Here is a 59320-nt window from a genome sequence, read left to right on the forward strand (position 1 = left end):
CCAAAGCTTTGGCTTTGAAACTACCCTGGCTTTTAATTAATATACAAATAATAACTTTTTTTGTTTGGTTTTGGTTTTTTGAGACAGGGTTTCTCTGTGTAGCTTTGGCTGTCCTGGACTCACTTAGTAGACCAGGTTGGCCTAAATTTATAGAGACCCACTATACAGAGAGACGTCAAGAGCAAGAGAGCTTGTGAAAACAACAATTATCTCATATAAGGGAGCAATGGTGGAACAGGATGGTCAGTTCTGATTCAAGTTATTTTGCTCACAAGAGGTTCTCGTGTACCTGGGCAGTGTGCCTGGCATTTGGGGGCAGCTGGACTTGTGGTTGGGGAATTTCTGGAAACAACGAGGCCATAGCGTTTCTCATTGAACATAAACATAGTTTATGGCCAACCTGACCGTGTACAGAGATCCTTTTACATCAGCAGCGAGCTGATATGATGTGGCTGGTGGGCCTGAAGTAAGACTATCTAAAGTTATGCTACCCAGAAGAAGCAGGCCTCAGCATTCCTCCGTGTCTTTGTGTATCTGAATCAAATCTTTTTTGGGGGGATGGGCAGTGTTTCAAGACAGGGTTTCCCTGTAGCCTTGGCTGTCCTGGACTCCCTTTGTAGACCAGGCTGGCCTTGAACTCACAACAATCCACCTGCCTCTTGCCTCTTGAGTGCTGGGATTAAAGGCGTGCACCACCACCACCTGGTCTCTGAATCAAATCTTTAATGATACATTTTTGTTTGGTTTGTTTGGTTGGTTTTGTTTTCCCCAGACAGGGTTTCTCAGTGTAATAGCCCCGGCTGCCCTCGGAACTTTCTTTGTAGACCAGGCTGGCCTCAAACTCACAGCAAACCAACCCCTTCTGCCTCTGTGATTACTGAGGTGTGCCACCATGCCCAGCTCAGTCAAGGATATTTTAAAGAATACAATCATTCATACGGCAACCGACGATCTGCACATCTCCGTTATCTTCAACAGTCCATAATAAAATGACGGTTGTTCAGCGAAACTCCTTTAGCATTAAGATATCTAAGTACAGAGACTGGGAAGTTCCCTGACCCCCACATGGCATATCACTCTAGAGCACAACGGTTCCCTGTATGCCCCAGTTTACAAACAGTTACTTTTTAATATTGCAAATAAAAACAAGGAGGTTAAATATCCATTTTTAAATCTGTCTTTGTTAGCCTGAATAGACCTTATGAGCCAGTCACTCTAACTTCCTGCCATCCCCCCCCCCCCGCCCCCTCCCACCCCCTCCCCCCCTCAAGAGGAGTTTTACATCCTGACCAACTAGTAGTCAGAGTGTTTTATTTTTTATTTATACAGAGTTCATTTGGCAGGGATAGATGTATGTTGTTCTAAAACATAGATCACTTTTGTCCCTGGACATGTGTTTTAAACCGTTCTTGGTCATAAGTTTAGTCATCACAGATAAGCCATGACAGAAAAGAATTAGTTTTTTTTATAATCATGTTTTTATTACCCCCAACCCAATTTTTAACACTCCTGTAGTGTTAAGGGCACATTTTGCCAAAGCATGACAGCCTGTTCTCGGGCTGGTAGTTTTTGTAGTTTCAGGGGCATTAGACAGAGAGAAACCATCCAGGCCAGCCCCAGGGGAATCGTCAAATGTCAAGACGTGACTATTAGTAACTTTTAATAGAGAGCAAATTGTCATTAGGCCCAAGAAAAATTTGCAGGCCAGAGTTGTTGTAGTTGTTATTTATGACATCACAGTGGCCCTTCATGAGCTAATGTTTTAAGAAAGGGGGTCTAAAGATTGTGTTGTGTGGCATGTAGGGCATTTTTCAGTCCTCAGATAATAACTGGAATGACGAGAATCAAGATAAGCACAGCTCCCAGATTTGTTTTCAAATTGATGATAATTTGTTGTGAGTGAGAGATTGTTAGGATCTGTTCGCATCCTGGGAAGCTGAGGTGGGCTCCAACTGAGCTGAACTAATAGCTGTAACTTGTTAATGTAAAGACTGCATGTTTATGGTTAACTCAGAATTGTTTCAATGCCCGTGGAGGTGGAACTTAACATATGCCCAGGTCATCTTAAAAGCATTGTATCCGGGGCCTGGAGAGATGGCTCAGAGGTTAAGAGCACTGACTGCTCTTTCTAAAGGTCCTGAGTTCAACTCCCAGCAACCTCATGGTGGCTCACAATCATCTATAATGAGATCAGGTGCCCTCTTCTGGCATGCAGGCAGAACCCTGTTATATAATAAATAAATAAATCTGAAAAACAAACAAACAACAAAGCATTGTATCGAATGCCTTAGTGCTTGGTTATCAAACCAAGGCTGGGTCAGATTTACAGGTAATAAAACATAAGAAAGTTGATTTACCCAAACAAAACTTTTTTTCCCAAGAGAAATTAGTACAATTAGCAACCGTACAAAAGGAATAATTAATAGTAAAAAGGAACTGCACTTTTAGTTTATCTATTTCATTTTAAAATGTCTCATAGCCTTATATATTTAAACATTTTCCCCCACCCCTATTTAAACATTTTTTAAAAAGCTGTTTTTGCAATAAAGCACCTTTTGAAAGAGTGAAGTCACAGAGCATAAGCATAGTTTTTAATAAATTAAAACCGAATTTTAACAGTGTAAAGAATTTAGTGTCTCTAAAATCAATACCAAGTGCATTATTTTCATGTTACAACGTTTGGCTGTCAGCAAGAAAAGTTCCTGTAGATGAGCACGGAGAGGTGCTGCGCTGCCATTTCATTAGTTAAGCATAGTTTTAAATGCCATGCCTTTTGTAAACCTGTTTGCTTTGTTTTGTTTACAGTCCAGATCCTTTTATTTCTTTTCCTACATTAGGCCAAGAGTTCACACGGAGTGGGCTCCAGCAGCACAGGCTTCTTTCTGTTTTTGTCCTCACAAAGTGTGCATCTCTGGGTGGCACAGACTGGCACTTCAGCTGGATCTGGGTGCCCTTCTCCCTGGCTTCCTTCTTCTTCTGGTCCTTCCCCTCACGTGCTTCGGGAAGCTGTCCCTGCTCTTAGAGTGATTGATGTGCTCAACATGCGCTTTGGTCCTCTTGGCGAGAATCTTGCCCTTAACCTGCTTCTTCATAATGATGCCCACAGCATGCTGGGTGACGTTGTAGACTTTCCGGTTTTGCCGTGGTACCACTTTTGAACAGTGCCCATTCCCTTGATGTCTATGATATCACCCTTTTTGTAGATTTGCGTGTATGTGGCCAAAGGAACAACCCCATGTTTCCTAAAAGGCCTAGAGAGTATATAGCGAGTGCCCCTCCTCTCTCCCTTTGTGTTTGTCATTTTGACGAGTTACTGGAAGATTGCTGCTGCTGTAAACTTGATTTTTTTTTTTTTTGAGACAGGGTCTCTCTGTGTAGCTTTGCCTGTCCTGGACTCACTTTGTAGACCAGGCTAGCCTCGAACACACAGTGATCTGCCTGCCTCTGCCTCCCAAGTGGGGGGATTAAAGGCTTGAGCCACCACACCCAGCATAAGACCTGTTTCTTTAGTTGGCTTGTATGATTGTTGTTCAGAATGGCTTTAACCCTAACTTATAGGCTAAAGTTAACTTTTTGTTACAAATGTTAGGAATTTTTAGCTATACTCAATAGCCAATAATTTATAAGGAAGATATACACAATGTAGTAAATTTATACATTTAAAACCAGTCAGAAACAAACATGTAGTAAGACAGACAAAACTTTTCTTCCTTTTTCTAGCTGTAGTTTCAACGGAGGAGCATCTTGCTGCCTGCCTGGTCAAAATATTACAGTTCTCATTAATGCTATTATTTTATAGCATAACTCTAAATGGACCTCACACCTAAATGTTAAATGCTAAAGGCAGAACTTGTGAAAGATAATAGAGAAACTAGGGCGCTCTGAGTTTGGCATCCTGCCCAGGATGTTTCTATACACAATTCCCGGTTGCAAATGCTTTGCCCAGATGCAGCCCCCATGGTGAAAGTTATGCAGAGCCCATCGACAACGAGTCCAGTGAGTGATTAGGACTGTAAGGGACCTTATCAGTGGCTTCATCTGGTCACTGCTTACCACTGAGCCCTGGGAAAGACCCACCACATTACCTCTCCACTGCTCAGCCACCCTGCAATCACTATGTCGAGGCTTGCTGGAGCTCAGAGCATGTCATTTGTCACTGGGAGTTCAGGCAGCCCTGGGCTTGATGTCAGTTTGATCTAGGCAGGAGACTCCCAGCTGCAAAGTCAGGCCAAAGAGAGCGAGCACTTCAGTAACTCTTCTCGGTGGAACCAAAGCCAAAGAAACCCATCTCAGCTGCCATCTCCTCCTCCTCCTCAAATGTCAAGTCTTGCTCCGCCCTCCTTTTCTTCTTCTGTCTCTCTTTCTTGTATGCTTTAGCCTTTTTCTCCTTTTCTCTGAGTTCCTTCATCCTTTCCTCAAAATCATCCTTCTGCTTCTCTTCCATCTTCCTCTTGCTGATCTCAAATTCTTTCTTTCTTTCTTTCTTTTTTTCTTTCTTTCTTTCTTTTTTCGGAGATACAGTTTCTCTGTGTACCCTTGGCTGTCCTGGACTTGCTTTGTAGACCAGGCTGGCCTCGAACTCACAGTGATCCACCTACTTTTGCTGGGCCACCATGGCCAGCCTCAAAACATGTCCTTCCTTCATCCAGAGTGGACTGTTACATGCACAGAGACATTCATTAATGTGATCCAGGAAGTTGATGGAGTCCTTCACCGCAGTCACAGACATTGCAGAAGAAGCCTCCCATTTCAGACTGTGGGGTCGTCTTGGTGGAGCAATGAACAGCCAAACAATACCAATTCCCAAAAAAAGCCCAGCCTCTTGTTTTGGGCTCATCTGTACATCTCTTCTCAGTGTGTTCAAGGATGTTTTTCAGCTGGCAACAACCAACACCCCCGCCCTCCCATGAAGTGATTCAACTTCTAAATGGATAAATATCACCTGCTCTCTCACAAGTCTGTTCCCCATCCCACACTTGAGATTAAAACAAAAACATGTTTATTTTCCTCTACAGCCCATCATAAAAAAGATGAGAAATGCAACAGCAAAATGTGTTAAAATTTTCTAGTGTACCATATCACCAGCGTTAAATTTTGCTTTGCCAGCATAAAATATGAAAAGCTTAATATCATGCTAGGTTTTAGAGTGCGAGAGGAGAATAAGGGCCTTAAGAGAGAAGTGACCAGTGAAATTATCTTTCTGATACTACTAGCACCGCTCCTCATAGGCACCCCCCTGCCCCCCCACCTACATACACACTGGGTTCTTTCAGTGGTCTCTAGGATGTTAGACAGGCAGAAGAATTTTGTGTGTGCATGCTTGCGCGTGCGCGCACGTGTGTGTGTGTGTGTGTGTGTGTGTGTGTGTGTGTGGTCTGAAATAGAGTTTCAACCTTGCTTGGGGAGAAATGAACTTCTCTTTTTGAGAGTCCATTATGAAGGGAGCAAGTGTCGTGTTAGGGGGAAATGGATCCAAGGTTGGCTCATGCCACCTAAATAGACTAAAAGAGGCCACGTGTTCTTGTATTTCTGCCCAAGACGTGTGTTTGGAAAGCCCCAAGGGCGTTTCTGGATAAAAAGAATCTAGAAGAACAATGACCCCAGTCACTCTAGGACGGGACATCTCACTTTCCCTGCTTGCTTGTGGCAGGTCTTTGCTATGCTTTCTGGAAGGGCCCGCGCTCCAGGAAGTATGGGGGTTTATGTGGAGGGGGACGAAGGGAGCAGCTCTCCTGCCTGTGTGATCAGATGTTGTCTCTTTTATTTTTTGAGACAGGTTTTCATGTAGCCCAGGCTGCCCTTGAACTCACTAAGTATGCAAAGCTCTCTTGAACCTCCGTGTCTTCGACACCAGTATTGGAGGGGTGTGTCGGGCACACTTGGTTCACTCTATGTGGGGAATCAAGTTCAGGCTTTATGAACGAATGGTAGGGAAACACTCTACCAAATGATACCCTACCACTACCCTTCCCCACTATGTTTTTATTCATTTGACTTCTAGAATGTGTTGTTTTTGATTTACCAGTACGGCCTAATAACGTTTATTGTCTGGCCTATACCTATTATTATTACATCAGTATAATCCACAAGCAAGCAATCAAGACACAGACACCTGTTATATTTTCAAGTAGCCTTAGTTAACCTGGGGCAGGGCAGAAATCAATCCTCTAAACTACTTGCCATAGTTTTAATGGCAAGGATTTTAAATGTTTAATTAATTAATTTTTCTCCAGGACAGGGTTTCTCTGTGTAGCCCTGGCTGTCTTGGACCTCAGTCTATAGACTAGGCTAGCCTCAAGCTCAGGATTTAGAGATCTGCCTGCCTCTGCCTCCTAACTGCTAGGATTAAAGGCATGTACTATCACTTCCTGGCTCCAATATATATAATGTTTTTTTGAGACAGGGCTTCTTTGTGTAGCCCTGGCTGTCCTTAACTCACTTTGTAGAACAGGCTGGTCTCAAACTCACAGAGATTCACTTCTTCTACTTCCCAGGTGTTGTTAATGTTGTTAGAATCCAGAGGAAGCCATATAAACCACTCAGAGACCAAGCACAGTCAGATACTGATGGTTTACTAAATGCACACCCCAAGACTGATCATGAGCAGGGAGCTGGGTCAGACTTGGGAGCTGAACTGCAACCTTGAGTACTTCCCAGAGTTGGAGTACGAAGGCAAACCTGCAGTTAGCTCCTATGGGGGGGAGGGAGGTGCGGACCGCGGAACTTGATGCACGGCTCTGACTCAAGTTATTTTTGTTAACTAGACAGACACTTCCAGCCAACCTTGAAAGTATGCCTGGTAGCCAGAGCCTGCCACAAGGCCACAGAGTTTCTCACAGAGCAGAAACATAGTTTATGGGCAACCTGACCTTGTACAGAGATTCTTCAGCAACAACCTGAGATGATGTGGCTGTTGGATCTGAAACAAAAATGGCTGTAGTTATTCTGAAAGGAGTGAGCCTCTACAGCTGGGATTAAATGCGTGTGTCACCATGCCCGACTTCCAAGATTTTTTAAAAAAAAATTTATTTATTTATTTTATGAATAGGAGTACTCTATCTGCATGTACACCTGCATGACAGAAGAGGGCAACAGAGTCTCCACTCCTGTATTTTCAATGATTACAGTCTTGTTTTTTGATGATCTGAGCCCTCTCCTGAAAGTGTACCATGCTCTCATATTTCTTTGTACTTCAGGGCATACATATGCATCCCTTTGCAGTATCTATGGCCTCATGATGACAAATATATTTATTTGTATATGTAGGTGTGTGGGTACCTGTGGAGGTCAGAAAAGGTTGTTGGGTCCCCCAGAGCTGGGTTTGTGCATTGTGGTTATCAGCCACCTGATAAGGATGCTAGAAACCTAGTTTGGGTTTCCTTGAAGATCAATGAGGTCCTTATCCACTGAGCCTTTCCGAACCTTTGAACTCCAGCCCTGATGGCTTCATGCTTAACATTTTGGAGTGAGACATGCAATAGATACTTATTTTATACAACAGCAACTAGTTTTCCCGATGATGTTTGAGATGCCACTGTTATAAGTGCTTGAATGCAGTGAGAAATTTAAAGAGTTAAGAACCCTTGCTGCAGAGCACTCAAGTTGGGTCCCTAACACCTGTGTCAGGTGACTCACAGAGGCCGGACACTTCAGCTCCAAGAGATACAATTCCTTTTTCTGGCCTCCATGGGCATCTCTACCCTGCCCCCCCCAACACAATGTGAAATAAAATAAACCTTTAAAATTAAAACAATCTAATCTAAGTTCACATTCCTCTAATTAGCATATAATTTGATTCAAGCAAGAACCACACATTGTTTACAAGTTTTGTCTTAGGTTTTAAAAAATATATTTTTCTCCCCAAGATACTTACCATTTGTTTATTTATTATTTTATTTTTCACCTTTTGAAACAAGGTTTCTCTGTGCAGCCTTGGCTGTTCTGGACTCTCTTTATAGACCAGATTGGCTTCCAACTTAGAGATCCGCCTGTCTGTGCCTCTCTGAATCCTGGGATTACAGGCATGTGCCACCACGCCCAGCTTGCCAATATATTTATTTGTGGAACCATTTAAAAAAAATTATTTGGCCGTGCCGGTGTCATTTTATATGCCCTTCTTATTCTGTAAATTATTAGATCTGAAGCTCTGTAGAATCGGTTTTAGACTTCTTTGCAAGAATACTTAATAGATCTTGGATACTTTCTATCTTATTACATCAAGACGCTTAGTAGCTTACCGATAGTTTTTTGATGCTCATTACATGCTTAGAGAATTTTGAGGGTAAGAGATTTAAGCAGACCTTTCGGCATGTTAGCCAAGTACTCTCTCATTGAGCGGCACCCGAAATTTGATGCTATAAAGATCTGTCAGATGTTGTCAGTTTGACTCATCCAACTTACTATGGGTTCTTTTCCAATACCTAACTCCTGCCGCACGTTTGGAAAAGAGGGGGAGAGTTACAAAGAATATAGCATAAAACAGTATCCAAATTTTAGTACGATTAGGAATCTTCTTAAATGCAGAATGTGATTCTCTAGTCATGGGTCTGAGAGTCTGTTTTTCATGCTGATGTTCGCATCACTTTGTTTACTTCTACCAGTTTTTAGCCCAGTTGCTGCCATATCATTCTATTGCTAGCTTGTGCGAGAATATAGCTGAAGTCAAATTCCCACACACGATAAAGGAAGTCTACATGCTGCAAATACCTAGCACAGGATTTGGCGCCTGGGGTTCAATGTTGGCTTCTGATTGGCCCTCAGTGATGCCACTCACGTAGGCGTGGCTTTCTTTGTTACGTTTCAAGCAACGGATGGTCAAAGTCCCGATGGGGAGGCGGGAGCGGAAGCGGGAAGCCAAAGGGCCGGGTGGGTGGTGGGAAGTTTCTATTATGAGTTCCCTTCCGGTGCGAGGGCCCGGAAGTTGTGGCCCGGCGGTGTCAACTTCGGCCCTGCAGACTGAGAACGCGGCCGCCACCGCGACCATGGGCGGGAAGAATAAGCAGCGGACCAAGGGGAACCTGAGGGTGAGGCCCGGCATGGCAGTCCGTGCGGCGCGGCCCGGGTGTCCAGAGGGCCATGAGGGAGACGGGTGACCTCTCCTAGTGTCAATCCCCGCGGGTGGGCAAGTTGAAGAGTTAGGACCCAAACGACGGTTCACGTGGGAGCTGTGCGTGTAAGGAGCGCGCACAGGGAGGTGTCACTGGGAAACGGTGTCAGCGTGCAACCCACCCGGGTGGTACCTGCCCAGGTGGCCGAGGTTGTGTAGGAGCGGTGGGAAGAGGCGAGTGTGAGCTTCATTTGCACGGGAATGTAGTGTAGCTTTCCTGGTCCCTCCCTGCCGAGGGCCGAGCCTGTACATGGAAAGCCTGCTGTCAGATCGGTGTCTCCTATTGGGTCTCTGGCCTCCAGCTCACCTCGCTCTTCCTGCCTCATCTTGGCCACCCCCGAACACCCCGCGTCTTGGCCTGGCCTGGCTTGGCAGGCTCCGGATGCCCATATGTTAGGTGGCTATAGACACCTCAGTGCACCCATCCTCTTGTATCAGCCCCATCTTAATGTAGCTGTTCTCTGTGCTGACAACACTGTGTGCCATGTAGTTTACTAAAATGCTTTTATAAGCATTGTAAAGGCAGATGTTTTTCTGCTGCAGTTATCGTAATGGAACACACACACACACACACACACACACACACACACACACACACACACATTGACACACACTGTTGGGTTTTATAGAACTCTTCCACCACTTCTGAGTTAACGTTAGTGATTTTAGTATCAGAATTGCGGCATTAACGTTGCTATGTTAAATGCTTTTGTTGCATTCTTGTGTGATTGTCACAGCACAAAAACTTTAATAACTGAAGGGGCACAATTAGTAGAATTGTTTACAGTTCGCAGTTTCTTTTTGTTTAAAGACTGTTTCACTGTGTAGCTCTCTGCCTGGCTATGTAGATGACCAGGGACTCACAGACACCTACTTTCCACTGCCTTGGGGGTATTGGGATTAAAGGTGTGTGCCGAGCCCAGAAATCTCCATATTTACTCCCAGTAATCATCTGTTAATATTTGTTCAGATTTCATTTTCCTCTCAATGATACATTTTTTGATATCCTCAGGAAAGTTAATTTCAGTAATTAACACCTCAATTTTCCATTTTATATATTCTAAACACAATGCCATTCTTCATATAATATATGCAAAACTTTAACCATGGTGGAATACCCAAATATAACGTTTAGACTTACAATTTCTAACATGTATATTTTAAATTTTGTTGTTGTTGTTATTACTACTACTACTTTGACTAGCCCTAGCTAGTCACACTCATAGAGAGGTGGCTGCCTCAGCCACCCAAGTGCTGGGATTAAGGGTGTTGAAAGGATTTATAATAACTTTTTTAATTTTTATTTTTGGAGACAGGGTTTCTCTGTGTCATAGCCCTGGCTGTCCTGGAACTCTCTTTGTAGACCAGACTGGCCTCCCAACTCACAAAGGTCGGCCTGCCTCTGCCACCTGAGTGCTGGGATTAAAGGCGTGTGCCCCCACGCCCTTAAAGCATTTATGACTCAGCCAAATATCACTTATTTCCTTTGGCAGCCATTTAAGTCTTTTGATTTAAACAGTTGCTTGTTTCCTGCCCCTTAGATGAACCTGTCTTTTATGTCATAAGAACCAGGAAGTGTTGGCTGTTGCTTTGATTTGTTTAGACTTATCTAGTAGTTTCCTTATATCAATTCAAGTTAAGCTATTTTTGACCAGAATGCCATTCTCAGTATATCACACTAGAAGTGCACAGTACCCCCCTTCCCCTCTCGAGACAGGACTTCTCTGTGTATGTATCCCTGGCTGTTCTGGAACTAGTTCTGTAGACCAGGCTGTTTTTTTGTTTTTTGTTTTTGTTTTTTTGTTTTTCTTTTTCTTATTATTGATATTTGCTTAATGTTGACAATTATAAAGTTATCTTTTTCTATTGGGTAAGAATATGTGGTATTGTAGTCTGAAATTTAATATACTTATCCCTAAAGATTTTTTGCACCCATAGATGATTCTTTCTGGGATCAGTTATTACTATAGTTGTTTAAAAACTTACTTTTGAGAATTGCAAATGCCTCAGAGTAAATTGATTGCTTTTATAACAAGCTGGGCATGGTGGCACACAGCTGTAACCCCAGCATAGAGGAGGCAGAGGCAAGTGGATTTCTGAGTTCAAGGCCAGCCTGGTGTACAAAGTGAGTCCAGGATAGTCAAGGCTACACAGAGAGAAACCCTGTCTTGAACAACCAAAAAGCAAACAAAAAAGATGATCTAACAAGCTTAGAGAAGTTTATTTGCTTAACTTTGTGGGGACCAGAAATTTCAGAGTTAAGGCTTGAAGTTAGTTTTAGAATGTTGCCTGTTGGGTGTGGGGTGTTCAGAGGGCAGCTCCTGGAGTCCACTCTGTCTTTCTCTTTATGTGGTTCCTAGAGTGGAAGTCCAGTCTGTCTGACAGCTCGTACAGCAAGTGCTTTTACCCAATAAGCATTCTTACTGGGCCTGGACTTGAACATAAAGGTAGCATTTGTTCAATAGAAAATATTGCTTGGTGCCACATATGTTTGTAGATCATAGATTCGTGTCTGGTGTTTTGGTTGTTGTTTTGTCTTGAGATAGGGTTTTTGCTATGTAGTACAGCCTGACTTGAGACTTCTTATGTAGCCCAAACTGGCCTCAAGCTCGTGATCTTTTTGTTTGTTTGTTTTTCGAGACAGGGTTTCTCTGTGTAACAGCCCTGGTTGTCCTGGACTCACTTTTGTAGATCAGGCTGGCATCGAACTCACAGCAATCTGCCTGCCTCTGCCTCCTGAGTGCCGCTAGTGATCTTCTAGCTTGTCCAATGTTGTTTTTATTTAGTTATTTTGGTTTTTCAAGACAGGGTTTCTTTGTGTATCCTTGGCTGTACTGGACTTGTTTTGTAGACCAGGCTGTCCTTGAACTGACAGCATCCACTTGCCTCTGCCTCCCAGTGCTGGGATTGCAGATGTGTGCTACCACTGTCAGCTCTTTTTTTTTTTAAGTGCATATAATATTTATTTGTTTATGTACATGAGCATGCCTGCCTATGTGCACTTGTGTGGAGACGAGAGGCCAATCAGGTCTCTCCTTTGACCATGTGGGTCCTAGCATGTAACTGAGGTTCTCAGGCTTGGCATAAGGTACCTTTACTTCCTGTGCCATTTTGTTCGGCCCTTAGGTTTTTAATTTTTATTTAACTGTGGGTGTAAGTATCTAACCTGCAAAAATCACATTAGTAATTGTGTTTTATATCCACAGTAGACATTGAATAAAAGACATGGTTTGCACATTTAAGGAAATTGTTGTAAGTGGGAGGCTGGGGATTTGATACACTTTTCTCTTGCTCTCGTTATCACTGTCAAGTCAACCCAACACTTCAGTTCTCTTCGCTGGTTTAGTAGTAGGACTTCGTGGTTTTTGTTTGGTTTTTGAGACAGGTTTTTCTCTCTGTAGCCCTGAATGTCCTAGAACTCTTTCTGTATGCCAGGTTGGCCTCAAACTCAAAGATTCATCTGCTTCTTCCCTTAATTGATAGTGACTAGATTTTCTTTCTGTAATTCAGATATTTGTTTTTTCTTTAACAACAAATATTTAGAACTAGCAGCTTTGTATGTTGAACATATTAGTCGATATTCTGACTGAGGTTCAAAATGCTATTATCTTTTTAAAAATGTATTTTTAATTAATGTATGTGTGTGAATGTCCTGATTTTTCCTCCTCTATTTTTCTTCCTCATCAGCCTTCAAACAGTGGCCGAGCTGCAGAGCTCCTTGCCAAAGAGCAGGGAACGGTGCCTGGATTCGTTGGCTTTGGAACATCTCACAGTGACCTCGGCTATGTTCCTGCAATTCAAGGAGCTGAGGACATAGACTGTCTCGTAGATGCTGACTTCCGAATGGTGCTGCGGAAACTTTCCAAAAAAGATGTCACGACAAAATTAAAGGCAAGTTTTCTTAAAAACAGTTCCGTAGTTTTGTTAGAATAAATGCTAGAGCCAGGCGTGGTGGCGCACGCCTTTAATCTCAGCACTTGGGAGGCAGAGGCAGGATCGCTGTGAGTTTGAGGCCAGCCTGGTCTATAAATCGAGTCCAGGACAGCCAAGGCTACACAGAGAAACCCTGTCTCAAAAAACCAAAAAAATTAAAAAAAAAAAAAGAATAAATGCTAGGTATGTTTGATATAAAGAAAACTGTGCAGTAATTTATCATTAGTTCTTTTACCATTGTAATTTTTTTGATACATAAATTTAGTTTTCACTTATGTTTTGCATTATAAATTTGTTGCTCTGAAACATTTTGAGCCACATTTTGGAATATTGGATATGTAATTATTCATGGTAGGGGAATATAATTTTAAAAATTTTTTGTTATTTTTAGAGTTTTGCCCTTGCTGTTCTGGAAGTATGTAGACTAGGCTGTCCTTAAATTGTGGTAATCTTCCTATAGGTGTGAGCCACCATGCCTGGCTCTTGTTTGTATGTATGTATGTGTGTATGTATGTGGTGTGTGTGTGTGTGTGTGTGTGTGTGTGTGTGTGTGTGTGTGTATGTGTCTGTCTGTCTGTCTGTCTGTGTGTAAGTATATCAGTGTTCTGCCTGAATGCTTGGGCGCCAGGTCCATGTGTATGCCCAAGAAGCCAAGAGACGTTGTTGGATCCTCTGGAACTGGAGTTACGGCTGTGAGTCGTTATGTTGGTGCCTGGAACTGAACCTGGGCTACTTGAAGAGAAACTGGTGCTCTTAACTGCTGAGCCATCTCTTCACTATTTTTTTATTTTTTATTTTTTGAGTTGCAGTGTTTTGCTAAGCTAGTCTAAGATTTCTAGGCATAAGTGGTCTTCCTCAGCCTCCAGGTAGCTGATGACATGCTTGGCTCAGGCCTACCTTTTTATTATTCCTTCATCCATTGATTGTATCTGTTTAGGTTTTTAGGAGACAGGGTTTCTCTGTGTAGCCCTGTCTATCCTGGAACTTACTCTGTAGACCAGGCTAGCCTTGAACTTAGTGATCTGCCTGCCTCTGCCTCCTAAGTGCTGGGATTAAAGGCGGGTGGCACCACTTACTTGGCTTTGTTTTATTTGTTTATGGTAAAGTTTAAAAGTCAATGGTTACGTTTCTTCTGTAGTGAATTTTGGAAGTTTTTTTTTTTGGTCTAACAGACAGAAATAATGCATTCTTCTTTTAAGTAAAATGGATTAAGCTTCCAGAACAAAAGAAAGAAAATTGTCAGGCAGTGTTACATTTGCTAATCCTTGATAATGTCGATTATTTTCAGGCAATGCAAGAGTTTGGAACTATGTGCACTGAGAGAGACACAGAAGCTGTGAAAGGAGTTCTTCCATACTGGCCAAGAATCTTCTGTAAAATTTCCCTTGTAAGCATTAGTGTTTATGAGCCTGTTTCTGCTTAAATGATTCATTTCTGGAGAGGGTTTCCTTTCTGTATTTGAGAATGAATTTTGTATAGTTACTAAGTCTTTGAACCTATCTTAGATATAATCTCATTGGAAATGGAGGACAGGAAAAATTATTTCACATGATTGCCAGTAAAGAAATGCTAAATTCTCAGTATTTCAAAGCATTTTTTCTTTTTCTTTCTTTTCTTTTTCTTTTTATGGCTTGCAATTAAATTCACGACTCCCCCAACCCCCCCTCTGCAGACAGGGTTTCTCTGTGTAGTCTTGGCTTTCTTGCACTCACTTTGTAGACCAGGTTGGCTTTGAACTCACATTGCTCAACCTGCCACCATGCTCACCTAATTCAGTGCATTTTTAACCGAGAACATAATGATGCACTACTGAGTTATTACTCTAGCCTGTCAAAAGCTAATATTAGTTTGATTATATACATAGATGATTTCCTAATGTGAGTCATTGTGGAATATTTACAAATATTAGTATTTGTTTTTAAACCATATTTCTGTTTTCAATAGGATCATGATCGCCGGGTACGAGAAGCTACACAGCAAGCTTTTGAAAAACTTATCCTTAAAGTAAAGAAGCACTTAGCTCCGTATTTAAAAAGTGTAATGGGATATTGGCTAATGGCTCAGTGTGATACATATCCACCGGCTGCACTTGCCGCGAAGGATGCATTCGAGGCTGCTTTCCCTCCAAGCAAGCAACCTGAAGCCATAGCGTTCTGTAAGGAAGAAATTACAAGTGTGAGTTTTTGGAATCACTCTGTACCTGTATGCCTAAGGTGTCTAAAGCTCTCAGGCACGCAGTGGTAGCTCTTTTACCTGCTCTTGTGAAGTGTGCTAAGATGTAAACTGTCTCTCTCTCTTCAGACATAATCACCATAAAAAGTTTCCGTAACCTGAAAAAGTATAGAGGTGCTAGCAAGATGGCTGTGTGGGTCCAGTGCAATGCTCTCACCGTGTGAGCCTGAGTGCCTGAGCTTGTTCCTTACAACCCTCATAAAGGCAGCGAGAGAGCTGCCCCCTGACTGTTGTAGGGAGTAATGAATGGCAAGTGGCCGCAGGTGTTTAGTGGAGAATTTCACTTGATGGGAATTGGAGCTGTTTTACAGTACCCTGTCTTTACCACAGTAGCAGGCAGTGTAGGGGATAGATAGGAAGAAAAAAAAGGGGAAAAATTTCCACCTGTTAGTTTTGATGTCTGAAATGGCTTGTAGGCAGTTGAGGGTATAGGAATTTTTAAAACATGAATTTTCTCTATATCTGATCACCATTGACAGGTCCATAACATCTCATGGCTTTGGTGGTTTTCTCCTTCAGGTCCTACAGGATCATCTTCTAAAAGAAACTCCTGATACACTCAGTGACCCTCAGTAAGTCACATTGTTTCTAAGCAACTCCCTAGGCACTTACTTGGTTGGTAGCCATGTGTAATTTCAGTATGACATATTTTGATAAAGAATACTAAATGTGGGTGAAATTATTTTAGAATATGCTACATAGTGCCTGCCTGGATTTTGGTTATTAAATTTGATTTTTCTGAGATACATATGTAATTTTATTTGAAAGAATTTGAAAAACTAAAATAATTCAAGACGGGTTTCTCTTTGTAGCCCTGGTTGTCCTGGAACCCACTCTGTAGACCAGGCTGCCCTCAAACTCATATCCACCTGCCTCTGCCTCCTGAGTGCTGGGGTTAAAGGCATGAGCCACCACCTCCTGACTTTGTTTTTTGTTTGTTTTATTAACCTTTTGGCAGTCAGGAACTTTATGAAGGTATACTTGAAGATGTTATTAAATAGTTCTGTCAAAAGTACAAATATTTTATTTACCTTTACCATTACATTGTAATCAAACATCTTAAGACTGCATGAAGGAAAGTAGTTAGATGCCTTAGCCCCATTCCTAGCTAGTACACGTTACTGAGAGAACATTTTGCTTGTTCACTTACTCCATCCTGTTAGCTATGCATTTGCTTTCATCTTGTATTAGTTGCAAAATGTGTGTTTAAAATTCTGTGGGCCAGCCGGCTGGCCCAGTGGGTAAGTGCACTTGCTATCAGTCCTCACAGCCTGAGTTCAGTTGCTAGGACCTGCATGGTGGAGGGAGAGGCCCCCCATAGTCTAGTTTGTCCTCTGACTTCCTGCGCTTGCGCTCTCTCTCTCTCTCTCTCTCTCTCTCTCTCTCTCTCTCTCTCTCTCTCTCACACACACACACACACACACACACACACGCACACACAAGTGTGCACACACACCATGGCATAGAAGCATAGGCACACATAGTAAATAAATGTGACAAAACATTGTGTGTGTGTTTGTATTTTGAAAGGAGTTTGCAGAAGGGGAAAGATACAGAAATAATAATAATAATAACCATTTAATTAAAAGCTGTCAGATATGTGGTTTGGCTTCTTTGCAATCTAACCCACTTATTTCTTTTTCAAACCCAGAACTGTGCCAGAGGAAGAGAGAGAGGCTAAGTTCCATCGGGTTGTGACATGCTCCTTATTGGCACTGAAGAGATTGCTTTGCTTCTTACCTAACAATGAGCTTGATTCTCTGGAGGACAAATTTAAATCACTTTTATCACAGAACAAGTTTTGGAAGTATGGAAAACATAATGTACCTCAGGTATCATGATAGTTTTTACTTAAAGCCTTCTTTTTTTTTTTTTTAATTTATTTACTTCTTATGTATATAGTGTTCTGTCTGCATATACACCCGCATACCAGGAGAGGACATTAGATCACATTACAGATGGTTGTGAGCCACCATGTGGTTGCTGGGAATTGAACTCAGGACCTCGGGAAGTGCAGTCAGTGCTCTTAACCACTGAGCCATCTCCCCAGCCCTCAAAGCCTTCCTTTTCATAGCTTCCCCTGATTTTTACTGCATTTATGCTCATGTTTATTGTTTGTTTAAAGTCATGCAAGCTCATCTCTGTGGTTGGTCCTTTAGGAAGTCCTTGTCTCTTAGACTGCTGCTCTGCTTTTGCTTCTGTTCGGTTGTTTTTGAGCACTGAACTCTTGTACATGCTTTGCTAGGTCTGTGTTATTTATTTAGTAGGTTGGTTAGGTTGCGCGTCTGTCTGAGGGCTGGAGTTAAAGGCATGCACCATTGTAACTAGCTGTCTTTACATTTTCTCCTTCTCTTCCTTTTCCTCCTCCTCTTTCTTCTACCCTCCCCTTCCCCTTTCCCTCTCCCCCTCTTTCTTCTTCTGGTTTTTTTTTTTTTTTTTGACAGGATCTCTCTGTGTAGCCCTGGCTGTCCTGGAGACAGGCTTTGCTTTGTAGATCAGGCTGGCCTCGAACTCACAGAAATCCCCCTGCCTCTGCCTCCTGAGTGCTGGGATTAAAGGCGTGTGCCACCACACCCAGCTCTTTAAATTTTAAAAATTGTAGTATGTGTTCTGGTGTGGAGTTTCTATCACACATTTATGTGTCTTGCTTATAATTAGGATTTGTTTTTTGTTTGTTTGCCCTGGCTGTCCTGGACTCACTTTGTAGACCAGGCTGTCCTCGAACTCACAGTGATCCGCCTGCCTCTGCCTCCCAAGTGCTGGGATTAAAGGCATGAGCCAGCCTTTAATTGTTCAATCTGTGGATTGGGGGACATTGAATTGCCTCTAAAATTCTTAGATATTGCCTCCAGATAGTCCTTTTATTTCATTCTTCTTCTTTGGTGTTGTAATTAATTATAGATTATTCTATGTTACGTGTCCTGTGTGTTTTTCACAGTTTTCTCTCTGTGTGCTGCTTGTGGATAATTTCTTTTATCCAGTCTTCCACTTCACTGATTGTGTTTAATTTGCTCTTTCAGCCCAACCATACTACCCAAACAAAAGAGCTTAAACTAGGTAATTAATAAAGAGTAGAAATCTATGTCTCACAGTTACAGAGGCTGGTCATGGCTGAAGATAGCACAGTGCTTTGGGCTCTTGCCGAGGATCTGAGTTCAATTTCCATCACATCGCAATCATGGGCAACTCCAGCTCCATGGGATCTAACACCTCTTCCAGCCTCTACCCTTAGCTTATGGCCTCTGCAGGCATCAGGCATTCACGTGGTGCACAAACGTCAGTGCAGGCAAAATACTCATAAAATAAAGTAATTCTAAAAATGTGTTTGAAAGACTAGATGATTGTTCTAGCAGATGTTCTGTTGAGGGATATTGTTTCAAAGATGGCGTCTTGTCACTGCATCCTTGTATTGTTGGAAGACATGGAAGGGCAGAGGGCCAGCTAGCTACCTCAGACCCTTTTGTGCAGTTATTGTCTTACTACGTTGTTTTACTGGTGTTTTTTTGTTTTTCTTTTTGAGACAGCCTCACCATGTAACTCTGGCTGGGATTACAGGCGTGTGTTGCCTTGCCTGGCTTAGATTAATACATTATTGTTTTAGGAATTTTTATTTAGGAATTCTAGAAAGATTTTTTTGTTTGTTTTTGAGGCAATTTCTTTGCATAGCTCAGGATGTCCTGGAATCTGCTCTATAGACCCAGGTTGGGTGAACTCAACGAAATCCACCTGCCTCTGCTTCCCGAATGCTGGAATTAAAGGTGTGCGCCACCACTGTCCAGCAAAAATTCGGTTCTTTAGATAAGCACTTTTACGAAGTTTGTGGATGATTTTTAAATCTTGTATTGCTATGCTTGCTTTTCTTTCTGTTTCATTGTGGCAAATGTCCTATTCTATATTTGCTTGGCTATATAAATAAGCCTCATCCTGATGAGACCTGATAGGCTGTGGTCAGATGGGGGAGGCACCCTCTCCCAGGTCTAGAGCAGGGGAATAGGGTGGCAGAGGGCGGGATAGAGGATGGGCACAGGAAGATATGAGCGAGGGGATAGCAATCGGGATGTAATGTAAATAAATAATGATAATAATTAAAAAAGATACCCCACATGAAAGGTTCTGCTGTTAAATAGGATTTGTGGTAAAAATTATATTCTTTCTGCCTTATTTTGCCTTGGTGATTCCAAATGGCTTTTCAGATTGCTACTCTTTAAGATTTAAAAGTTATTTTTATATAGTGCCTTTTGTTATGTGGACAGGTGGTTGTGAGTAATAGTAACCTGCTGTTGCCATAATTAGTTGTATCGAGCGTCAGTAGGCTTTAATTTAATCCTACTTTCTGCTTCTTTTAGGTTCGCTCAGCGTATTTTGAGTTAGTTTCTGCCTTGTGCCAACATGTTCCCCAGGTGATGAAGGAGGAAGCTTCCAAATTGAGTCCATCTGTCCTGCTTAGCATTGATGACAGTGACCCTGTGGTGTGCCCAGCTCTCTGGGAAGCTGTGCTCTACACATTGACAACTATTGAGGTTTGAGAGTGGTCATTACATCATCCTGTCTAATAAACTCAGTGGAAATGCTGAACAAATGCGCTAAACATGTTGAACTGGCCATTAAGATGCATAAATGTTATTTTCCCTTTCCTACTCCTTTGTTCTCTTCTTGCCTTTTCTCTCCCCGACACCTTTTTTCATTTAAAAAATTTTTTGAGACAGTTTTTGTATCTCTGTCTCTGTAAACCCCAGATTCACCTGTGTCTGCATCTGGAGTGCTGAGATCAAAGGTGTGCACCACCAAGCTGGCATTTTTTTTTTCTCTTTAGCTTTTAAACATTCTTTTAACTTTTCGCATCACTGATTTTGAGTCTCCTCTGGGAAGCACAGCAGTGTGAGTGCCTGTGGCACCGTGAGGAGAGCTCGAGTCTTTGGTCACAGTGTTTGTGGTCTTTGCTATAGTTTTACTTTGTGGCTTAGTAACTTGAAAACTCAATCTCAGCACTACAGAATTATTTCTGTCTAAGTTGCTCTTGCTTAGTGATTATATCTCTGGAACTCTCACAGGAAGAATTTCTGAATCAAGAATATGTTTATTTCTTAAATAAAGTAGCTTTTCTAGAAATAATTTATATAATCTTCTTGTTAGCACAACAAATATGTAATTATTAAATGCAACATATTTATTTTTTCAAAGTTTTATTTTAATAGTACTGAGACTAATGCCTTCTTAGTTAAACTATTTTACATAAAAAATTTTTTTTTTCAGGCAAGGTCTTCCTACATCACTCTGGCTGGCTTAGAGCTCATATCTCATATTTAGTCTGGGCTGGCCTTGAACTCACAGAGATACACTTGTTTCTGCTTTCTGGGTACTGGAATTAAAGATGTGTCCCCCGTGTCTGTCCTTATTTTTAGTTTGTATTTATTTTTCTTTGGGGGCAGGGTCTTGCTATAGCTATATGTACAGGCTCTATATAGCTTCACAAGTGCCAGGCATACGGTGTGCTCTACCAGTCTCAGCTTGATTTTCATCAGATTTGTTTTCTCTTATTTGGGAAACATGCTTATAAGTTCTAATTGCTGTTGTAATTTTGTTGTTGTTGTTAGGACTGTTGGCTTCATGTAAATGCAAAAAAAAGTGTGTTTCCCAAGTTGATGACTGTGGTTCGTGAAGGTGGCCGGGGCCTAGCTGCTGTCATATGCCCATACCTTCTGCCGTTTATCAGCAAACTCCCCCAGGCCGTCATGGAGCCAAAGCTGGACTTCTTCAAAAATTTTCTCACCTCTCTAGTTACCGGGTAAGCAATTAATTTTCTTTTAACTTAAAAAACATTACATTTGTGCTTTGTTGTGTGTGTCACGGTGTATGTGTGATGTGCAGAGTGCAGGCTGCAGGCGCCTCTTCTGTCTCCCCAGAATGTAGGTTATAGCGTGGAGCTCCTCGGGGACGCAGGGCTCGTGACAAGCGCTGTTCTCCACTGAGCCGTCTTGCTAGCCTAAATTCTGGTTTTAAAAGCAAAAGGAATTTCTCTTGTTTTTATTCTTGTAGTTTTCCTTATTTGAATTTCACCAATTTTTCCCTTCTGTTTGTTAAACACTTAAAGCTTTCAGAGAAATAGGACCGTGGAAGCAGGGCAGAGTGTTGCCATGCTGTGTAGGTTGGCTAGACTCCAAAGAGCCCATGCCACAGCCTCAGCTTCAGCCTCTGATTGCTGGGATTACAGGACACGGAGTGGTAACCAACTCACGTCTTTCTTTGAAAACTGTCAAAACTTTTGTGATAGTGTCCAGTACAAAGATAAAGACAGTTAAGTGCCTAGATGGAAACAGGACACATTCTAAATGAGTCATGATGTTGTTATATTGACAAATATAGATGCCCAAATCCAGAAAGTGACCTAATTTTAAATGTTCCCAAAAATTACACATTAGATCTGTTTAAGGGCCCAGAATATGTCTCATCTGCCTAGAAACAGGTGTGAGGTCCCGGGTCCTGTGTCCAAGTACCAGAAAAAGTTACTTCTGTTTAACACTTAATAAAGATTGCATTTTTTTTCAGGAGGCAGAGGCAGGTGGATTGCTGTGAGTTCGAGGCCAGCCTGGTCTACAAAGTGAGTCCAGAACAGCCAAGACTACACAAAGAAACCCTGTTTCAAAAAACCAAAAAAAAAAAAAATTTTTTTTTTGTTTTTTGTTTTTTGTTTTTTGTTTTTTGTTGTTGTTTTTCGAGACAGTTTCTCTGGGTATCCTTGGCTGTCCTAGACTCACTTTGTAGAACAGACTGGCTTCGAACCCACAGAGATCCCCCTGCCTCTGCCTCTCAAGTGCTGGGATTAAAGGCCTATGCCACCATGGCGTATTTTTAATAATGAATTATTTTATATCATTTTCACATTTTATGTTTTTTTTTTCTTTTTCTTTTCTCGAGACAGCGTTTCTCTGTGTAGCCTTAGCTGTCCTGGAACTCACTTTGTACTCCAGCTAGCCTTGAACGCATAGAGATCCGCCTGCTTCTGCCTCCCAGGTGCTGGGATTAAAGGCGTGCGCCACTGTCGCCTGGCTTTTGTTTTTTTGTTTTTGTTTTGTTTTCTCTTTTCACATTTTAAATATAATCTCTTTGGTTGTGTTTCATCTTTCATATTTATAGATGGGTTGATGCTTAGGCAGGAAATATGTCTTACCTTAGGTTTGAAAATAAGTTGTTTTCCTGTTCATAATTCTTGACATTTACATTCTCATCAGCTGTAATATTTTGGTTCTTAGTTTCTAGTTTGAAGAATTTGATTTTTAAGTCTTTCTTTAATATGATGCCCTTTTAATGTCTTTAGTGATTCTAAGTTCCTGTTTTCTTTTTCTTGGAAGAATAACCCTCACTATCATTTCTCAGCCTGTCAACAGAGAGAACCAAATCAAGCTTTTCTGAGTGCTCAGCTGTCATCTCTGCGTTTTTTGAATGTTTACGGTTTATAATGCAGCAGAATTTAGGCCAGGAGGAGATGGAGCAGATGCTCATTAATGACCAGGTACGTGTGCATGTCACCTGTGCTTTGTCACAGAGGAAAGACTCAAGCTCACTGTGTCCTCTTGACCGTTTTGTAGTTAGCCTTCTAAGTCAGGATTTCACTTTAATAATTTACAAATTGAAGAGTATACTTATGACTATTCAGGATAGTAAAAATTCTGTACTGTCAGTTGCTCTTGTAGTATCTGTAGACTAATTTACCATATCGTATTTCTGGATTTAAATCCCTGACTGCTTTAGAGAGACAAAGCAAAACAGAATTGGCATGGTGCTCTTGATGATGTGTAGTGTAGGTTTCAATTATTTGGTAATCTTACTATTTCTAAGTTGCTCTGATGCATTTACCCTTTTATGAACACTTGCATTTGACTATGAGATCCATCATAAGGGCAGGTTCTCTATTATAGAGGGGTGGATATTTGTTAACATCTTGGATTCTTATTCTGTTTATCTCTCTCTCTTATTTATTTATCTATTTATTTATTTAGGTTTATTGAGATAGTTTTTTGTGTAGCTATGCTTATCCTGGAACTAGCTCTGTAGTCCAGGCTAGCCTAGAATTTAAAAAGATCTGCCTGTCTCTGCTGTGCTGGGTTTAAAGGTGTGGGCAACCACTGCCCACCTCTTTCTTACTTTTTAAAATGTTTTCTGTATGTTTTTGGGGTGTGGCTTTATGCATGTGTGAGTGTAGGCACCCAGTGAGTCTAGATGAAAGATTCAGATCCCCTGGAGCTGGAGTTAGAGGTGGCTGTGAGCAACATGTTATTGGTCATCTGCAAAAGCAGTGCAAGCTCCTAACTACTGAGCCGTCTCTAGCCCCATTATCATCTCTTCCCTTCTTCCTTGCTTTGCTTCTCTCTCTCTCTCTCTCTCTCTCTCTCTCTCTCTCTCTCTTCTTTAGACAGGATTTCACTGTGTAGCCCTTGCTGTCCTGGACTTGCTTTGTAGACCAGGCTGGCCTCAAACTCACAAAGATCTGCCTGTCTCTGCCTCCCTAGTGCTGGGATTAAGGGTATGTACTACCACACCTAGCCAGCCGGCCTTCCTTCTGTACATCAGGCTGGCCTTGAACTCAAGATTTAACTGCTTTTCTAATTTTTCTTACTTTTCTAATTTAGGAAAGGTGTTCTGAATTTTTGGTGCCTAAGTGCCTCAATTATCTTTCAAATGACTTACTTTTTTTTTTTTCTTTCTCTAATTTAGCTTTGGGGGTTGAAGTGAGGTCCTCACCCTGCTTGGCAAGTGCCTTATTGACTGAGCCATGTCCTTGGCCCTCACATGGGAGGCTATACTGTTTAAACCTTGTTTAAACTCTCTGGAAATGGAATTTAAATTTTTACCTTCCCTTTCAGCTGATCCCATTTATTGATACAGTTCTCAAGGACCCAGGACTGCAACATGGGTCGATGTTTACCCACTTAGCAGAAACATTAAGTTCTTGGGAAGCCAAAGCAGATGTAGAAAAAGATGCTGAAACAGTTTACAACTTGGAGAACGTTCTGCTAAATTTTTGGGAAAAACTGTCAGAGATCTGTGTTGAGAAAATCAGTGAACCAGAAGCCGATGTGCAGTCTGTTTTGGGTGTGTCTAACCTAGTAGGGGTCCTTCAGAGGCCAAAGAGCTCATTAAAGTCAAACAAAAAGAAAAATGGCAAGGTCAGGTTTGCTGACGATACACCCGAAGCTAATAAGGAGACTGAAAAATGGGCATCTTCAGGAGGAGAGAACAGTGAAGGCTCTGAAGGAGTGATTGAATCTCCTTCCATTTGCAATTCTTCAGACCTTGTGTCTCCTTTAAGGAAGAAACCGCTGGAAGACTTAGTCTGTAAACTTGCAGAGGTCAGCATCAACTTTGTCAATGAGCAGAAGTCAGAGCATCACCTGCACTTTCTCTCTACGCTGCTTGATTCCTTCTCCTCAGGCCAAGTATTTAAAATTCTCCTCGGTGACGAACAGAAGAACATTGTCAAAGATAAACCTGTGGAACTAGCCGAACTTGCACAGAAAAATCCTGCAGTGAAGTTCTTATACCATAAGCTGGTCGGCTGGCTAGCTGAGAGCCAGGAGGGGGACGGGGCCTTCCTGGTGGACATCTTGTATAGTGCCCTCCGATGCTGTGACAGTGATGTGGAAAGGAAAGGTGTCTTGGATGATCTGACCAAGGTATCACTGTCATTTATCTTTAGAAACATTTTTATGATGCGTGATAAGAATAAGCCTGGGCTATTTGTGCATTACTTACTTGACTCTGAATGTCTGTTTAAAGTCAGTATGCTCTTTCAGACTCTGGTCTTTAAAGCTGGACTGCCTAGAGTAATGTAGTTTTGTTTTGTATGTGTGGAGCTTCAGTTAAGTTTTTAAAGCATTCCCATTTATCCTGTAACTTTGTGTTTCTTCTTTCAGGAGGACCTGAAATGGAGTTCTCTTCTTCAGGTTATTGAGAAGGTATTTTAAGCCCCTACCCCTTTTCTTTGTCTGGTTTTGTGTGTGGATATGGACATTTAAAACCACAGCCCTATTTTCATACTGACTGTGTGACTTGACTGTGTGACATAGCAGTCAAGTGTCTGCTACAGCACATCCCTACTATTTTAGCTTCTAATGAGAAACTGACTCTGTAGAGTCCAGGTTGTTGCTTAGCAGGTGATACCGCATTCTGCTGTACTCTAACTGAGGATGCGAGGCTCTGCTTGTTGTGTTTTATAAAAGTGAAGTGAATGGTTCTGGTTCTGACTAGAACACATCTGGAAATTCTTCTTTCTGTGGAGAACTGTGCAGGTTGTGAAAATGTCTCAGCCCTGTACAGTTTGCCACTTGATTAAATAAGAAGAATGATAATAAAAGTGATGAGATGAAATCAAAGGAGGCGATATGGAATTTTTAAAAATGGCTTTAGTGTTCTTTCCAATGATTATTTAAATGACAACCACATTTTCAAATGTAGATGCTTAAGATCAACTACATAAGAGACTTCTTCTTAGAGCATATTTTACTGATTTTTCTATCTTTATGTTTTTTTTAATTGTAGTGAAAAATACCAAACAAAATTATTATCCTAATAATATCTCTTCTTTTTTCCCCTTTGCTATATTGGGAATTGAACCTACAGCCTCCTGCATGCTTAGCAAGCATTCTGTCACAGAGCCATGCCTCAGTCCCACTGTGTTTTTATGTACAGTTCAGTGATGATTAAGTATAATCACAGTATTGTCTAATTTTCACAAACTTTATTTTGTGAACTACATCATGGTTGTTAGTGTAGCTCAGAGGTAGAGCACTTTCCAATTGTGTTTGCTGCCCCAGCTTTGATTCTTAGCACTACAAACAAAAACCCTTTCAATTATGTTCATGTAATTCCCAGTTTCACCAGTTGGTTTACTTTTTACAAAATATAAGTGCAGAGTATGTTTTTACTGTTTACTGAGAATTATAACTTCCAGGCACACCATTTACATTCATTCATTCATTTTGTAGTTTGTAAGCAAGCTACATGAAGAGTTAGCTTAGCTGCTTGGTAGGCCTTGAATCAGAACAGGGAGAGTCAATAATTTACTAAGTAAACTGATATGGGCTCAGTGGGTAAAGGTACTTGCCTTTTGACCTTATGACCTGAGTTTGATCCCAGGGACCCACTTGGGAGAAAGACAGAACCAATTCTTGCAGTTTGTTCTATGATCTCCACATCTGTGCCATAGGTTGTATGTCCACACACATACAAAATGTAAGCATGTCTCACACATGCATGTGTGTGCACACACCCACACCACAAATGTAAGTTTTAAAATCTAAGAGAACAAAGAGTAAATGTACACCCATCCGCTTGACACCAGCTGTAGTTGCCTGGTTGTCTAGCTCTTGTGCTGTTCAGAAGAGCATCCTCCTGTGCAGTGTTTGTAGGGCCCCAGGTCTCTGGGCTCTTGGAACGCCTAGCTGTCCTGGCTTCTTAGGGCTGCCTAGAGTCGAGCTGTGTTAATGCATTGAGACCCTGTCTTGGTAACTTGAAAGACATTTTATTCAGACATTTATTTTCTCTACCAGGAGAGAAATTTATAGTTTCTGAATATTAAACCTATTAGTTTACAAACTAGCAAGTGTGTCCAGGTTGGTTGAGATTTTTGTCAAAGATCATAAGGCTAGTTTAATGATAAAGCTTAGATTGAAATGTAAGCTCTGATTGTCTATACTTTTTTTTTTTTAACATAAAAGATAAGCAATTTTTAGTCACTACCCAACGTGCACTTGGGTTTTCTTTTTTTCCAGATTGCTTTGAAATGAACCAAGTTGCAAATTCCTTTCTTCTCAGCCTTTAAAGCAAACGAAGCTGTGGGAACATGGATCAGCATGGTTTTAGGGGTGGATTTACAAGTTTTTTGTTTTTTGTTTTCCTCTCACTTCCCTACTTAAGAAAAATAAAAAAGTTACCATTAGATATTTGGCCCTATGCACTCTGTTTCAGAGACTTTGGGGAAATAAACCCCATTGTTAATATTGAAGTAATTGACCATTATATATTAATTATTCTTTACTTTTAGAAAAATTAATGAACAAAAATGTCTCATTAGGAAGCCATTTATAAATCTTTCTAAAGAGTTCTTTCATTGTTCATTGACCGTATCTTCAGGGTTGGTAGCAGGTATCAGAGAAGTTTAAAACAGTGTCAGCTGTCAAGGAACTCATTGTCTCAAAGACAAGACACACACACACCACACACACACACACACACACACACACACACACACAGATGAAACATTTATACAATAATGCCTTCTAGTAAGTGCTTTAGGAAGTGAAAAAGTAGTTGGCTTGGGCAAGAAAAGAAAGTGTTCTGGACTAGGAGGAGTGGGGAGATTTTGAAAATAAAACAAAACGAAACAAACAACCAAACAGGTGGGATTTGTACAGATTTTCAAAGCCTCAGTGGGGTTTTGCTACATGGGAGCATGTGCGGTTGGAGGATAAGATAGCAGAGCACGGGAGTGATCACCGGGTGACTGGGAAGACTGCTCTCCCGAGAGCTTGCCGAGGAGGGGGAGAGGATGGGACAGTTGGGACCACATGATGGAGGGAGCCATTGAGATCTACATAATGGTCTGGACACATCTTTTGATCTTGCTTCTAATCTTTAATTTTGTGGTTCTTAGGCATGTTCTAGTTCAGATAAACATGCTTTAGTAACTCCGTGGCTAAAAGGCAGTATTCTTGGAGAGAAATTGGTTGCCTTGGCAGACTGTCTTTGTGGTAAGGACTTGGAATCTGCGGTGTCTTCTGAATCTCACTCCTCAGAACAGTGGACTCTGCTAAAACTGGCTCTATCCCACCATGTTAAAAACGGTAGGAAGACAGCTTTTATTTTATGGCAAGGTTGATATTCCTTTCCACCTCCTGGGGGATTCTGTGCTTTTAACTTGAATCTTGTTGATTGAAATAAGAGATATTTTCTTAAATATCATTAATTTGTTATAAGTACTGTGTTTGTTCCATGTTATGGCTTGAAAGATATGTAATATTTTTAATTTTGATTTAAAATTCTTTGAATATAACACAGCAACCCACTCTTGAATTTTGTAGGCCATTGCTGGGTTTTGCTTTTAAAATTGCTTTCTAAAACTTGAGGGCTTTTACATGTTAGAGGGAAGTTTAACTTTTTAAATAACTTTTGTTGTTTAGTATACATATATATATAAGTGGCTTTAAAAAAAACAAATACTAAACATTAGAAAGATTTACATGCTTGCTTGTCCAGGGCAGGATATTTCAAAATACATTGTTAATACTCTTTACATTTGTCTGTTTGGATTTTTTTTCCTGTAGATTACTTGATTGGAGAAGTGTACGTTGGAAGAATTATTGTTAAACTTCATGAAACGTTATCTAAAACAAAGGACTTGTCAGAAGCTGAGAACAGTGACTCTTCAGTGTCTTTTGTCTGTGATGTGGCCCATAGCTACTTCAGCTCAGCAGGAGCAGGCTTGCTAATGCCACCGGCTGAAGACTTGCTGTTAACTCTCTTTCAGTTATGCGCTCAGAGCAAAGAACAAACACACTTGCCAGGTAACAGCCTACTGCTCAGATGTTTTGTTGGGAGTCTCTGGCTCTGACCTTCATAGTGAGTATAAGTTCTTAACTGAATCGTGTTTGTTCATTTAAAGAACCCTGAGAAAATAGCACCTTCATGTTTTTAGTTGTAAAAACCAAGCTAAAAATGAATGTATGCCTGGTATTTCTAAGTGCACGCTTGTTACTGAGGGAACAGTGCAAGGGCCTGTACTAAATGACTTGGGGTCTTCACCTCTTCACTCAGCAGCACTAGTAGAGTATTTCCTTTCTTGTACAGTTAACATTTAGTTAGTGCTTGTGTTCAGGTGTGTACAGGTGTGTGGGCATTTGTAGTTCATGAGTGTGTGCCACTGTGACTGTGAAGTCAGGGGACAACTTGTAGGAGTTGGTTCTCTCCTACCACATGGATGTTAGGGCCAGCATCTTTGTCTGCTAAAGACACAATACCAACCTGGTACCTCATTCCTTTCCTTTCCTTTCCTTTCCTTTCCTTTCCTTTCCTCTCCTTTCCTTTCCTTTCCTTTTCTTTCCTCCCCCACCTCTTTCTCCTTTTTGGTTTTAGGTGTTTTTTTTTTTTTTTGAGTTGGAGTCTCACTGTGTAGCTCTGGCTGTTGTGGAACTCAATATGTAGACCAGACTGGCTTTGAACTCATAGAGATCTGATCTACTTGCCTCTGCCTCTCTGGTGCTGGGATTAAAGGTGTGTATGTCCATTTGTACTGTACCTTGATGACTTAATTCCCTTATTTATAAGGGGATGATGATGATAATAAGTCTTTCTATTATAGTGAAATTTTTTGATTCCTAATGTATGAAAAATGAAGTTGAGATTGCCTTTTAAGGACTAAACTCTTGCCTTCTGTATTCAAGTTTATCTAGGAAAGAGATATAAAAAAATATTATTGATGAGGCTGGGCATGGTGATGCATGTCTTTAATCCCAGCACCAGGGAGGCTCAGACAGGAGAATCTCTGAGTTTGAGGCCAACCTGGTTCACATAGTGAGCTTCAGGCCAGCCAGGGCTCCTCAAGGGGATCTTGTCTCAAAAAAGAGCAAAAACTAAGTAAGTAAAAATTCTCTAGATGGATAGCTCTCTTCCCCTAGTCCTTTCTTTAACACTTACTTTTCTGTTGGAAAGATAACTTCTACGCCTCAAAGGGTGGCTTTTGGTAAAGAAGCTCAGGGAGGGAAAGCCAGCTACCCTGTCATTTACACTCATGTGTTCTCTTGTGAATATGACAGCTACTTTCTTTTGGTAATGAGAGTTTAATTTTGTATTTTATTTTATATTTAACATTTTAAAGATCTCAGCAAATTTGTTTCAGATGTTTTGTACTGATAAGAGTTCGTTCAGTGAGATTACACATTATTGATAATACCTTGATTTTTAGATTTTCTGATCTGTAAACTGAAAAATACTTTGCTCTCTGGCGTAAATTTATTGGTCCATCAAACTGCAAGTACATATGAGCAGAGTTCCTTCCTGCGCTTGTCCGTTCAGTGGCTGAGGGACCAGGTTCAGTCTTCAGCTCTGGATAATGCAAGGTAACCTTTCTGTGTACGTTTGCAGTGTCCTTATATACAATCTCCTTCTGGCTGTGGCAGTGCATGCCCGTAGTCCTGGCTCTCAGAAGGATTGCAAGCTTGGGCAGTTCTGGACTATATAGTGAGGACGGCCTTCAAAAGAAAAAGAAGTTCATGATTAGTATGTTGGCAGTCTGTTTAAGAATTTTGTGAAACTAGACCACCCAGATTTTTCAAAAAACATTTTGTTGTAACATTATTCATTTAAATTGTCAATTGAACAGTTATTTATCTGCTAAACTATGTGTAGTCAGTAGCATGGTTGTGGTATTATTCTGTGTAAAAGATTTTGGATCATTAACTGTGATCTTTAATGGCCACCATACGTACTAATTGTCCTTGGTAATTCATTTTTAAGATACCAGATTACAATTTTATATAGCTGTTCATATGATGAGCTTGAAAACAATGCATACAGTGTCTTTGGGGTTTGTCTAAATAATCCTCCTCTTACCATTCCATAAGGTATTTGTGTTTCAAACATTCTGCACCTGAAAATGGTTGTCCGCTGCATCCCGAGGTAGATGCACCATTCAGTTTCACATTACAAATGTTAGATTAACTCTTAGTTTTGAGTCTGTGTGTCTTAGGTGTGGTGAGGAGTAGGAAAGATCACTTTCTTTTTCTGTCTTTGCTCAGGGATGCTATTTCTCTAATTGGATGTGTTCTAGATTGTTGAACCTGGTTGTACCATAAGTACAGCTGTTCTTTGCACTCCTTTTAGTCTTCAGGTCCTCTTGTCTGCTGCTGGTGATTTGCTGGGCACTCTTGTAGAGAGCAAGGACCCTTCTCTTGTTGGAGGTTACATTGGGAGTGTAATGCCCAGCGACAGTGAGTGGGACAAGATGAGGCAGTCTCTTCCTACTCAGGTGAGTCAGCCTGGAGTGCGTGTCTCATTCTGAAGTCTCTGTTTGCTTCTGTCTTAGTCTTTTTATCCTGGAGTAGAAAAAACAGATAACAATGTTTCTTGCTTTGCTCTTATGTCTCTGAACATTAATAACAGTTGTTATGAATGCAAATAATACCACCTGGCACTGGTGTGAGACTCATGGAAAGAAAAATAAGGCTTGGCTCTGTGTTACGGGATCTTATGTGCATGCTGGTGACTGCTCTGATGCAAACCAAGCTTCCAAGCTACTGCGCTTTTACATAAACTACATATCCCAATAGCTTTCTTTGAACAAAGAAACTGGGTGAATACGGTGAACAAAAATGGAAATCTATAAGTAATAAGCAATTTAGAATAGCTAATGAATTTGCATCTAACATTACTGTGTTCTGTTTATAGTGGTTACACAGACCTCTGTTAGAGGGAAGGTTGAGTTTAAATTATGAATGCTTCAAGACTGATTTTAAGGAACAAGACATAAAGACTCTACCCAGCCATTTGTGTACTTCATCATTATTGAGCAACATGGTCTTAACTGCACGGAAAAAGAAAATAGTCCTGGAAAACAACGTCCTTGAGAAAATAAGTAAGTCTATGAGGATTCAGATAAAAAAAAAATGGGATTTATCATTTAGTTTAGATGTGCTTTAAATATTGTTACTTGTTCAGCATAATTTGGTATCAAATCAATTATTTTGTTCAATCTGGCATAACATCAGAGTAAGGAGGTCCTGTGTCACATGCCCTGAAGAGAGTTGGTGGGATGTTCTGTGCTTCTCTTGGGATTCTCTTGGGATTTGAACATAAATACCATTACAACCATGGCTCTGATTATTTTACTGGTGAGTAGAGACTCAAATGTTGGCTCTCAAGAAGATTTAGAACCTCAGCAAATTTCCCCATTCATACTATTGTAGGTGTGTTCTGTACACAGTAGTATTCAAGTGGAAGATTTGTGTACATGAGAGAATACATGCTCTGTGGAAGAAAGATGGGACTTCATTTGGTGATCGAGGGCTGTACTTAATTTCCATTGCTCAGAGACTCTGTTCAAACAGAAGACTAGAAGTTGATGGTTTGTTCTTGTTGGCTTACCAGTTTTAAGCTGTTGTATTATTTTATATAAGGTTGTGTACATGTGGTTATTACTAGAAGCCGGAAGACCACCTCAAATCATCGTAGAAGCTAGTGGTGCAGGCAGTTTTAGTGGGTCGATATGGCTGCTGGGAACTGAACTCAAATCTTCTGGAAGTGCAACTGCTTTTAACCAATGAGCCATCTCTCTAGCCCCTTCCCCCACTTTTTTTGGGAGACAAACTCTCTGCCTGCTTGAGCCTACCACATACGGAGATATTTATTCATTGTAATCTTTCTCGATTGATTGATATTTTTTGAGATAGGGTCTCAGTGTATAGCTGTAGCTGACCTGGAACTCAAACTCAGAAAGATGGACTTGCCTCTGTCTCCAAGTTGCTGGGATTACAGGACTGAGCTACTATTTCCAGATAATGGATATTTAGTCTTCTTGTCAGCTCTCAGTTAAATACAGTAATTGTTTTTGCTAACTTAAGAGCACTTGTTAAAGTAGAACCAGGTTTCAAGACTCTGACTTCATGACCTACACCTGACTTTATAAAAACCTGTGATTATGAACTTTTGTGCTAGACTCTTGGTCCTTTTATTCTAATAGCCCTAAGAGACTTTAACACAGAGAAGGTTGTTACTGAGACACATGGTTGCTCTTTGGTTTGTTGTTTTGAGACAGGGTCTTACTATGTAGCCCTGCCTGGCCTCACAGAGATCTTCCTGTGTTTGCCTAAGTGCTTAGATTAAAGGCATGTGCTGCCACATCCACCCATGTTTACTTTTGTGGTTTACATTGGATCCTATTTTTGCCTAATTGGCTTGAAGCTCTTGTCTAAGGTCTTGGAACCTTTTAGGTTTTTTCCCTGTTGTTTTTGTTTTTTAAAGTTTATTTTTATTTTTAATTATGTGTATGTGTGTATGTACATGTGAATGCACGTTCCCTCAGGCCAAAGGAGTTGGATCCTTTGGAGTTAGAGCTATAGATGGCTGTGAGCTACCTGGCATTGGTGTTGGAAATGAAACTTGGCAAGTGCTTTTGACCGCTGAGCTCTTCCCTTTTTTATAGACCAAGCTCACCTTGAACTCACTGTCTGCCTGCCTCTTCCTCCTGAGTGCTGGGATTAAAGGCATGTGCGACCACCACTTTTAGCCCTATTTCTTTTATCTTAGTATAGTTTGCCAGTTGCACTACAGTATTTGCTGTTTTTTTTTTTCCTACTTCTTCTTCTTTATCAAGACAGGATTTCTCTTTGTAGCCTTGGCTCTCCTGGACTCACTTTGTACACTAGGCTGGCCTGGACCTCACAGAGATCTGCCTGCATCTGCCTCCCTGAGTGCCGGGATTTTTTTTTTCAATGTCTAGTAAATTAGGGCAGTGTTTGAAAGAGGAATGGTATTTCCTTTGATATGGAGGCTCACGAAGTTATCATACTGGTCTCTGATTTCTCTGACTATAGGTACATGCCACTGCACCCGACAAAAGTACTGTTTGATGTCTGGCAGCTATTGTTAATTTCATTATCCTTTCAAATGTCAAAGCACGTTGAAAACCAGCTGATAGCTGTTTTTAAATAGCTGACAGCTATTAGAAAATGGGTAGAGGGGTGAAAGTGTTTCAAGGGCCAGCCTCAGTGTACTCCGTATGTCCAGGGAATCTGTGATGGCTGTGCTGTAGATTTTGAGTGAGCAAATATAGTAAGTGCATAGCAAGCAAAAATGAAAGAAGAAGTATCAGGGAGTTAGCAAAACATCATCCATTAAGCAGCACAGCGTCCATCACAGATGGCTACAGATGCTTGATTGAGAGAGTAAACAAAAGGTAAAGCTCACAAATACCCAGCAGAAATCAACTGGGGAAACCAAGTTGAGGCAAATAAGTGGAGTTCCTATTGAGCCTTAGTCAGAACAGTGTCACCTGCAGTAAAGCTTGCATATAAAAGAATAAGTAGCATCAAATAACATCATCAAAGCAGGCACTTAAGTGACCTATCAGTCATCAACTCAAGGAGAAACCCAGGTGGGGGATCTCCTGGGTCCTCTCCATGGAGGAGCCGCTAGTGTCCTTTTCCCATTGCAGGCAGTTCTTAGATTGTGGGATAAACGATAGTTACCTGGTGGAAACAGATTACTATCTCACCACCATATTTTCAGTGCCTTCAGCTGCTTACAGATTTTCTCCCTGTTACAGAACTAGGACGCCAGCTTGCCCCAGGACAGGGGGAAGTGCAGACTCGGTTTCCCCCAGGCTCAGATAGTGTGTGGCACTTCCGTGTGCTTCTGGTAACTGGCTGTCTCTGTTCCTGTAGTTGCTGAGCTGCTGTACTCCCTGCAGTGGTGTGAAGAACTTGACAATCCACCATCTTTTCTAACTGGATTTTGTGTAATGCTTCAAAAATTGAATATAACTTATGGCAACTTATCTGTACTTGGTAATACTTCTAGCCTTTTGCAGCTGTTATTTGACAAGTAAGGCTTCCTTTCAGTTTATTTTTAAAGTAATTATTTGTGTATGGCTTTCCCCTCTTTAAGATGTCAGCCCAATTGTGCTTTTGTTTTAATCAGAACATTGATCTAAGTCCCTTGTAATAGTGTCTTAGTTTGGGTTTTATTGGTGTGAATAGACACCATGACCAAGAGAAAACATTTATCTGGGGCTGGTTTACAGTTTCAGAGGTTTAGTCCATTGTCACCATGGCAGGAAGCATGGCAGTGTGCAGGAGACATGGGGCTGGAGCTGAGAGTTCTACATCTTGATCCGAAGGCAGCAGAAGGAGACTGTGCCACACTGGGTGTAGTTTGAGCCTGAGAATGTCAGCCTACCTTCACGGTGACACACTTCCTCTACCAAGACCACACCTCCTAATAGTTACACTTCCTGTGGGCCAAGCATTCAAACACTTGGATCTGTGGGGGCCATTTCTGTTTAAACTAACACAAAAAGTAAACACTTACTTTGTAAATTTTTAAAAAAGAGTTACTTATTATTATGTATACAGTGTTTCACCTGCATGTCAGAAGAGGGCATCAGATCTCATTATAGATGGTTGTGAGCCACCATGTGGTTGCTGGGAATTGAACTCAGGATCTTTGGAAGAGCAGCCAGTGCTCTTAACCTCTAAACCGTCTTATAGATTTTAAATATTTGATTTAATCTAGAGGAGGTATTTGGATTTTGCCTCTTATTTAATCCATAAATACATTCAGGAGGCAGAAGATGAAAGAAACAGAAGCCTGCAGACATTGTTTTAATTTGTTACATGGGACTGATCTTCCTATTGCTTCTAAATTCAACCTGCACTTTAACTGTACTTGTAATTTAGAAGTTTCTTAATGTCGTAGCCATGAATTCATTCTGCCAAGATGAAGAAAATGGATCATGAAACTAGTCCTTGTAGCATTATAGTAGTTAGATGTTTAAATTTTTGAATGAGATTCTTCTTGTTTTAGTTTACCAGTATTTTGACAATGCATCATAGTATGAGGGTACCAGACTTCCTCTGTATCACCAGTCTATACCAACACTTACAGCTTGCTGGACCTGGTGACTCAGGCTTTTAATCCCAGCATCCATATCTCTCTATGGGAGATAGAGGCAGGTGATTTCTGTGAGTTTGAGCCAGCCTGGTGTACATGGCAAGATCTAGGTAGCCAAGGCTACATAGTGAGACCCTCATCTCCGAAAAGAAAAGAAAAAAGAAAAAAAGCCAACTCCAAGTACAGCTTCCCTCTCGGTTCTGTTTGTGTTTCTTCTCTGGGAGACAGCCCTTTCTCAGCTGTGGCTCTGGTCTTCAAGTCAGATGTTTAAGGTCACCCCTCTGATTGGATCTTGAGGTGCTTTGACTTTTGCCTGGGAGTGAGAGCTCAGTTCCAGCTGTGAAGAACTACCTTTGGGTAATTAGTGGCAGTTGGGTTCAAAGTTTTGGAGTACTTATTTAATCCACACTTATTTAATTATGTAGAAGGAATCCTGTTAATCAGTGCTTTAAATCTTAACAATTTTCAGAATGATTGATTATACCTATATCTACATAGCTGTATTTATTATCCATGTTTTGCCTCTCTTTTTAGATCTAGAAAAAACGGCACACTTTGGTCTCTTATTATTGCTAAGTTGATCCTTTCAAGAAGTATTTCATCTGATGAAGTAAAACCATATTATAAAAGAAAAGAAAGGTATTTTTAATATGCTTCCACTTTGCAATTTATTATTATAATCGCTTACATTGGCTCTCTGTGATTAGTGACCAGTGTAGTGAGTCAAGACCACAAGGTTTGGGAAGTGAGGGAATTGAATGACAGGAAAGGAGAGCTAAAGTCTGACTGACGTAATTGGTTTTGATTGGAGTTATATTTGTTTGTTTGTTTGTTTGTTTGTTTTGTTTTGTTTGAGACAGCGTCTCACTCTGCAGCCTTGCTTCACTCAGAACTCATGTTGTAGACCAGGCTGACCTGCCTCTGCTGCTTGAGTGCTGGAATTAACAGATTTTTAAAAAAATGAATCATTTTCTAACTTGATGCTTCATGAAATTTTAGACTTTATCAGAAAAAGAACATTTTATAACCCTAATTGCCTCAGGAATCCTCTGGTCGGGAGCTAGAGAGAAGACTCGGTATTTACGAGCACTTGTTGCTCCTGCCGAGAACCTGGGTTCAGTTCCCAGCATCCTCGCACCCACATGGTGGCCAGCACTGTCTGTAACCCCAGTTCCAGAGGATCTGACACCCTCTTCTGGTCTCTGAAGGTGGTAGGCATCAGAGTGGTGTACACAGACATTAGGGCAAAACACCAGTACACATTTTGTTTTTTGTTTGTTTTTTTCCTCCAAGACAAGGTTTCTCTGTGCAGCCTTGGCTGTACTGCACTCTAACTCACAGACATGTGCCTGCCTCTGCCTCCCCGAGTGCTAGGATTACAGGCGTGTGCCACCGTTCTCGTCTTAAATTTCAGTTTTTTAAATCTTATAAAAAATTAAGATGCCAGGTATGGTGGCGCACACCCTTAATCTCCCAGCACTTGGGAGGCAGAGGCAGGGGCAGGTGGATCTCTGAGTTTAAGGCCAGTCTGGTTTACAAAGTGAGTTCAGGATAGCCAAGGCTACATGGAGAAACCTTGTCTCTAAAAAACAGAACAAAACAAAACAAAACAAAATAAAAAATTAAGACATTTTATTTAGGTAACTTGATTCATTTATAGGAAGTAAGAAAAGAATAAAAATAACAAGGAATAAACCTTGATGATATGTATGCCCTCTGTTACTCATTGGTACCATTCTGTGTAGAAAGTTTTGGGTTTTTATTTGTTTAGTTTTCTTGATTTAGACATTGATTCCAGGACTTCAGGACTTTGTGAATTCTGTGCAAACACACCCCACTCCTAGGCTGTATGCAGTCCAGCCCACTGGTATAAGAGTAAGAGAAAAAAAATCATCAGACTCTAGAAAAGTTATAAATCTTCAGTTCAAAACTGAGAAGCAGAAAACATAAAAAGCAACAAAAGAAAAAATAAAAATTTGGAATTAGCAATTGTCAGTCTCATGGCTTCTTTTCATGTACAAGTATTTGTACATTAGACTTACTTCCTTCTAAGTGGTCTGAATGACAGAATTTTGCAAAAGAGCTGTACACACAGAATAACTATAAGTCATATTTTCTCTCTAAACAGTTTCTTCCCTCTAACAGAAGGTAATTTGCATACCATTCAAAGTCTCTGTCCGTTTTTGTCTAAAGAAGAAAAGAAAGAATTTAGTGCTCAATGTATACCTGCTTTTTTGGGCTGGACTAAAGAAGACCTTTGCAGCATTAATGGTTAGTTGCTGGGTAATATCCTATGTTTTAATCATTTCTTAAGATTAAAAAAGGATTTTTTAATATGTAAAAACAAATGTACAAGTGGCAGTGTACTTGAGTTCATTTGCTTCCACTGTGTAGTTTTGTTACTTGTAAAGTTGGTAATTGTTAAAGTGGGTGGCCGTTACCTCTTTTGAACAGAAGTGCTCGAGCCTTGAGAGAGAACTTACATCCAGCAGTGCCCTGTAGTCTATTTTCCGTCTGTGGCCGGTTTTCATGAAGGCATCTAGGGCCTTCTGCACTCTAGACAAGCACTGTCCCGCTGAGCAGCCATATCCTCTATCTTCACCCGGATAGATCTTAAAGCTATGTCTCATTTCTCCCTAGTTACCAACAACTGAACATTTAAAGGTAAAAAAAATAGTTTTTGTAGAATTTGGAAGTCTTTTGAACTCTGCACTGTGTGTGTTCTTGTAGTAAGCATGCCATGCAGTTCCTGTGGTGGAGAAGACAGACAGAAGTCATGTTCCATCCTGTTGTAACTGACTGTAGCAGAGAGCCTATACTGCTACGGAAACGGCAGGAAGGAGGGAGCTTCCACTGCTTCCCTCACAAGAAGAAATACCTCAAATAAGGTGTTGAAGTACATGTTTGAACATGCATACATGCTGGAAAGAGCATGCCTGGCATGCAGAGTGAGTGCAGATAGTTCAGTTTACCTGACATTTAACTACAGATGCTGGTGGTAGAGTCCCGTAGGAGTGACGTTATGAGCTGATTGGTGTAACTGCACCAATTTTTAAAGGTATTGATTTGGACTCTGCTCAAGAGAGATGGCTTTTAAAGTAGACTTTGTGTCTTATGGTAGTAGAGTTTAAAATGCTTTTGTGTTTTACTTTACAAGGTTTAAACATCTTATAAAAGCTTACCAGAAAGCATATGTGCTTATATAATTTTACATTCTATATATCCTATTTTCTGCCTTATTTAACTTCTCACTTCATAGCTCTGCCTTTTTGCTTGCTTGCTTGTTTTGCTTTTGAAAGGTAAGTACAAAAGGCTCCTTCCTGCATACAGATAGAGCAGGCTAGTGTAAAGCCCAGTGCCATGCATTTCCTGTCCCTCTCCCTTCTAATTCTCTGTTCTGGATTCTATGCTGGGACAGGGGCCCATAGACTGAGTAGCTCTTTTGTTGTCTCTTTAGTATAATACCTTTCAGATAGATTTGCTTATTTCTGTTAACTTACTCATAGAGAAAGTCTGTGTGCAGCCAGGCTTGTCTGGGTGGCAGCATCCTCCTGTCTCCGCCTCTGAAGTGCTGGGTGCAGGAGTGCGAGAAGAGTTAGCAGCTTGTGCATTACGTTTTTAGTTTTTCAAAGGTAACTTTTGTTTTATAGAAGCTGTTTAAAATATATTTTCTTTTCACTCTGATTTTTACTTTAGGAGCTTTTGGACATCTTGCCATTTTCAATTCTTGCCTGCAAACAAGAAGTGTAGATGACAAACAGCTATTGTATGGCATATTAAAAATTATAATAAGCTGGAAGAAACAGCATGAAGATATTTTTCTTTTTAGTTGGTAGGTAATACTTTATTTCCCCCCATGTAAAATGTGAACCCAGAGTCTGTATTGTATACTTAAAATTTTTGAGTTAAAGTTTTTGTAGATATTTAAGGCATCATATATGCATACCTATTTTAAAATGGAATATTCTTTAATTGACTACCTTTGTCTTTATCACAGTAATCTATCAGAAGCGAGTCCAGAGGTGCTTGGTGTGAACATAGAAATCATGCGATTCCTCTCCTTGTTTTTGAAGTACTGCTCGTACCCTCTAGCAGAGAGTGAGTGGGACTTCATCATGTGCTCCATGTTGGCTTGGTTGGAGGTAAATTAGCCTGATCATCATTGCCTTCGTTGGGTCTTTGCACACTCCTGTATATCTTAACTCTTTACCCTGCTTTAAATCATAATTTTGATCAGTTCTTTTGTGAGGAAAGCATTTAAAATGCTTTGTAGTTTTTCCTGAACTAGCTATTGCTGGATAGGCCAGAAAAAAGATAGTGATTTCATGAGTCTGGCTGGCATGTCTCCAAATTGCATTTAAAATCTTCCATTAACGTGTTTTGATTTATTTAGTATTTACAACACAGCCTTCTCAGGTTACGTTTCATCATGGCAAGGTTTGGGGTTGTTTTGCTTTGTTTTTTTGTCTGCTGGGGTATAATTATCTCTAAAGCATGTTATGCATATGACTAAAATAATTTATGGAAGGCAAACACATTGAGGAGGAATTAGTGTTCTTTTCATGAACCAAAGCAACTAGAGAAATAGTAACTCATATAGTTTGTGACAGCAGGTCAGTCAGGGCAGATGTGGTATGAGTCTGATTTGCCTGTTAACCAGCTGTGAGTTAGGATTTTAGCTCCCATCTCATCCTAACATTCTTTGAGATAACTTAATGCTCAACTTGTAAAGTCCAAAGCATGTGTATTTAATGTATTGCACTTGGAAAATGCAAACATTTTGTTCCACACTTTATGAATTTAAAAAGTTCATTTCAGAATAAATTTTTCATTGATAATTGTTAATTTCGATCTTTAATTTTAAAAGCTGTTTGATGTAAACATACATGAATTTCTCCTGAACTATGTATTTGGCAACTACCTTCTTCTTTTCCTCCTCTTCCTCTTTCTCCTCCTCCTCTTTCTTTTCTTCCTGTTTCTTTGATTCAGAATGATGAAGATCTTCTCCATCCTGTATTCTTTGTGGTATTCTGGTAGCAGCCTGCTTACCTCTTTTATTTCTATTGTTTCCTTAGACAGCCAGTGAGAACCAGGCGTTGTATTCTGTTCCGCTTGTGCAGCTGTTTGCCTGTGTCAGCTTTGACCTGGCCTGTGACCTCAGTGCCTTTTTTGATTCAGTGACTCCAGATACCATTGGCAATCTTCCTGTAAATCTAGTCAGTGAGTGGAAAGAATTTTTTTCTAAAGGCATCCACAGTTTGCTATTACCTCTTTTGGTAACTGCTATAGGTAAGTACAAAGGGGCATAATAATCATTATTGAAAACAACTGTTGAAAAATTTTCAAATAAGCTCGTTTCTTAGAGGCAGTCATTATACTGCTGCTTCATGGTACAGACGGAGTGAAAGATGGCTTGATGTCAGAGACCATTGCAAGTTATGATACAGCAATTCAGCAGAGTACATGACTTTTTAAAAAGTGTGTGGTAGAGCCCATTACAGCAGTTGAGGGTAACAGAAACACATTTTGTAGTGGTTGTATCTACTTTTCATAAGTGACTTTTGATTTGATCAGCCCACTTATGCTTCTTTTTTATGAGTTGTGTGTGTTTCTTCACTTTATATCAGGAGAAAACAAAGACCTGTCTGAAACATCCTTTCAGAATGCAATGCTGAAGCCCATGTGTGAAACGCTGACATACATCTCGAAGGACCAGCTGCTGAGTCACAAGCTCCCTGCAAGATTGGTTGTCAGCCAGAAAACAAACTTGCCAGAGCACCTCCAGACTTTACTAAACACTCTGATCCCATTGCTTCTCTTCAAAGCCAGACCTGTGCAAATTGCCGCTTATCACATGCTCTACAAGTAAGACGTTTTCAACTGGATGAGTACTTTAGTGTCTCAGACATGGTGTGATTTTAGGTTACTTTAGTTTAGTTTAGTTTTGTTTTAACCCATTGAGCCACCTTTTCAGCCTTTAGTTTGTATTTTTAATCTTTAAAAAAATTAAATGAGAAATGAAAGGAGGACTGGATTATATATCCCAGTTATGAGGAGGACAAGGTTTTGACCTTGTCGTTTTTGTCCCAATGTAATTCATATTTAATTAATCTTGGCCATATGTAGTTATTTTGGAAGAGAATTATTAAAAGATAGCCTCACCACAAAGTGTGTCCTGTTGGCCATAAGTACAAGTTAATAATAGACAATTTAGGTATTTAAAAGTAATGTTCTGTTTTTCAGACTGATGCCTGAGTTACCACAGTATGATCAGGACAATCTGAAGTCATATGGAGATGAAGAGGAAGAACCAGCCTTGTAAGGTTGAGTGTGTTTTCTTGTGTGAGTGAAGGTGTGTGCCATGGTGTGTGTGTGTGTGTGTGTGTGTGTATGTGAATGCTTTCCATCTTGTCTGTGGTAGTCTCTTGTTTGCTGCTGCAATTTGCCCTGCCCCTCTACCTGCCATCTTTCTCTGTGAGGGCTGGGATTAAAGAGACATACTAATAGATTCAGCTTTACGTGAGCTCTGAGGATCCAAAGTCAGGTCCTTAAACTTGTGCAGTAAGTGTGTCACACACTAAGGTACCTCAGTCCTGTCTCCTTTATAATTCCGTTTCCCAGATTCTTAGCATTTGCATCCTGACTTTAGGAAGCTGAAATGCAGACTCTGACTCCAGAATTTGCACCAATTCTGCATTTATACCCTTTGGAATTTCCATAGGGCAAATGAAATCCAGAGTTCATGTTAAAAGTTTTCTTCTTATTTAAAAAATTACTTTATGTGTATGAGTGTTTTTTGAAAGATTTATTTATTATTTATACAATATTCTGCCCCCATGTGTGCCTGCACGCCAGAAGGTGCCAGCTCTCATTACAGATGGTTGTGAGATACCATGTGGTTGCCAGGAATTGAACTCAGGACCTTTGGAAGAACAGACAGTGCTCTTAACCGCTGAGCCGTCTTTCCAGCCCTGTGTATGGGTGTTTTGTCTGTATGTATGTCAGTGCACCACATGTGTGCCTGGTGTCCATGGAGGTCAGAAGAGTGCCTCACAGCCCTTAGCATGGAGTTAGAGATGATTGTGAGGTGCCATGTGGGTGCTGGGTATCAAACCTCAGTTCTCGTAACTGCTGAGCCATGTCCCCTACCCCTGTATTTTCTTTCTTCATTACTTTTGAATCATAGTTCAGCGTGCTGCTTGCTGTTCATCCAAACTCTCTTTGGCCATGTGGCAGCTGTATAGATAGAGAAGCACTTCAGGTCTCTATAGAGCCCCATTTTGTACACAGTACAGGTGTGGAGGGCAAGTACAGTGTATAGTAAGCACATGGTTTTTGTTAAGGCGCTCATAATGTAATGGGCATGGCTGCTTTGTAGTAGAATGTGCGTGTGACAGCTGCTAAGAGAAAGGATCGCATATTAACATTGCAGTAGGACACAGAAAAACACTGGGCAAAGACACGGAGCCGTGACTGTTGAAGACATACATGGGAAATGTCGAATGTTTGTCACTGAGTATTTTATCCAGTTATTCAGCAAACTATGAGAGGAAGAATTTCTGTCACCTAACCTTGCCATATCATGCAGAGTGCTTGAGGTCGTAGCAAACCCACAAGTAACTCTATTTGTTCAGTGAAAGTCAGAATGAATTATTGTGTACAAATCAGGGGAAGCATAGTGGAAGGTGAAGCTAGAACAGTAGTTAAGGGGCAGGATAAGAGATGGCTTTAAACATGGTGTTGGGCTAGGAACCCTCAGTACCTACATACGAACTGGGCGTGACTGCATGTGCCCGGTATCCAGGTTTGGAGCAGGACAGTTAGAGTCTGGCAAGTCCCCAGAGTAACTAAACAGCGAATGAGTTTAGTGAATGAGTGTTGGGCTCAGTGAGAAGACCTGGTCTGAAGGGAATACATTGGAGAGTGGTAAAGGAAGAAACCCAGTGTCCTCTTCTGGCCTGTGCATGTGCATCTGGGCAAACACATACATGCACATACCACATATAGCCTGTGAAGATGGAATCATTAAGGATGTAGGACATTATGTGCTAGGGCGTAGTATGCCACCAGCTGATTGTGACATGAAGTAAAGCATAAATTCAGAAAGAAACAAGCTGAGGCGGAACCATTCCAGAAGTTGCATGACAGTATTGAATGGCAGTATGGAAAGCAATTTCAAATGATGTTTGTAAGATAGTAGTCATAGTTGTTAAAGGCCAGGAAGGCTTGGTCCATGAGATGGTGGAAGCTTGGAGAAAGCCTTATAAGCTAGCAGCAGGAAGCCAGCAGGGGAAAATAGCACCGAACATGAAGGAAAGAACCAGGGTAGAGTGATGAGAAGAGCTTGAAAGGCCAGCAAGGATCTCACTTTTAAGACTCTTAAGTTCACATGCAAATGGTCCTCAGGGAAATGATCCACTGTGAGTCACTGGAGCATCAAGCTTCTCAGCAGAGATACTCTGATTAAACTTTATCCTTTGGATAAATTGTGATCATCTTTTTGACGTGTTTTAACTGCAAAGGAAGTGGACAGTAGGAACTGGAAGTGGAAAGTAAGGCAAGGCTCTGTGTCTTCTCCCCTTTCTTGGTACAGAGTTATAAAGGGCTCAGTAAGACATGGAAGCCTTACACTTACCTGACCTGCTTTTACATAAGTCATGTGTTCTCTGGCTGTGGGACTTGTTTTCTTAATTATAAAACAGAAAGTTGGGATAGGTATTTTCTAAGACTGTGTTTGGGTGTTGACATTTGTGTCTATTTTTATAGCATGGGAACATTTTTTTTTTTTAAATGGGAAGACTTTCTTTTTTGGGAAGACGTTCTTGTTTTACTGCTTGAACTTTGTAAATACCTTGAATTTGTTGAGAGACAAGTGAATGGTCCTGTGTTGTTCCTCAGGTCCCCACCAGCAGCACTGATGTCTCTCCTCAGCACTCAGGAAGACCTGCTGGAGAATGTCTTGGGCTGTGTTCCTGTGGGGCAGATAGTTACCGTTAAGCCCCTGAGTGAGGATTTCTGCTGTGTTCTGGGATACCTCCTTACTTGGAAGTTAATACTTACTTTTTTCAAAGCTGCTTCATCTCAGGTAAATAAGTTGAAGGGCTTTTCTGGGATGGTGTTGAGGGTGCTGTGTGTGACAACTTTGGACTGTTCTGTCACATGTGTTCTCCAAGCTCCTTCATTCCTATCTTTTGACTCCGAATGGGGATGCCCTACATTTTGGTCTAAACTTGTCCAGCAGGGTCATATACCTGATGCCGAGGTCACTTACTCTTCTGAATGCACGCTTCTTTCCCTCAGGATGAATCTTGGAAATGGGTCTGAGATATTTTTCTCCCTTACAGAATGTAATCAACTAATTTTGTATTTTAGGGAAAGATGTTATGATTTGACTTTGGCTCTAGCAGTGATTTTAGAGAGTTGAAATCAGGGGTTGCTCTTTTGGAAGTCGCCATCTTGCTACAAAGATTCAGTTGCTGTGCCACTGAAAACCAGTGTTCTGAGGATGGTCTTTGAAAGACTACCCACTGTCATGACTATATTTCCTCCTCATCAAAACTTTGATTCTGTGAAAATAGCTTAATAACATCCAGTTACCACAGTGGCCACTAGATGTCTCTGTTATTTCACATTTCAGAAGAAAGTGCTCAGTCTCCCCCACCCAGTCTGCTTTGGATGGCCAACTATTCCTGGGCATGTGGCCTACCTTGGAGTGTAGAGGATACACACACTGACTCTCCACTGCAGAAAACTGATTTTCACTTTCCCAGGGGGTATCAATCATAAGTAGCTTTGTGTGTCCACTCCCTTTCTTTGAGCTGGGATTTTGTCTGGTTTGAACTGTGCAGGTCGTGTATGTGCTGTCATAGTGTCTATAAGTTCATATGTGCATCAGTCCTGTGTGTGTCTGGGTGACACTGCTTCCTTTGAGTCATCCATCACCTTTGGCTGTTAAAATCTTTCTGCTACCTCTTGCACATAACATGCCAGAGACTTGAGTGAAGGTGTTTGATAAAGCTGAGTATATCAAAGTCTCTCACTCTCTGCATCTTGTCCAGTTTTAGATCTCTGTGTTAATTACCATCTACTATGAGGGAGAAGTGTTTCTGATGGGAGCTAAGTGGTACACTAATCTATTGGTATAGCATGATGTCATTAGGAGTCTTTTTATTGCTGTGTTCCTTTAGTAGAATAAAAGTGGGCTTTCCCCCTGTGGCTGCCCATGACCTATCTAGTTTCGGGTTCTTGGTCGCTTTGGCAGTGTTAGTTATAGACAAAGTCACTTTCCAGTACCATGAACACTACTCAGTAGGAGTGAAGTGTTTGGTTGGCCAATAGCACTGTCTCTCCATGCTTGATGACATAAGTTATATCTTCAACAATAGAGCCTTATCCTCAGGTTGCAGTGTTTGGGGGAAGGTCTATGGGACCCCTTTAGCCAATAACTCAAGAAAATGTAACCCGTTCCTGGCACTGGAGCTTAACTTGGGGGCATACAGTGCCTAGTTGGGCCATTGTCTTTTTATATGGTGCCCACTCCATTTAAATCCCTACCGTACATGCACATGTCTTAGGAATCTTGCAGTAGCAGGTTTCCATATGGCTCTTCCACAGGCCTCTCCTTTAGTGTTAGTTTTTCTCTCTCCATATTTATTCCTTTACATTTTTTTTCCCATCTTCTCCCTATTTAACCCTCATATTCTGGTCTTGCCTTTATCTCTCCCATAGCACTATTTTCTATTCTCCCTACCTTAGGAGGCCCTCTCCTCCATCCTGGTCCCTTATTAGCTACCCAACTTCTGTGGTTACTTGTATTGAAAGAAAAATAAATCCACACATGCAGTGTTTGTCTTTCTTGGGTCGGGGTTACCTCACTCAGGATTTTTCTAGCTCCATCCGTTTACCTGTAAACTTCAGAATTTTACTTTTCTTAACAGCAAAACTATTCCATTGTATAAATGTACCCACATTTTCTTTGTGCACTTATCAGTTGATAGACATCTAGGCTATTTCTAATTTCTGGTAATTATGAATAGAGCAGGAATGAACATGGATGAGCAAGTATTTCTGTAGTAAGATATGAGTATATGCCAAACGTGGGGTAGCTGTATACTGTGGTAGATCAGTTTTCAGCTTCTTGAGAAACCTTCTTACTGATTTTCTTTTGTAGTGGCTTTATAAGTTTGCACTCCCACCAGCAGTGGATTAAGTGTTCCCCTTTCCCTGCATCCTTATCAGAATCTGTTGCCATGTGTTTTATTGATCTTAGCCATTATAACTGTGGGTAAGAGGAAATCTTAAAGTAGTTTTAATTTGCGTTTCCCTGATGGCTGAGGATGTTGAACATTTAAGTGCTTCTTAGTCATTTGTGTTTCATTTTTTGAGAAATCCCTGTTTAGTTCCATATCCCATTTTTCATTTGGGTTATTGTTTCTTGATGTCCAGTTTGTTTAAGTTGTTTATATATTCTAGATGCTAACCTATCAGATGGTAATTGGTAAGGTTTTTTTTCCCCATTCTGTGGGCTGCCACTTTGTTTGACTGATGGTGACATTTGCCGTACAGAAGCCTTTTAGCCTCATGAGGTCCCACTTATGAGTTGTTGATCTTAGTGCCTGTGCTATTTATTAGTGTGCTGCTCAGAACATCTTTTCCTGTGCCGATGAGTTCCAGGCCGCTTCCTACTTTCTCTTTTATCAAATTAGGTGTATCTGGTCTTCTGTTGAGGTCCTTGATCCACTTGGAGTTGAGGTTTTTTTGCAGCGTAATAGATATAGATCAGTTGTCATTCTACAAGTAAATATCAGGTCTGACCAAGACTATTAGTTGAAAATGCTGTCTTTTTTCCAGTATATACTTTTGGCTGCTTTGTTAAAACTCAGGTGTTTATAGGAATGTGGAGTTATTTCTGGATCTTCAGTTCCATTCAATTGGTAGACATACCTATTTTTAGGCCAGCACCATGCTGTTTTTATTACTATAGCTCTGCAGTGCAACATGAAATCTGGGATGGTGGTACTTCTAACACTCCCTTTATTACTCAGGATGGCGTCAGCTATCCTAAGTTTTTTGTTTGTTTGTTTTTGTATATGAAGTTGATAATTTTTTTCAATTTTTGTGAATTGTGTTGGGATTTTGATGGGGATTATGTTGAATCTGTAGATTGCTTTAGGTAGGATGACTATTTTCACAGTATTAATCCTCCTGATACACAAGCTTCTATATAATGTTTTAAGGATGCTTATTTCATTTTTAAGTATGTATGTGTCTGTATGTTTGTGTCTGGGCGTGAGCTAGAAGAGGATATATGATGTCAGATCCTTTGTAACCGGAGTTACAGGTGGTTGTGAGCTGCTCAGTAGAGCTCCTAGGAATCAAATCTAGTCATCTGCAAGAGCAGCAAGTGGTCCTACCTGATAAGCCATCTTTCCAGGCCTCCCTCCAACTTTTTAAAAATATATCTCACTGTGCAGACCAGACTGACTTGGAACTTCCATCTAGCTTCAGGCTGGTCTTTAGCTTGTGGCAGTATTTCTGCCTTCCCTCTTCAAATGCTGGGGTTACAGACATGGGCATGCTGTATACAGTAAGAAACACAAAATCATACCCACAGAGATGTGGTTACTATCATTTAATTTTTAAAGGATTTACTTAATTTTAATTATGCATATATGTGGTGGTAGTGGTGGGTGCCCATGAAGTCAGAGCCTGAACTGCCTGACATGGGTGCTGGGAACTGAGCTGAGGTCCTTTGAAGGAGCAGTACATAGTCTTAACCACTGAGCCATTTCTCTAGCTCTATTTATGTTTTGAGACAGTTTCGTGTAGCCAAGGCTGGCCTCAGATTCTCTGGGTAGCCTGAGATGTCCTTGAAATTCTGATCATGTGTCTCTAGCTCTCAAGGGCTGGGATTATAGGTACATGCCAGCACACTGGTGTTATGCAGTGCTGGATTGAACCGTGGAGCCCACATGAAGAGAATGAGCTTAGTTAGGTGGTGGGTGCGTGTGACAGGCACCCTTATTCAGTGAGCCATCTTGCTGACCTCTACATTTACTTGTATTTATTTACTATTTGAAAATATGTTGTAGATATCAGGGTGCTTTACAAAAGCAGTTAACCATCTGTATTTGTAGTGTGTTTTGCAATTTGGGTTTCTCTGATTGCTTTCTCCTGATTAGTTTTCAGCAGAGGTACTTGCCACAGGTCACGTGGCTTGCTTTCTTAGGAGGCCTGCACTGGTGTGGTGGTGGTATAAAGCTTGGCTACTTCATAAAGATTCTGTCTCTAGATTTCTCCATTGCAAAGATGTTTTATCCGCTCCAGATCTTACAGCTTGTGCTGTGAGGTGTGTGGTACAAAGAAAGGATTCAGAGACCAAAGCAGTAAAGCAGTCAAGATGTGAAGACGCAGCTTAGTTCCGAGAAACAAGTAGTTATGAAGCATGAGTAGCTCACAGAGCTCAGGTGCTCCTAGGCTGCCGGACGGACTTAAGTCTAAGAGGGACTGGAATCTATAATTTTATATAGGATTTCCTGATTGGTGGTGAAACAATTGTAAAAACATTCTGTGCCACTCATTTGTTCTGTTCTAGAAGAATGTGGTAATACTTGATATAGAATGAAGTTACACTTGAACATGAATTTAGTTTTACTCAGGAATTTGCAAGATTAAGACTGTGGTGTGGAAGGAATGTGTGGCAGTGTGGGAGTGAGTCACTTGTGGGGAATGGCAACTAGGTTCTTGGTTCAAATAGATCCTGCAAACCAATGTGGCTGTGTTGATGGGGAGTTGATTTGAGAAAAATAGTAGAAGTATATATCTAATAATGAGGAGGGACACTACTAGTTTATGAGGAAGGGTGCAGTGCCATGTCATGTAGCGCATTTGGAAAGTAAAGATGTACATATCATTGATAGGAGTGTCCTGTAACGAAGCTGTGACTCTTTCTGTCTCTTTGTCAGTGTCGGAGATGAGCCTACTATCTCAGTGCTTGTTAATGCTCTGCCACTGAACTACATCCTAGCCTCTTCTGTATAATTCCAAGTGTTGAAATACATCTTTTTGTATCATTGTATATAATCTGTTATAGTTTGATTTGCTCTTTTGCCTTGGTTTAGTTGAGTTGACTAATAGTATATTCTTTGCTTTCTACCAGCTTCGTGCTCTGTATTCAATGTACCTTCGGAAAACAAAGAGCCTGAATAAATTACTCTATCATCTGTTTAGACTTATGCCAGAAAACCCTACTTATGGAGAGACACCTGTTGAGGTGTCAAATAAGGACCCTAAAACATTCTTCACTGAGGAGCTTCAGCTGAGTATTAGAGGTCAGTGGTTATACTTGCACATCCTTCTTTAGAGACTGCTCAGACCAAGTTGTACTAAATAGCCTAGGGGCACGGAGGGCAAGCCCACATGGAAGTCTCAGCTAAGAGAGTGCCAACACGCAAGAGTTTCCAAATTTATCTAATAGGACAAATGCTGGATCTCAGGGATGAAAATTTCATTAGTTTTTGAAGCTTTGTATTCCATATTTATTTTATTTTAGAGACAGTATGTCACTTTCTGGCCCTTGGTGGCCTGGAACTCTATGTCCAATATGGCCTCAAGCTCATAAAAGATCTGTCTGCCTCTTTAGGGATTAAAGGCATGTCCCACCACACCCAACTATCTGTATTTAGTTGATGAAACAAAAATAATAAGTTCTTCATTGAAAACTCACACTTTAGGAGATAGAAATGCAGAACACCAGGCTCTGTTGTAATATAAGGAGGAAGAAGAGCTGCTAAAAATCCGTGACCCAAGGATGCTGTGCATGGTGTGAAGACTGGGATGTGTTGTTTTGTTTTTTGGCTTTTTAAGGTTTATTTTCTTTCGTGTGTAAGGGTGTTTTGCATGCATGTGTCTACACCCTGCTCCTGCCCAGAGGGCACAGAAGAGGGTGTGTGCTCCCTAGAGCTAGACTTGCAAAAGTTGTGGGCCGCTGTGTGGGCTGGGAATCTGGTTCCTTTGCAGGAGCAGTAAGTGATGTTAACCGGTCAGCCAGGACTTCCAGGACTTCGATACAGCAACTCAGTGAGCTTTGGGGACAGTAAAGGAGACAACTCACTTTTATAATTAAAAAAAATAAAAAGGACATGTTTCTCTTTTAAAAAATACTTGTCCCATTTCATTTGTGATCTTTTGTATGAAATGTAGGATATTATTTCTAGGCTGCCTTAGTGGGATTTTTCCTGCTACGTCTTGTCATTGCTGTGGTTCAGATTGAGTGTGTGGGAGAATGCTAACACTTTTTGAGTTGGTGTCTTTCTTTGCTTTCTGAGCTACCACACTATTGCTGAGTAATGATGGTGGAATATACTTTCTAAAGAATATACTGTTAATCTGCTATTCCAGGTGCGAAGTACACATCACTAACTTGGAATTTGTTTTTTCCTCAGAAACAGCAACTCTTCCGTACCATATTCCACACTTGGCATGTTCAGTCTATCATATGACTTTAAAAGACTTGCCTGCCATGGTTAGGCTGTGGTGGAATAGCAGTGAGAAGCGTGTTTTCAATATTGTAGATAGATTTACAAGCAAGTATGTCAGCAATGTTCTTTCTTTTCAAGAAATATCTTCTGTACAAACAAGTACACAGCTATTCAATGGCATGACGGTTAGTATTATTGTCTTGACTTTTTCTAGAAATACAAATACCAGTTATATCTTTGATTGCTTTTATCATCACAAATTGTAACCTTTGATTCAGAGTTTATGGAAAACTATCTATCTTATTTTCTGATTCCTGTGTAGTAGAAAGACATGGTAGGCATCCAGCTGACACGTAGTACTTTGAATGTCCTTTGACTGTTCAACAATGCTTTACTGTGTTAAAACCTAACTACAGTTAGGTACTTTTTCTGTACAAAGTATATCTTGTGGGATAATCTAAAGTCATAAAGTCACTCTAAAGTTTGCTAATGTCTTTTATTTTTTGAGACACTCTCACTTGTAGCCTTGGTTCACCAGAAACTCACCATGTAGACAAGTGTAGGCCATCCACTTGCCTCTGCTTTCAGAGTGCTAGGGTTAAAGGATATGCAGTCATACTCTGCCACGTGCCAGGCTCTTACACCTATTTTTTAGATACCTGGTACCCAATAAATGATCTTCCTATGTAGTCTTCAGCTGTTAGTTGCTCAAAGTGTTTTCACTTTTCAACAATAATAGGATGTTACTTGGTAAAGAAGAACCACTGTTCTTGTATTGTAGGTTAAGGCACGAGCTACTACTCGAGAAGTGATGGCTACTTACACCATTGAAGACATAGTCATTGAACTTATAATTCAGTTGCCTTCCAACTATCCCCTGGGTTCAATAACAGTAGAAAGTGGGAAAAGAATTGGGGTGGCTGTGCAGCAGTGGCGCAACTGGATGCTGCAGTTAAGCACTTACCTCACCCACCAGGTATGCTTTTGCTTACACATTTGTCTTTCAGATGAGAAGGAGGATCTATTTGAAAGAGCAGCTGAGCAAAAAGTATAATCTCTCTGCTACATGTGGAAAGTAAAAATTCTTGGATAAACACAAATGCATTCCTAAATGACCTGAAGCTGCCATTTTTGCTTTAATTTTCAAAGCTCAGTAATTACTTTTCTGTTGTTTGGCAAAGATGGGCTTTATTCATTCGTATTGCAGAAGAAGTAGAACAACACGTGGTGTTAAACTGAGAGTGTTGATGAATGTGTTTTCAATTGCCTTTATTCTTGCATTTCAACTTTTCTTTGGTCTTTAAACTAATTATAAATCTCTGGTTTTGTTTGTAGATTGCAAAGTACATATTTTAAGATTTTTATAATAAAATTATTATTTTTAAAATTTATTTATTTTTATGCATATGAGTGCTCTGTCTGCATGTACACCTGCATGTCAGAAGAGGGCATCAGATCACATCATAGATGGTTGTGAGCCACCATGTGGTTGCTGGGAATTGAACTCAGGACCTTTGGAAGAACAGCCAGTACTCTTAACCTCTGAGCCATCTCTCCAGCCCAATAAAAATTATTTTAAAGCAAAATTTCATTATTGTGAATCAGTTGAGGTCAGATGATGTCATCACTATCAGTTAAAAATTAGGAAAGCTATTCTAAATAACCCAATTTCCTTAGAGAAGCTAAGAGTATAACACTTAAAGTATTGGATCAGAAGGTTTTAAAGTTTTTTTCCTATGTCTTTAAAGAATATCTTTTATTTCTTCCAGTTTTCTATATATATACACTGTATCTTGAGCATACCCGCTCTCAACTTCCCTCCCTAACTTGCCCCCAACTTGTCTCCCTTTGCGTTTCCTCTCTTTCATGTCACAGTAGTCTCCCTCCCCACTGAGTCGCTGCCGGTGCCGCTGTACTGTTGGCATCTTGTTGGCTTGACCTCGTGCAGGTCATCACAGCTGCAGTGAATTGATAGGTATGGAAGCCGTGCCGTGTCCAGAAGACAGCATTCCTCCATCTTGTCTGCTGCTTACATTCTCTCTGCTCCCTCCAAGATGTTTCCTAAGCTTTGGGTGCTTGATTCAGATGCCTCATTTAGGGTTTATCAGTCAAATGTCATGTATTCTTTGAGCATTTGATCAGGATGAGTCTACTGTGGCCCACTTGAGAAAGAACATCACTTCTCTGTGGATTTGAAACATAAATATTTAAAAGGACGTAAAAACCATACTTGTCATTTAGCAAAATAAAATAGGACATGGGCTTTTGACCAGTTCACAGTACTGGGCTTGAACTCCCTCTTATGAAGCAGGTCACAGACCCAATGGGAAAGCTCTTGTTACCCTCACAACAGTCTTGTTACCATTGCGCCAGTGGGCACATGTACTGCCTGGAAAGTCAGTGTTATAGTAGAGTCCAGCGCTGGGTAAGACAATGTCCTTTCTCCCCGAGCATCCTACATAGCACCTTTTGGCACTATGAAAGCAGGGAGGAAGTGTTCAGGCCAGTTCTAGCTTGATTTCGCTATGTTCTGCAACCAAAGTGCATTGTGTCATATTATGTAGTGTTGGTAGGAAGCCAGGGATAATAACTGTAGCCTTTGTTGTTTGGTGGCCTCCGAGAACTTAACTAACCATTCATATATAGGTAGCATTATGTTAAAAGTTTTTAAACCCCAACCCCCTTTTTAAAAGAGGATACAAAGTTTAGGTGGGATTAGTTAGGTGGAAGGTGGATTTGAATGGAGACCAGGGAGGAGTTGGTAGATAATGATCAAAATATATTATGTGAAATTCTCAGATTAATAAAAGGCCTAAATAAATAAATTTAAATTAGCTTACCAGGTGTGGGCTTTTGTAAGAATTTCTCGCACTCCTTAGCTTTGGTTAACCCACTTCCAAACTCCCCCTTCTCTTCTCTGCTCCTGCCTGAATCTTAAACCTTTAACCCCCAGCATTTCTTGTAAAAACTGTCTTTAGTGAGAAAAATTGTATTTCTTCCTAAAAATTCAGAGACAATTTACAATAACATTTAGGGAAGTTAGGAGATAATATAATCAGCCAAATTCAGCGTTGAATTTTGTGGGATTGAATAACAGTACCACCCGGAGGTCTTCAGTGTGTGGTGATTTTCTTCCTCTTTACTACAGAATGGAAGTATTATGGAAGGCTTAGCACTATGGAAGAATAATGTAGACAAGCGATTTGAAGGTGTTGAAGATTGCATGATCTGCTTCTCAGTTATTCATGGTTTCAACTATTCTCTTCCCAAAAAAGCCTGCAGAACATGCAAGAAAAAGTTCCACTCAGCTTGCTTGGTAAGGCAAAAAGAAATTTCTTACATGTTTTGTGCTCTATATATGTGTGATATTTATTTGAAAGATGGTGTGTAGGGACTGGTAAGATGGCTCAGCCGGTAAGGAAAGAAACGTGCTGCCTAAGACTGGCAACCGTGTAGAGGTAGAAGGAGAGAACCAACCTACAAGAGTTACTCTCCAACCTCACATCCTTGCCATTGCCCCTTCCTGTCATGCAAACACACAGTTTCAGAAAAGAGTATGTGGTTATAGGAGACATCAAGTGAATTTTCAAAACCTGTAAAAGATGATTACTGAGATTGTGCATCAAAGCACTTTAAGGAATGGATGCTCTCATAGCGCTCTTAGCACTCAGTGAATTGCCGGTCCAGGATGGGAGGCTACAAGACTTGACGTGGGCCATCTAGATCAGAGCTCTCTGTAGGATGTTAAGTTCATTTCTTCATGTATCTTCCTTCTACCTTAGAACGTAAGCTGTAGAAAAAACCTTTAGTTGTGCAGATTTTGGAGGCGGGAGGCATAATTCCTAGTCTTTCCCCTTTTTCATTTTGTCATTAGAAATTACCTTTGATGTATATATGTGAAATGAAAGCTTTAAAATTTATTTTAATGTTACAACCTTTTCTTTTTCAGTACAAGTGGTTTACATCTAGCAACAAATCAACTTGTCCACTCTGTCGTGAGACCTTTTTCTGAAGTGTTTTCATTGGAAGTTATCCCTGCAGTAGGTCAAGCCAGAGGCAATGGACTTGGTTCCACCGTGAAGGACTGATGTGAGGAAGCCAGTGAGCATGACAGAAGTGCCATCTCTGTTAATGTGACCCTCAGATCAGGCTCACCTCTCCCTAGGTTTGCTTTGTGAATCTTTGGAAACTTTCTTTTACAAGAGAACATTACATATTTGAGAGAAAATATTTATATTAATGGCTTAATCTCTTTGTATATTTAAAAATAAATATATCTCTTCTCAAAAATACCCTAAATTAAAGAACTGAAATTTGTGAAAGTATAAACTATATTATAACTTATAGAATTGAGAGCTAATTTACATCTATAGGTAAAACTAAGATTTGTTAGTGATGACAAACAATAATTAAAAATTACTGATTTTCATAGGTTTTAATGATAAAGTGACCCTGAGCTTTTTATAGCCGCATCCAGAGCTATTTGAGTTTTGCTCTGAAATATCACATAGAAGAGTGAACTGAGTTCTAAGGCGTTCTGTCAAGAATTATGAAACTCACACACTATAGCCATGACACTAATCTTGCTTGTGAAAGAACTATTTCCATGTTAATGAAATTTGAATTGTAAATTTGTTAGATGACTTTATTACTCAGTTTAGTGAGTCTTCAAATGGTGGGAATTTGAAGCCGTTTTTGATTATTTTGTTTCTGAAGTAAAATGGTAATTGTCTATCAAGAAAGGACTAAGTATTACTAAAGATAATGACATGTGGAAAACCCACATGTAAAAATGTTGTAGGAGACTTTAAAATAGCAAAGTTTGCTGTCTACTAGCCATAGTTACACCACATCGGGGATTGGGTGAGCTGATTTACAGCTATCAGAAATGAAGGATTTAGTTGTAAGTAAAATTACGTCTTTTGTTTTGTTTTGAGACAGGAATTTACTCTGTAGCTCTGGGCTGGGATGGAACTCACCCTGTAGAACAGACTAGCCTGGAACTTCAGTGATCTGCCTGCCCCTGCCTCCCAAATGCTGGGATTTTAAAGTGTCCCACCAAGCCTGGTGAAATTAAGTCTTCATGGACTGAAGAACGTAAACAAGTGAAGAACTACCTTTGGCTATGGTACCATTGCCTTTAAAAACTGTATCCAAAGTAGAAAGTGTGGAAGTTTGGATCTTAGACTAATTTACCACAGTCTTCCATTTCATATCTAGTAGTTAGGACACCTAAAAGGTCAGTTTATCATCTGTGCTGCAAATGTTTAATTAGAAGGTGCAACTCAAGCCAAATAAAATTACTGCTTACCATCAACTGGTCAAAATGACTGTTATTGAAATAGTATGAAATTGGTCAGGATTACAGTTGAGAGTGAAAACTGTGTGTAGGTTACAGATGCAGCATCTGTTTGTCTCCTGATTTTTTTCCTGTGTAGTATTTATTATCTTACAGTCTTGAGGTTCCAAGACGGAGTGAAGCGTAGATAGCCAAACTCTACTACCTCTTCGGATCCCCGTACAACACTCTCTTACCTTCCTATGTCTGCCTCTGACACAGTAATCACAAGGGTTGTGTGATGCCCTGTGAAAATTACTCTTCCTTTAAAAATGGTTTTACAATAAAATTTTGTTTATAATCTTTCCAGTATTGGTTCTTCTTCACTTCTGACCCAAAGCCCGAGTAGAAAAGAAGTCAGAGCAGTAGAGCTTTGGCTTCTTGCAGTGCGCAGGCGACAGTAGCTAGCTAGCTCATGTTTAGGACTGGGGCTACTTTCTGTGAGCCTTGTGTGGATAGTTGTCACTTCACCACTGTTGAAATGCTTAAAAAAAAAAAAGTTGACAGAAGCAAGACTGAAACTCAGATACCATGTTTATGTTTTATTTATTTAGCTTTGACAACACTCATGGACAGGATACCAGCCCTGAAAATTTTAGCATAAAAACATCTTAAAATTGTCTAAAAATGAAAGCCCTACTACAAACTAAATAGCAATTTTTAATTCTTATTTCTTATAATTTCATATATGTATATGCATTTCTGTGGCTTAGATAATACTAATACTTGATACATTTTATGGTATGAATAATTATTACTTTATTATTATACCACTAAACTATAAAACATTTCAAATATACAGAAGTATATATATCCCTTGTACTCCTCCATACTATTTTGCCATAGTTGCTTCTGATTTTTAAAGAAATAAAAAATGTTATCTTTTGTATTCTCTGTCCCATTCTCCTTCCTTCTCCAGAGCCAGTTTACTGTCCTGAAGTATGTGCATCTCCTTCCTGCTTGACGATTCATACTTAATGCTGTGTTTGTATCCATAAATAATGTGTAGCAAGTTTTTTGCTTTAAAAAAGTTCAAGGTGCCAACCTACTCGTGTCATCTTTTGCATCTTGCTTCTTCGCTTAATTATTACTTAGCATCACACCTACCAGTCCTAATTGTCATTTGGAACACATAACATTTGGATGTCCCGGCCTGTCTCCAGTATACACCAGAACCCCAAAGTAGGCTCTCCTGCCAGTGAAGAAATGGACTTAGCAGCAAGAGCAAGCAGGCAAAGAGCAAAAGCGTCCTCCTTCCATGTCCTTTATATAGGCACCCAGCAGAAGGTGTGGCCCACACAGAGGTGGACCGTCCCATCTCAGGAGGTGCAGAATAAAGATGGGTTTCAGCTGGGTGCGGTGGTGCACACCTGTAATGCCCGCGCTCAGGGAGGCAGAGGCAGGCGGATCTACAAAGTCAGTCCAGGATGGCCAAGGCTACACAGAGAAACCCTGTCTGGAAAAACAAAACAAAGATGGGTCTTTTCCACTTCAAATGATTTAATTTGGGAAAATCCCTCACACATGTACCCATCCATTAGTTAAAAGTTTTGTTCCTCCCAGCTCTTCTGCCCTCACCAAATTTTACCTTACAGATCTTACAACCCAGCTCTTGTTTAATTTCTGCTCCAAATTAGATGTAAAAGAAATGTGTTCTCTGTGATGGAATTCTTTAGTGTCTGTATATAGAACTGTCTTTCCATTTTGTAAGTCTTACTTAAAGGGTGTTCGTTTGCCTCTGATAGTTTTATTTATTGTGAACTTTAATAATGAGGACTCTGCCAGGAGTGGTAGTGCACGCTTTTAAATCCAGCACTTGGGAGGCAGAGGCAGGTGGATCTCTGAGTTTGAGGCCAGCCTGGTCTACAAAGTGAGTCCAGGACAGCCAAGGCTACACAGAGAAACCCTGTCTTGAAAAACCAAGACTGACCAACCAACCAACCAACCAACCAAAATAAGCAACAAAAAAGAATGAGGGATCCATCGAGTAATACCAAGGCATCTTGTAATTTGTGTCTTTGGTCCTCAGATTCAGTAGGGTTGTGGAGGGTAAGAAACAGCTTAGTTTCACAGAGTTAGCATAGCAGTAATGGGCTCCACTGTGGCATCTTCATGGGTGTCACTACACTTTGTTTCATTTCATCCTCGTTCTCAACGTGAACGGGAAGACATGGATCCTGCGTCTCTCCACAGCAGTCTGGTAAACCTAATGTGTACCAAGAGAAGGCATGCTAAGGAAAGACTCAGGCTTCCTGAGAGTTCTGTCCTCTAACACAATATACAGTCAGTATGCGTACTGCTCCCACCCCCACAGGATTTGGGACAAAGACAAACTGATGGAGACAGTACCAGTGTTCGTACTAACTGCTATGCTGGTGTCTGCTGCTCCTGTGCTGGAGCCTGGTTTTGCCAGCAGGGAAGCTGTACCTGACTAGTCCAGGATTGGGGCAAGGTAAATAAAATCTGCAGCCCTGTATGTTTCTTGACAGTTCACTGTGGTGCAGTTTCCCTTTTGCAGCTTCCATTGGTGCTGCCTGCTAAAGCCACCCATGTCTCATTTAATTGTCCACTCCC

At 40.6% G+C, this 59320-nt stretch overlaps 2 protein-coding genes and 1 pseudogene across 5 annotated transcripts in view; 2 read left to right on the top strand and 1 right to left on the bottom strand.

The window, feature by feature from the left end:
- The window catches only part of RWDD2B (RWD domain containing 2B), a 12944-nt gene extending 11783 nt beyond the window's left edge, over positions 1-1161 (top strand). For all 3 annotated transcript variants that reach the window (XM_084802508.1, XM_084802506.1, XM_084802507.1), the window contains exon 5: positions 1-1161. This exon is cut by the window's left edge and continues 1625 nt beyond it. The gene's annotated coding sequence lies outside the window, so the exon portion shown is untranslated.
- A 98-nt stretch (positions 1162-1259) lies between these two features.
- LOC311609421 (large ribosomal subunit protein eL21-like) lies at positions 1260-4443 on the bottom strand (annotated as a pseudogene). Its single transcript has one exon. The product of its transcript is annotated as a large ribosomal subunit protein eL21-like (transcript).
- Positions 4444-8873: 4430 nt separating this feature from the next.
- On the top strand, positions 8874-57052 carry LTN1 (listerin E3 ubiquitin protein ligase 1). The gene is made up of 30 exons (XM_084802340.1): positions 8874-9023; positions 12794-12997; positions 14328-14426; positions 14984-15214; positions 15791-15843; positions 16923-17103; positions 19618-19791; positions 20866-21056; positions 22646-22781; positions 24133-24942; positions 25183-25224; positions 27921-28110; positions 28591-28830; positions 30228-30381; positions 31145-31289; positions 31709-31895; positions 34702-34861; positions 36464-36568; positions 38058-38200; positions 39626-39761; positions 39927-40071; positions 41005-41218; positions 41557-41794; positions 42173-42247; positions 44828-45014; positions 50088-50259; positions 51373-51593; positions 52190-52384; positions 54557-54724; positions 55358-57052. Exons 1-30 carry the CDS (start codon positions 8889-8891, stop codon positions 55418-55420), a joined length of 5394 nt encoding a protein of 1797 aa, XP_084658466.1. The 5' UTR covers positions 8874-8888; the 3' UTR covers positions 55421-57052.
- The last annotated feature ends 2268 nt before the right edge of the window (positions 57053-59320 follow it).

The sequence above is a fragment of the Acomys minous genome (assembly GCF_964271855.1).
Source record: "Acomys minous genome assembly, chromosome: 11".
NCBI classification, from domain to species: Eukaryota; Metazoa; Chordata; class Mammalia; order Rodentia; family Muridae; genus Acomys; species Acomys minous.

Excerpts from the sequence above, each read along its gene's own strand:
- LTN1 (XM_084802340.1), top strand. The coding sequence starts at position 8,889 with ATGAGTTCCCTTCCGGTGCGAGGGCCCGGAAGTTGTGGCCCGGCGGTG. Across the intron at positions 39,762-39,926 it reads GATATTTTTCTTTTTAGTTG|TAATCTATCAGAAGCGAGTC; the intron begins GTAGGTAATACT and ends TCTTTATCACAG. Across the intron at positions 54,725-55,357 it reads AGTTCCACTCAGCTTGCTTG|TACAAGTGGTTTACATCTAG; the intron begins GTAAGGCAAAAA and ends TTTCTTTTTCAG.